This window comes from Centruroides sculpturatus, unplaced genomic scaffold (genome assembly GCF_000671375.1).
Source record: "Centruroides sculpturatus isolate CEXI.00-Female unplaced genomic scaffold, Cexi_2.0 scaffold8, whole genome shotgun sequence".
NCBI lineage: Eukaryota > Metazoa > Arthropoda > Arachnida > Scorpiones > Buthidae > Centruroides > Centruroides sculpturatus.
The window spans coordinates 646,546-703,446 of record NW_019384535.1 but is presented as its reverse complement, the minus strand read 5'-3'; the positions used below and the strand labels follow the sequence as shown (position 1 = coordinate 703,446).

At 30.8% G+C, this 56,901-nt stretch overlaps 3 protein-coding genes across 3 annotated transcripts; 2 read left to right on the top strand and 1 right to left on the bottom strand.

Moving 5' to 3' along the window:
• Positions 1-1,201: 1,201 nt before the first annotated feature.
• LOC111623193 (protein enhancer of sevenless 2B-like) lies at positions 1,202-15,340 on the top strand. The gene is made up of 5 exons (XM_023365681.1): positions 1,202-1,459; positions 10,560-10,657; positions 10,737-10,856; positions 14,757-14,922; positions 14,984-15,340. Exons 1-5 carry the CDS (start codon positions 1,382-1,384, stop codon positions 15,158-15,160), a joined length of 639 nt encoding a protein of 212 aa, XP_023221449.1. The 5' UTR covers positions 1,202-1,381; the 3' UTR covers positions 15,161-15,340.
• A 143-nt stretch (positions 15,341-15,483) lies between these two features.
• LOC111623192 (alkyldihydroxyacetonephosphate synthase, peroxisomal-like) lies at positions 15,484-34,670 on the bottom strand. The gene is made up of 19 exons (XM_023365679.1): positions 34,414-34,670; positions 31,941-32,033; positions 26,317-26,407; positions 25,888-26,008; positions 21,769-21,843; positions 21,633-21,704; positions 21,471-21,550; positions 21,320-21,400; positions 18,287-18,466; positions 17,416-17,470; positions 17,220-17,347; positions 17,092-17,143; positions 16,886-17,025; positions 16,757-16,806; positions 16,606-16,675; positions 16,475-16,536; positions 16,216-16,405; positions 16,096-16,153; positions 15,484-15,945 (listed from the first exon to the last, which is right to left on the bottom strand). Exons 1-19 carry the CDS (start codon positions 34,515-34,517, stop codon positions 15,824-15,826), a joined length of 1,824 nt encoding a protein of 607 aa, XP_023221447.1. The 5' UTR covers positions 34,518-34,670; the 3' UTR covers positions 15,484-15,823.
• Positions 34,671-42,608: 7,938 nt separating this feature from the next.
• LOC111623191 (slit homolog 1 protein-like) lies at positions 42,609-53,717 on the top strand. Its single transcript, XM_023365678.1, has 3 exons — positions 42,609-42,670; positions 49,819-50,738; positions 50,819-53,717. Exons 2-3 carry the CDS (start codon positions 49,823-49,825, stop codon positions 51,643-51,645), a joined length of 1,743 nt encoding a protein of 580 aa, XP_023221446.1. The 5' UTR covers positions 42,609-42,670; positions 49,819-49,822; the 3' UTR covers positions 51,646-53,717.
• The last annotated feature ends 3,184 nt before the right edge of the window (positions 53,718-56,901 follow it).

The following is a 56,901-nucleotide window of genomic DNA, read 5'->3' as shown; positions in this document are numbered from 1 at the left end:
GATAGAGGGGAAGACAGGGAAGGAAGAAGAGGAAGGATGAAGATCTGATATGCTCCATTTCCGGGTGCCAATTGTTAGACATAAAACAATATATACAAAGGGTCCTGTGCACGGGAGAAGCAAAATAAATGGTAAAAGAGTGTACAAAAGATTTCGCGTTAAAGGTCATTATAAGTAGCCTTGAATAAATTATTACAGGGTGGACCAGGAAATTTTAGGGTGGACGTCAGTCCGTTCTAACATCTATGCTGGGGACCCGACTTTGATTCAAAGTCAGAAACTTCAGGAATTTTTTAGGGCCGAACATGGTGGGCCGAACATGGTGGGTTTATAAGCTTATGAAGAGTATAATTAAATGCGCCCTTTTAGTGCCCTTATGGAAAATAGAATCTGTATTGAGAAAAAGATCATTTAAAAATTTTAAATAAACTAAATGTAATATAATTAAATCTTTGAATTCGAATTCGACGAAATTGCAGACATTCGTAGTGAACACGACCATTCGACCGCTACCGTTTGATAATAAACAACAGAAAATCCCAGAAAATAAGTGAATTTTCTAATTTCAATTTGAAAAGCGTTCGTATTATAAAATTTAATATATAATATACATCAAATAAATACAGTACCGGAGATTGCCGTAAAAGATAGAAATCAGCTACTGCTAAATATTTCTTATTTTCAAGAAAGGAAATGCCTTAATTATAGAATAGAAAGGCGTCGCACTTTCTAGCAAGGTCAAGATTCAGTTTTTCTCTGTCCAAGGACTCTTTTTAATGTCCTTAAGTCCTTAACCTTCTTCCAAGAACTTTCTTCGTATCCCGACGATCGGAAAGAGGTTAAGAACATTCGTATATTAAAGTAATGCAATGATACAATTTGCTATTTTTTTCTTCTCTTTCGGTTTTTAGTCCATTAATTGTGTATTATTTTGACTTTTCGAATAATCTGACTACATAAAAGAAATTAAAACAAAATGGTGACGCATCGATTTCAAAGATTGAATCAACTTAAATATATTTAATTTTAATAAAATTTTACTTTTATTTAAAATTTTTCTAGTTGTTATTAAAATATTTCGCATTAAATGTTTTAATAAATAATTTATGTACGAATTTTCTATAAAAAAAAAAGATTTTTAAAATATAATAATAATACGAAAATATACGAAAACGTTTTCAGAGGCGCCATCCGACGGGGATTTGTGGAAGTAAACATAAACAACTTTGGCAGGAGGTTTTTTTTTGGAATTATGTAGTTCTTTATTTCCTTTTGTTTCTCTCGTTTCTGGGAAAGATTTCGGTACAAGTGGTAAAGTTATGTAAATATCCAATCGTCGGGTTCCTTTTTTTTTTACTTAATTCCAATCACTTCGTGCAAAATGGAAGCATTGGCCAAGCACGATTTCAACGCCACCGCCGACGACGAATTGAGTTTCAGAAAAGGACAAGTCCTCAAGGTACTTTTTTCCCTATATTTTACACTAAGAGTGACGTTGGGGAACGTCTACGCACTCCAAAATGTACGCCAATGTCGAAAAATTGCACATAACTCGTCTTTTCCCACGTAATATGCTACGTGGGAAATGGTTAAGCAACTTTCCAAACACTTCCTGGCCAGATATTATCACGCTTGTTTAGGCCAATGTCTTGCCTTGACGTTGTCAGGTTAAACTCGAAATTTATTTATTTTAAACAAATATCTCAATAAATAAAATGTGAACTCTGAGGAGTTTTTCAAATTCCACTCCCAGAATTGTATACCCCCGCGTGCCAGCATAAAAGTCGATGGAACCGTACCCCTATCCACCACACTTGGCCCTCCCGAAATCTGTCCGTTTTGGAAGCGTGGGGTCCAGACCGTCTCGTCTTGCCGAGCGTTTATAACGACACTTTGAAACTAGGGAAAATATAATGCGGGAGGAGGGTAAAAGCCTATTCTTGTCCGTGGCTGAGAGTGTGTTGGATGCGTGTGGTAAAAATAGATGTGCCGGGAACCAGCTGACGAAGAACTTTTCGTGTAGAAATGTTTTTCGCCGTATTAATTGGTTCTCTTCGAGTTACTTAAATGGAATGAAATATAGAATGCGCATTAATTTCTTTTGTCTCGTATCGCTTTCTGCATTGCCGTTATCGAGACTCCTCTTGCCCGATATCTTTTGGTGTGCTTTAATTTGAATGTGTATTTTATATTTATTAAGTAACCCGAAGATGACCGTTCGATACGGTGGAAAATGTTGCTGTTTTCAGTATTTTTTTGTATAAAATACATTAAAATACTTACAAATAAATGTTAAAAATATAGAATGAAACAAATTAGGATGCTTGAATGAAATTACACTCGAATCAATTTGACTTTGTTCTACACCTCACGTCGGTCCTCTGTTAAAGGTTAAAAGTATGATGAAAAGATTTGCTTGATGGTTTCATTTAATTGTGTTAAATAATGACAAGAATATTTACTCGACATATTTTGTAAGTTAATTTAATAATTCACAGTATTAAAATGTTTGGTGGTATTTTATTGCACTTTAAATCCGTGTGTCCAGGCACCTTGATGTACCGTTTGAGAGCCAACTGTTTGCAGTGGTTTGTGCCATTCTTGGCACGGTTTGAGAACTGCCAATTTTCAGATCTGGCTAAATCTGTCACGAATACTATGTAAGTTTATTTTAAAAATGGGAAGCAGATTTGTCAAAGATTTATTACATCTGTGATCAAGTAATAGCTAGATTAGTCCTATAGGATGATAGTTATTATAGTACGTAGTTATTTTTGAGTTAAAATACATTAGTCTGCTTCTAACTTTGTACACATTGCACCAGAAAAGTTTCACACATTTCAGTGTGCTGTGAACCAAAAAACATTTGGAAACTACTTCCTTAAATTGATATGTATTGTATAGAGTGGCCAGAAAATACCTACGTACACTAATTAGAAGTTACGTTCTTTGTAAAAATTCTTTACAAATTTTAATTTTTCCCCATATTTGGAACATTATCTTTTAGTTTTACATTGAAAGTTGTCATCAGACTATGTTTGATAATATTTTTAAAGTTTTCAAATATTGTAACACAGTTGAGAACTACATTTGTGGTGTACAAAATTGATTTGTCAAGTGTTAAATTTGGTCTTTGAGAAAATCACTGTGTTTCATTATCCACTTGATATTCTGTAACTGGGATACTTAGGAGATACTCTTATATATTAGGGACTTTGTAGATGAAAATACTTTAATTAACGTAAGCAAAATATATTTTTTCCGTTCAGATATAACAAAAATACTTCATCAAATAAATTAACATCAATGCTTTTTTATAAAATTGTCTAGAAAAATTTCTGCTCAAATTAGAGCATACTCTTATATGCGAAAATTGCTTGTTGTCACATTTTTTGAACCGTGTCCTTCACTTATGAGAGCCTGCTTTTGTATGTGCCAATTTGTTTTGGCTTATAAGAGCACTGAACTGTTTTGTCAATGCAAATTAAATATAAATGTACTGATATAGTAACTGAACTTCACAGAATATAATGATGCAGTTATATGTCTGGAAATATGGTGTTTGAGTTTTATGTCAAGATTTTCATACATAAAAATATATTTTAAATATGGTAGACCTATGTTATATAAACACATAACTGTCTGAATGTAAAGGACATTAAACTAAACTTTTATGTAAGATTTTGTTCGGTTAATTGGAAGTTAGTTTGTAATTTTTATTTTTAAAATAATGATATAAAATTAATATATAATTTTTATAAAGATTTTTATCCTTTACTCATTTACAGGATTTATTTAAATTTATGCAAACATGCTTTTAGCTAGAAGTATTTATAAAACTAAAGGTTAATGTTTCTACAAAGTTATATGATTTATGAAAATTTACCATTGTTTATAATATAATTCATGTGAATAAATTCTGATTAAATGTATTCATTAGAATCTAAAAATATTCTAATTTGAAATGATTTAAAATTGATTTTTAATTAATCATAAAGGGCTAGAGGAGTAAGCTGAAAAAATTTTGAATGGTATTATTCTATTTTCCATCTAGCACTAGGTTTGTTAACTCCAGTCTAAGTGTTAAAAATGTACTGTTTATGTGATGAAAGTGAAAGTATATATTATATTATAATGCACACAGGGAATCTCAACTAAGCCAGGAGAGCATAGCCACCTCATTGACCCTGTAACCATAGTTGAATCTTAATTACTGATAACTTGAAATTTTGTAATTAAATTGTGACAAGATCTAAACAGAAGTATTTTGAAGAGTAAAGAGAGCTTAACACCAGAGTTCTTAAACAATTTTTCTACAATTGGTTACTAGATTTGTCAGTCCTAGATTTGTTGCTTCTATTACTAATAACAAAATTTACAAAATACAACAATTATAATTAGTCTTAATCTGATTACCAGGGAGAAAGAAGCTTGCAAAAGAAATATCAGATCAATATTTCAATAACTTACTGAAATAGCGGTTCAAAGATCTCACTTGTAGCCGATCAGCATAGCATAGCTTTCAAGTCTGCTTTTATATGCATTAACAACTTCATGCTAATCATTTTAAGTTCGTAAAATTTTATGGTATTGCATTTCTAAATAATTAATTTATTAAAATCGTTTACAATTTCAATATTTTTATGGTATGCAATTTTAATACTATGTTGTCATGATTTGTACAAATTAACTAGTAAGCTGGGGAGTGTCAAGATTTTCAACATTCCACAAAATAACTCCTCCTGGAAAATTCATAATAATGGAAACAAAAAGGCAAATAACATGAGTAATTAAATAAAATTATCAATAAATAACTCTTATACTAATTTAAAGTCATGAAAAATTCATCTTTTGCATTTTGCTCAATTAATCATATCATATCAATGTGTTAACATAGATTTCTTGTTATCTGTTGGCGATCTTGCTTGTCCAACTTTGAAATTACACAAATATTGCATTGGCATGTAATCAGAAATTTAATGAGCAGTAATTCTGATTTATGAGCCAATGTAACAGACAAAAATTCAATTATTCAAGTTCAATGTTTTCAATATCTGATATTTTTTGTTAAAATTTTCTAATTTATAAAATTGTCTAGGGAAGAGCATACCTTTCGATTTTGCAATAATTTTATTTTGTATTTAAAGAAACAATTTACATATTGAATGATATTTGATTGAGTTATGTAATTTTATAAATGGTAAGTAATTAAAATGTGTGAAGAACACTGCCTAATGACAAGTTAGAAGGGAAAAATGATGAAACGATTTCTGTGTCCTTGATAACAAAAACATGGCCATTTTATGTCAAAGAATAAATTAACATTCTAAGAAAATAACTTGTGTCTGTAAAGACTGAATTGCTAATTTGATTTTTAATTAATCATTATTTGGAATCTGTCAATACATTTCTTGGAAGTAAAAAATTTTTTTCTAGTTTTGAATTTATTTTAAAGCAATTAATTATATAAATTAATTAAAATTTTTTTTAACAGTTCTTTGTTTTATTGACATATTCTAGTATAAATTGAGAGAGTATTTTTTTTATTGATTAAAGAACATTTTTCAAACAAAGTTCTCAACTTTTATTGATTAATTTTATTAATAAACAACTGTTTTCGTAGAATTGTAGTACTGTACAAAGAAACTTCACAGTAAACAACTTTTGCCTGATTTAATGAATCAGCATCTTACGACAAACTGCAGGTTACAAGGTTAGCTTTTGAAAACCCAGTCTATTACATGATATATTACTGTTGAAACTGTTAATTTATATATAAAATTTTAACTAATTCATGAGACAATAGAGTTTAAGTATCAAATAATAATTATTTATTTTTACATGCGATAATGTTAAGTCTTTCAAATTTACATTTGTTGTTATAATATATATCAGATTGGATTGATAAAGACAATGTATTCGTAGATGATCTACCATGGGGAGAATACCTCCTGGGAGGACTTTCTATAAGAAACTGGCCCCATATTTAGGTGTTATATACATTAAGAAACTGCATGGCCAGCCTGTCATCGGGCCTGAACCCGTAACTAACAATTGTTTGTTTGTCAGCCGTCCTTGAATCTGCTTTTGAAGTTTTTCTGTGCATTCCTACTAAAAGATTAGAATAAATTGTAGCTTTGCGATTACAAAGAAAGGGTAGAAAACCCATTTAAAATAATAATATAGTTAATTGCCATATTTTTTGTTATTTTATTATAAATATTATGTTGTTATTGATATATTTTGTTAACTTTGTCAAATTTAAATGCTGCTTTGGGAGAAACAGGAATATTTTAAAGGAATTACAGTACATAAGAATAAAAGTTTGGCAAATTTTATTTTATTGAAAACGGTTTTTTAAATAAATGATATTAAAAAATACACATGAACTTCTAAAAACTGTATATCTGGCTGGATGGCTAATTATGCCATTGGCTTACTGCTCCGGCAACCTGGGGGTTCAAATCTGGGTAGTCAAAAAAACCTTGGATTTTTCAAGAAATTTTCTGTCCTTGTTACGTTGGGCTTTGTCCCTTGTTACTCAGCCATCCCATTGTGGGCCTGACCAAATCTATGATGATCCTGATAAAAGGCCCTCTTAATGCTCATGGGGTGAAAGGACTCAATAAAAGAAAAGAAAAAAAAAGTGTATGTAAATATTTCAATAGTTTAGAACATTGAAAAAGTGAGATTATATTAAAAATTTATTTTTTGTATTCATGTCTTTTTAAGAGTTAGCAAACTTAATTTTTTGAACACTCTCTTAATATTAAAATAAAATATTACTGTGTCATTGAGTTGTGTTTTTAATTCCTAAAAAGTATAAAATTATGTCTTAAACATATCTGAAAATAGAAATCAAATTTTTACTCCATTTTAGTCACTGGAATTGTAAAACTCTCATTTAGAAATTACCTCTGTACACATTAGTAATTATCCCATTTATATGATTTAATATAGAATCATTTCCCTCTATTATTACCCTAATATTAAATTTAATATCCTTTCCACATGCTTCCTAAATTAGTTAAAGTAAGTAGTTATTCTTCTGTCGTACAATGAACAACATATTTATATATTGTTAAGTACATTAAATACAATCAATCTGTTTCTATTCTTGACTACAAAAATTATAATAAAGGCGCATTTTATTCATTTCCTAAATCGGTGAGACATAAGGAAGTAGACAAAGGAAATGATTGTATATTAAATCATATAAATGGGATAATTACTAATGTTACTAGAAAAGCTAAATTTCCAGATGAAAGCTTTACAAATCTCATAATGACAAAGGTTTTGAAACCAAAATTAACCTTGCACTATAGAAATTTTTGCTACTTTTTTTAAGCAACAGGGCCAAATAAAATGTGAAAATGCATGTTTAGGGACCAGCTTTCCTAGGTTTTTATAACTTATAGCCATTTCGATATAAATTAGATACATTCAAGGACCAGAGTTGAACCCCGGTTGTAGGTTGACCTCTACTCTAAAGTATTGAAACATTTTGTACAGTGTTTGAAGGTTCATAGAATAATATCATTTTTCATTTTGATGCTTTTGAAATTATTGTTCTTGTTTTATGTTTATTTTTTTATTTCTTTTGAGAAAGAATTTCTAAACTTTACTTATTCTCTCATGAATATCAGGAATTTATTTTTTTTAAAATGTCTGACTTTTATTCTTCTCTGCAGTAATTATTTAATGGAGCAACTGTTTTTAAAGTGGTAGAATGACTCACTTCTAACCACAAAAAAAAATCTAGTGCTATTAAAAAAAGATAATAAACACCAATAAATTTATTTTTATTTATTTTAATAGCTATATTATTTAATGTAATTTTATACTGTAAACATTGTACATTTTGTGTGAGAGAAATAATATTAATTAGGACATTTCACCCAAGTTTTCTTAATCTTTTGGTTCGTACAAGTTTTAGAATTGAAAGTTGTACGAACCAAAATGTTTCACGTCTAATAAAAGATTTTTGATTACTTAATTAATTAAAGTAGATATATTTTTACTTTATTCTTTGTACAGTCTTTAAGATATGGTAACAAGTCTAAAATATTTTCATAAACAATCTTTGTTTAAGCTTTGTTTGCTTATCCGAAATTTTTTGAATAGACTAATGAAAAGTTTATCATCAAAGAAATGTTCCATGCTTTCTGCATCTATCACAAGTTTTGTTCAATATATAATTTTAAATTATTGAATTCTTAATAAGATGTGAATGCATGTTCAAAATGATCTCAGATCGAACAGCACAACATTGTTTGATTTCCCGGATAAAATTACCAATTGGTAATAACAAAAAGCAGTGTCGAAAGTAAAATTGTGAAGATGAGATAGTTAAATGTTATGTGTATATTTTTCTGTGTTTCTAAATTATTTGGGAAACCCGCCTTCATTTCTCTTTTCCATAATAAGTGCATAGCTTGAAAGTGCTGATACTCCGAGAAAAACAGTTTGAATTCACTCTGAGAAATTTTTCTAACACGTGTTAAGAGAGTTCCTCAAAAGTAAAGTCAAACAAGTTTGCTTCTTGCTAATGAAGCAATTAAAAATAATTTTTTGTAACTGCTGGCTCAGATCTTTGTTAAGAGCATTTTTTAATTATAGTGGAGCATCGATTATCCAACTCAATTGGGGACTCAGGTTGGTTGGATAACCAAAAATAATGAAAAAAAAAATACATTACAGTATTAGTATAGTATATTAGTATATTGCTATTAACCAACTTTGCATTGAATTTTGATCAATGTTAAGCCTAACAATTTTTTTTTAAATAATAATTGTCGCTATTGTATCATTAAAAATTATTTTATTGCTCACAAAATAAACAACCACTCATAATTAGAAAATTAAGTCTCATTTAAATACATTAGTACTTCAGGATATGAATGCCCCAGCATATGAAATTTTCAGGATACGACACGAAATTCGAACATATTTTTGCTCCACGATACGAACAAAAACTCACCATACGACGTTACGTTAGTTCACAGTGCCATTTTTTATTCACTTCTGTTCATTGGTCTCAGTCCGCGTGTTTGCTTCGTCGTGGAAGGATCTTGCTCGATAAAGGAAATCTTGAGATATTATCAGAAAGTAGCTGATTTTATTGAAAAGAAACTTCCCGAAAAGGTTCACTCTTGCCGTATTGCTGCGCAGAGTAATGGCATTTACCTAAGTCATTTTAGAAACATTTTAAAAGGTAGACAAAGCCAAATCTCTTTGGATAGATATTTTACTAAGCAACCTCTGTCCAGTGAAAGTGCTGGTGGAAGTGAAGGAAAGAAAACAAAAAGCAGTGAATAAAAATTAGAAAAGATAAAAAAAACAACACTAATTTTTTTAAGTTATTTTTAAGTTATTGTTACATTATGTTACATAAGTTAAGTTTTAGTATCATTTCCCTTCTCCCTCTCCTCTGGCACTAGTTTACACCTCCATCATCGTCTATCCTCAAAGGTAAAGTGCAACTAAAACTACATTTTTTTTAAAATCAATTATTATTCTATTATGGTTATTTATACATTTACAACTACAAAATGCATTTTTCAGTGTTTCCTTACTAAAGTTATTTTTTTTCTATGTACTTCTTAGCTTTAATTTGAGTGTGTTTTTTGTGTTAGAACGAATTATTTGGTTTTACATGTAATTGTATGGGGAAAAATGATTCACCTTACAACATTTTCGTGATACGATCTCAGTTTCGGAACGGATTAATTTCGTATCCTGAGGTACCACTGTACTGGCCTCCCTTCAATGGTCGAGCCGATGTTGCCAGCTAAAACACGCAAAAATTTAACAAAATAATATTAAAGTAGCCAAGACATAGCCAAATATTGTAGTGCCACATCACTAGCGGACATTTGAAATTTGCCGACTAGAACGGTTGGTTAATCAGGGGTCGGGTAATTGATGCTCTATTATAGTTTAATCACAATGGTCTTCTCCGATTCATCAAAAAATCTAATCGTACGAACAGTAATTTGTATTTTAAAAAATTCTCTATAATATATTGATTTATTGTAACTTTCCTGAAAATTTTTCCCTTTGGAGTTGGTCAATTAATTAGAATGTTTTACAAAATACTCAAATTGGAAAAATAAACATTAAGATTTGAGCTAGGCTGTTTCACATGCTGAATTTTTTTTTTAAAGAAAATCAAGTAATTTGGTCTAAAAGTTGGCTGTGCAGATGCCATCTTGCACTAATATTAATTTTAGAATTAAATCAAACAATTTTGATGTCCTAGAAGAAATGAATAAATTGGAGTGAACTCAAAATCTTCAACTTACACTTACTGTTGTGCTTCATGGACTTCCATCTAATTTATGTTTCCAAGCCTGTATGGTGTGAATTACAATGATGTAATTATTAATAATTATATTTAATTTTAAAGTTCTGCATAAAAAACCTTAAATAATATGTTTTTGTATAGAATAAAAATGCACCAAAAATGATTATTGTAATTCTTCAAATGTAAACTTTAATAGTATTTTATAACATAATGCAACTACTGTTCTTGGAGTAATTATTTTTTACTTCTGCAGATATTAAACATGGAAGACGACACAAACTGGTATCGAGCCGAACTGGAAGGAAAAGAGGGTCTCATTCCGAGCAATTATATCGAAATGAAGCCGCACAAGTAAACTTTTCGTTCCTGTTAATTTATAACATATAATATATGGGAATAACATTATTATTAATAATCTGCTTTATGGTAGGTGGTATCATGGAAGAATAGCACGTGCAGATGCTGAATCTCTACTGATGAACAAGCACGAAGGTGCATTTTTAGTCAGAGTCAGCGAGAGTTCTCCCGGAGATTTTTCCTTATCTGTTAAGTAAGTATACTTGATATTATATGACTGAACGTTTCTAAAAGTTAAACATTCTGAAATTTTATTTTTATTACTGTTCTGCTCGTTTTAATTAACTATGAAAACAATTGTGCATACAAATATTTTAAAAATTATTTGTATAGTTTAAATTTATAAACTCATCTCCATAAAATCTGAGATTGTTGTTGTTCAGATATTGAAGAATAGATTCATAATTTAAAAACTAACTTGTTTAAATAAATAGCTATAAAATAAGAATTTCTCGATACATAATGTAGATGGCAGAGTAGATTGTGATGATGATTGTTCTAAAGATTTCATTGTTTTTTACTTTTTAAATAGTTTTATATTGCATTATAAGTTTAAGAAATAAAAAAGCCTCATATTTTATGAATCAAAAGTTGAATTTAATATGGTAACAGTCAAGTTTTCTTTTATTACAAGTTATATTGCAAAAATTATTACAGATGAACTTTAGATAGATGTTACATAATTGTGATTCGATGTAACTGCAATTACTCTGTACTAATTACAGTTATTGTCTTTTGATTCGTATGTGACATTTCACATCAAGGATAAAAACTGATAATTTTTTTTAATCTGTTAAATTTTATTTAAACTTGCTGAAAACTGGTCTTGAGTTTTAAGGAATAATTATGACCATTCGATTTTTGACTGTTTAGATAAAGGTATGTTGAAAGCATAAGTCTTAGAGGTGTTTAAACATTTAAAGGTTTCAAATCTGTTGCAAGAATTCACAGTTAAAGGAAAAAATCGGCATGTATACCAGGCTGTTCAATAAGTTTTGTTGTTTGATAAGAAAAACACGATTTTATGGTTTGAAATACATTTTATTATTCAATATAATCTCCCTGAACTTCAATACACTTGTTCCAGTGATCTTCTAATTTATGGATTCCATCCCTAAAGTGAAAATCCGGAAGACTGTCGAAATACGCTTCCACGGCTGCTATTACTTCTTCGTTCGATGAAAATCGTTTCCCACGCATGAATTTTTTGAGATGTGAGAACAGCCAGAAGTCAGAGGGAGCTAAATCTGGCGAATAGAGAGGATGTTGCAACAATTCGTATTTTAATTTACTGATTTTCGCAATGGTTTTTTGAGCAGTGTGAGAGGGTGCGTTGTCTTGATGAAAAATTATTTTTTTCTTTTTTAAACCAGGTCTTTTCTCACGAATCAGGTCTTTTTTTACATCCAGCTTGTCCAAAAGGTTACAATAATAATCTGAGTTTATTGTTTTACCAGTTTGGAGGTAATCCACAAACAAAATTCCTTTTGAATCCCAAAAAACTGATGCTAACACCTTCTTGGCCAATTTCTGGACTCTAACTCGCTTCAGAGCCGAAGTACCGGGTTCACACCACTCCTTAGCCTCTTGTTTTGATTCAGGATCATGGTGGTAGACCCAAGTCTCATCCATAGTGATGAAACAATGCACAAAATCCTTTTTATCCTTTCTAAAACACTCCAAATGTTGCTGAGAAAGTTGCATTCGAATGTGTTTTTGTTCCATAGTTAGCGAATGCAGCACCCATTGTGCACACAGCTTTCTGTAACCCAAAACTTCGGGCAAAATATTGCTCACACTGCCTAACGAAATCCCTAGGGCTTCTACTAAATCTCTCTTGGTTAATCGACGATCTTCCAAAACCATATGCTGTATTTTTGCTACGATTTCTGGTGTTGATGCACTTTTTGGACGTCCTTCACGTGGATCGTCTTCAAGACTCATACGACCACGTTTAAATTCAGCAACCAATCTTTCTACTGTTCTGATTGAAGGTGAAGAGTCCTTATACACTTTTAACAATCGTTCATGAATTTGTTTTGGTGCTACACTTTCCAAAAATAAGAATTTTATCACTGCACAATATTCAATTTTTTCCATTGTAAAAAAAATAGTGATATGTCAACTTTGAACAACTGCAAATATACAATGAGTTGACGGATCTACTTGAAACGTGTTTATGAAATAGTAGTACTATTTATAGAGAAATAAAGTGACGATCCTAATAGCGCCACATCTTATTGAACGACAAAACTTATTGAACAACCTGATACTCTAACGTTTTGGTTTTGGTATTTTTCAATATATTACAAGTTGTATGAGCTCTTTACAAATAAATTTATGCAACTTGGAAGTAATTACGAAAACGCCATTAATTATTACTGGATATTCTGAGATATAAAAAAAGGCACAGGGTATTAGTCATTCCTTTACATAAATAACATTGAAAATGCATATTATAAAATATACTTAAACTTTGTCAAAAAGAAAATGTCAAATTTCTGATTTTGATGGGACAAAATCCTATTTTATACCTATATGATTCTGACTAACTACAAGTAATTATGCTAAAAATGTTTATTGTACAAGGCAGATTAATTACAAAGAAAGAGAGGTCAGAGCAGACCTGGGACAAAATTTCAGATGACACATTTTAATTTACATAATAAATAATTATAACAACTGCCTCTCTTGAGATTACTTTAATTATGTTAAATATGATGCGCATATTAACTTTACAAACTAATCAGTTTTTTTGTTTTCAACAGGAACATTTAGTGTTATAAATAAAATTTGTTTGTTTTAAAAAATACAAAGTATTACAGACAATACAAGTTCTTGTCTTCTCCATTCTCTTTCAACATCACAGGAACATGATCCACACAGCAGAGTCGACTTTCTTTTTAGGCTACTTTCCCTGCCTATATTTATGTAAATCAGATGTAAAAAGTTCCTTGACTATGGATTCCCTGATTTACATAAATATAGGCAGGGAAAGTAGCCTAAAAAGAAAAGTCGACTCTGCTGTGTGGATCATGTTCCTGTGATGTCGAAAAAGGATGGAGAGAAGACAAGAATTCGTATTTGTATTGTCTGTAATACTTTGTATTTTTACAATGTATTTTTTTTAATTATATTAAAAATTCTAAAAATCCAGAATGTTTCTTCACAATGTAAACAAATTTTGTTTGTACTGTGTACATACATTTAATAAAGTTGCTTTTAATGGTGTACAGAAAAATTTTTCTAAGAAATTCATTACAACTAATAAAGCAAAGGCTAATATACTGCTCAACTAGGATGTCAGAGAATATTCTAGGCATATTTGCATAAAATTTGGCACAAATATTCTCTGACATCCTAGAAAAAATTCCCCACATTAAGTTTATCCCAAGCTATTTCATTATTGTAAATACTTTAGTCAAAAAATGTACATTGTAGTTCCTAAGGTCATTACAGTAGAGTGCCAATTATGTACGACAAAATGTATTAACCTATCCCATGTTGAAATTTTTCTCCGTTGCGTGTCGCTTAACATTGACGAAAATTCAACGTAAAGTCTAACGAAGACTATTGCATCATTAATTAAAAATTATTATTTTATTTTTTACAAACAAAATAAATATATTGAAAAATATAAAAACAAAAGAAAATTATACTTCAGAAGTTAATTTAGTATCAAAAACGTAAAATATTTGAGTAGCCAAAGATTGCAGCGCCACAGCACTGGCGAAAATTTAAATTTGCTGACTGGCATTCTTTTGGATAATCGACTCTCTACTGTATTTTTATTGTTCCTTTCAAAAGTCTGAGCAATGCTGGGCACATGCAAAATAATAAATATAGAAAACTAGCTAATTGAATGAATATTTTCATTTTAAACAAGGCTAAAAAAATTAGAAAGATACAAATCTTTTGAAATTTGTTACAAAATAGAAATGTAGAAACACCTTTAAATATAATAACCATTTCTATATACAAGCTGTCAATGAATAAATGTAATTCGTCATCATCATACCACCATTCTAGGCTACTCTAACTAATAAAATGGATTAAAATGTTTTAAAATTATGAAATATATTTTGAAATTTAGATGTGGTGATGGCATTCAGCATTTTAAAGTATTAAGAGATATACAAGGCAAGTTTTTCCTGTGGGTGATAAAATTTAACTCGCTCAACGAACTCGTGGAATATCATCGCTCGGCATCGGTCAGCAGATCACAAGACATCAAGCTGATAGACATGGATCCCCAAGAGGTAACAGATTCAAATTTTATCAAATGGGAAAACAGTTGTTATAAACCATTTCATATTACAGATTCGCGTTCAAGCCATGTACGACTTCCCAGCGCAAGAACAGGGCGAACTGGCCTTTCGTCGAGGCGAGATCATTACGGTCATCGACCAGACGGACAAGAATTGGTGGGAGGGAGAAATTGGAACACGTCGCGGATACTTTCCAGCCACCTATGTTGTCCCCTATCATGCTCCCTGAACAAAGTGTCGAGTTCTCTCTCGTGCTCGTCCAATTATACACAAGCTTTCTTACAATTCCTAATGGCATTCCAAGCTACGGACAAGATCTGTCTCTCAGGAAATTATATTTTTCCAAATCACAATATTTGAAGAGATTTTTTTATACTTTTGCAGTTTTTTAGGTATAGTTGCATTTAATTTTTTTATCAATTGTTTAAGGTGCTTAAATATATATTGTAAATAAAAGAAAAAAACAATTGGTATCAGGATGTTAATCGGCTTTATTGTATTTTGCCAAATGATACATTTTACACATTTTACACATTTGACATTTAGGAACAAAAAACAATTGTTAATGCACTGTAAAATGCTTCCCATTCTGACTAGATACACCTAATGAGTTATTTACATTTTTCACAGCATTACAAAATACTTTATAGATATGAAGTGGGTTCCATTTATAGGAAGACAATTCTGTTCATATCTGGGAATGTGATTGCATAAAACTTACCAGATTTTTTTTTATATGACTAAGATGCTTATTTACATTTGAATGGTTACTTTCTAGATGGAAGACAAAAATTAAATTTCATTAACAGAATGTTTGAAGGGAAAAAATATTCTTATGGAAAGTCGAGTTTGATTTCTTTTAAAAATTCGTAAAAAATATTTTATTTCTTTATCACAACAAATTTCCATTGGCAAAGATATTTTGAGGGTCTACATAATTTTTCACCGCTTTCATCATGCCCATTCCAATGTCTGAAACACTCTGTTTCATCCAACGTTTTCTCAGTTTACCCACTGTAAATATCATATTTTTCATTGTTTATTAATTTGTTTTTATGGCAAGTCCTCACTTAACCGTCAGTTTATAAAGAAAATTCAACAGTAATAAACAGTTAAGCAAGGACTTGCTTGTGTACACTGTTTTAAATGTAAAACACTACGTACCTCCATGATGATGCGAAATACTTCCTCCCGATGCTAAAATCTCATCTCTTGCTGCTGCCTAAATTTCGATTCAATTTTATTTCAAACAAAATAAAAAATAATTTGAAAAACAAATATTACCTCAATTTCTTCGTACACATGTACAGGATCAGAAATTCCTCTGTAGTTAAATGCAAAGTAGAAATAAATGCATGCACCGGCATCATATGTCTGAGTGACTCTACATGTGACCAGAGGACGAAAATTGATTTTGTGGTGCTCGACCTCTCTCTTAACTCTATCCTTTACATTTCGACATAAATCTAACACCCTGAAAGTATTATATAAATTATTTTTATGCAATTTACTTCGTTTGCATAAAACATCAAAGGTAAATCACCTGTCCCACGGAACAGATGTTTCAAATGATTCTGCAACTACACCATAATCCATTCCAAGATCCTAAATTTTCAGGATTTCTTAGATTATTATTCAGGATATCAATAAATAATGCACAAACAAATCACTTACCCTAATGTATGCAATTACAAATGTTAGCATGTAACCTCTCTTGCCATTTTCTTCACCTGCAGGCATTCCTCTAAATGGCAAAGTTGGTTTCATATGTTAAAACTTTACAAGAAACGCAATTTATTTGAAAGATTCTTGTCATTAAACTTACCCAAATTTACTCGCTATGACATATAATTTTTTCTCAAGAATATTAACATCCTATTTTTATAAATGTTTAGAAAACTGTAGTTTGTTTTAAAATTATACATATTATTTTGGATACAAAAATATCCCTTACTTCTTTGGTTCCCTCTAACAGCAATGTTGCAACACAGATTTTGCTAACATCAAATCCTTTGATGTGGGTCACGTAAAATTTCTTAAAATGGTCTAAAACACTGGTAAAGGAAGACGATGCTTCGGGTTTCAGAGCTTGTCCTGGACAAAAAATTTTTGTCATTTGTTAATAAGCTAATTTCATTACTTTTTTTATGATACACTTACCGAATATAAACTGCTCATTGTCCATTAACCTAACAGATGCTGGCTTCAGTTGCTAAAACAATAAATTACAAAACTCAAACTTAAAAAAAAGTGTAAAACATATTCCGGTATTTTGTAATTATTTTTACCTGTCGAGCTATCTCTCTCATAAACGAAACGCCGGGTTCAAAAGAAGGAAACACGATAGAACCGTATTTGGTACATTCTGGAATTGGGCGCACCTTTAGGACCACCTCCGTTACAACTCCAAGTGTCCCTGATTAAAACAAAACAAATTGTGCACACAGTTTTTATGGGTAATGTCGTTTTGATATCGAAACTTACCTTCTGAACCCAAAATAAAGTGATGGACATCCGGTCCGCTCGACATTCTTGGAACCTGATAAATGAAGTATTAGTATTTAAACTTTCAAGATAATGTAAAATTCTATATCAACTTTGACTGTCACTAAAACATGGAGAACACCACAAATATAAATAAACCAGTGGGTTTTGTCTATTTATTTATTTGTAAAATTGACTCCTGGAACCAGAGGTTGCCTTTGGTCATCCAGCTATTTGAAGTATTTATCTTACTCATTTATAATTTGTTACTTTCAAATATTTCATTTTCATATTGAAATATACTCTCTCATTTAAAGGGCTAATCTTATCAAAATATAGCCCGAAAAAACACTTTGTTATAAACAACAAATATGAAGAGAGAGAATTATTTTTAGTGCAAGCTGCAAATTGTATGCAACAGATGAAACTTAAAGAGTATAAAAATAAATGACATGTGGGGACACAAAAGAAATGAAAAAAGACCTGTCTTTGTGCTTTAAAACAATTTTAAATGCCAGAATCCAATAAATAGCATATATATTTCAAGGGAAAATCAAAAATGTATGGAAAAGTTTTTGTTGCCATATTGGTTTTTTAGATGCTCAGAATCATCAGTGTCTTCTATATTAGGAAAAAACAAGAACGTGATAAATTATGAATTTTGTTTCATAATGCATATGCAAACCCATTAGTTGATAACAAATTTCTTGTAAATTATTCCATTATAGGAGCTACATTTAACCTAAAATAACAACTGCTACTGCTACTAAATTTATGCTATAAATTATCATCAAAGTTTGTATTTGAGAGATCAGAAAAATATTTCATTAAATATCTTATTGCAAATTTATCGCACAATTTTAATGATTACCTGACAGTTTTTCTCTATCACGCCTTTGGGAGTGACAACTTTGACGTGAACCACCAAGTCCTCTATGTTTCCATAAATGTTCTTCTTCATTCCCGATGCCCTGGTGGCCACCCAGCCTCCGAGCGAACTGAACTCGTAGGAGTCGGGTTCGTGTCCCGTGCGTACTCCGAACTCCAACAGCTTGAGGGAAAAATAAACTTGTGTTACTTTTGCAGCAAAATTACTAGAATTAAATGTTACTAAAAATTACTTAAATATGAAATTCGATAATAAATGTACAATTGTTTGTTTTGTCAGATTAGTTTGCTGTCGTGTTATTTAACGTCGACGTAATAAACCCACCAAGAAGTTCTGAAGAATTATAAAGTTTTTAATAATAATGACCAAATTTTATGTATATATTCAATAATCTGATCGGTATAACCTTTATAAGAAAGATAATGTTTAAATTCTAAAAACTAACTAAATAAATAAATATAGGTAACCCCGTATTAACATGGTGCTTTTATAGCACGGATTCACTCTAACACAGTTCGAGAATTGGGTAAAACCCTCGTACAACATGAAATGTAATAAATTTTTACATACTTAAGTACTAATAGTTCACAAAAATTATTATTTTTGTGAACTATTAGTACTTAAGTATGTAAATTTTCTTTTCCTGCCTTCTGTTGATACATGTGGTCCTTCTCAAAACTTGTTTCAGTGTTGCCAGATCGTGACAATTCTGATTTTGGTGTTGCCAGATGTTTTTTTCTTATTCCATATTTGCTTTATTCTTCATAAGGTGCTTAGCACCATATAAGGAAATTTATAAAGATCTTTTAACTAAAAGCAAGCAATCTATAATAGCATATTTTTTGCAAAACGTAGAGCATGGATCTGAAGATAATGCAGAAAAATGCTCAGAGGATGAGGATAAGGATAACTTGCCAAAAAGAAAATGCCCTCGGTTAATTAATAGTGCTTAGTGATGACGAAGAAAACATTGTTTAATTTATATTAATATGTATCACTTAATTAATAAAGATATTTATCTTAATTATGGAAATATAATAGCATGTTTTTTAATTTTTGGAACCTAACCCCCCCTTTCCGTACTAGTTCTTTGTTTTGTATAACACGGATTTGCATAACACGGCAATTTTTGGAACATAACTCCTGTGTTATATGGGGTTACCTGTACATACATAAAAATCAATCTAATTTTAGAAGTTAATTAAACCCTTAACGCCCATTGACGAGATAACTCGTCTGTACAGAATGTTCTGTACAGAAACAAAAAAACCTGTGTTGTTAGATGTGGAAAATTAAATACTACATACTTACAAATTTCACAGCGTAACACTTTCAACTGCATACAGGCAAGTGTTATATGCTACATCTCACAGTAATGATGTAGTAAGTCTAATGAAACATCAAACACCTTCTATCACTGAGAAATGTTTATTGAACGAAACACTAGTGTTTTCAGCCTAACAGAATAGATGACCTATTATATTAGGCTGACAATGTTAGTGTTTTGTTCAATAAACATTTCTCAGTGATAGAAGGTGTTTGATGTTTCATTAAATGTTTAAAAAGGCTGAGTTTGATATTTAGATAGTAAGTCTATTTTGCACTATATCATTGTCACAGTAATTAAGTGAATATAATATATATTTTTTAAAATTATATCCGTTTTTTGAACAATTATATTTAGTTTATTATTTTGTTAAATTTTTTGCCAATAGATGGCATTATGTGTAAATCAGCAAATCTAATGTACTGAGAAATTGATTTACAGAAATTCATTAATTTTTTGGGGTGTGATGTTTGAAATTATGTAAGTTAGAAATGTATAAGCATAAATGCCAAGCTCCATAGCAATTGGTTGGACAGCCTAGGCGTGTATAGCAAACATACATTCTCATTTATACATATAGATAAACAAATTTTGTCATCTGTTTGGATGTAGTGTGGATTTTTTAGTAATTGTCTCGAAGGACTCCATAAATCATCATCAAAGCCAAAAAACTTGGTTTGAGATTCATTCCAAAATAGAAATAAGTAAAAAGTAGCACCTCTTAAATATACAGATACACGAAAATTAGATGTGAACAAAAGAACCCACACCCCTTGGTCATAGAAGAAAATGGAGAAAGGATATATCATTTTACTCGCTTCATTAATAATTACAGATATATTTATTATTAGATGGTGGTCTGACTGCCTGTCTATACTGTCAAATTATCAATACTTTACTCATAATTGTAAAATTAGCCTCATCACAGCCTGAAACATAATCTGGCAGTTCATTAGTATATCTAATACAATTGGGTTGATGTTTATGTTGAAATATGTAATAGTAGCAAAACTGGATTAAGTATAAAAACTCTGTTAAACAGAAAGTAAGAGAGAGAGATACAGATCACTGGGAAAGAAGTCTGAAAAGTTAGTAGATCAACTTAGCTATCGACCCACCACCTATCAAGCACCTGGTAATGCTTCTATATGCCCGAGCCTATAGAAGCATTACCAGGTGCTTGGTATTGCTTCTATAGCATTCTATAGAATGCTTCTACACATTCTAGTCGTCAAACTCAAGAATTGCCTGGAAAAAAGGAGAATTCCGTTGGAACCGCATTTCTGTCTCAATAGCGGCATCCAATGTTACAGAAGGAGAGGCAAATAACTTTTCAAACTCAGTGAGGTAGCACCACAACAAGTACATTACTTATTACTTGTTTGTGTTTCTAATGCCTAATGTTGTTCAGTTACATTGCTTATAATGTGATGTTTTCTATTATGATAGTGTTTTATTGTAAACCCTAAATAGGCTCTTTTTAACTTATTGATACAGTTTAATTGAAAATTATCAAGTCATAATAATATATATTTGAGACCTTCTAGCCCAAAAAGCATAATGCAACTTCAGAATTTACTGGACTATTTAGTTGTTAGAGTATAGACCACTGAGCTAATATAGCACTAGTTGAGGGAGTATTATTCATCATTTTGTTATAAGGGATCCAGGATCACAGTTTGACTTACTTTTCGTTCCAAATCTTGACCAATTATTCCCGCTTCGACGCAAGCTGTCAAATTCTCTTTGTCAACCCACAATATTCTATTCTTGAAGTAAAGAAAATGAAACATTAAACTATTACTACAAATTTTCAAAACTAGATTGTTTTAGAGTTACCATTTGTGATGTGTCTAACGAAATAATCATTCTGTGTTCTTCAGGCGGACATTCTAAACCACCAGACACACTAGTCCCACCTGAAAAATTTTGCTATAATGAAATCGTTCGAATGCCTATTATAATTAGTCAAGCTTTTAGATAATAGGAAAAGAAATAAACCTCCAAATGGAATGACAACCACGTTATGTTTTGTAGCAAGCTGCACTATCTTTGTCACGTCCAAGTGACATTCTATAAGAAATTTAATTGGTCAAATTATAAGTTTTGAAAAGAATTTATCAAAAATGCTACTTACTTGGCCAGATTACAATGTCTGGAATTCGTTCAAACCTTCCCATTCTCAACGTAAAAATCTCCCTCATTGTATGACCTACAAAATACATGAATATCAATTTCTAGAATGTTTATTTAGTTGTCAAGTTGATTCTTAAACTATATTTTTATAAAATTTAATTAAAACAAATTAGTAGAATTAAGTAACTAAAGTTACTTTTTTTTTTTTTTTGGCTCATTTTGTCCCATAGGCAACAAGAGGGCCTTTCCTTTTGGTTTCTATGCCAGACTAGAGTCAAGACATAGAAACCAAAAACTAAAATTAAATGTGTGTCAGTGTCAGTGTCTGTATTCAGGAATTTCCTAACAATATGGCATGTATTCAATATAGTGGCCTTCTGTAGTGTGATATATGTATTTCTATTCAATTGTAATGTTCTCAGGCTTTTGTGTAGTGTGTGTGGTATCACACCTGTACAGGAGAGAACGACAGGTACAATAAGCACCCTTTTCATCCTCCACAGATGCCTTATTTCCTGGGCGAGTTCTGTGTACTTGCTAATTTTTTCAGTGAATGTGTTTTGTACATTGTGAGTGTTTGGAATGGCTATGTCTATAATGTATATGATTTTATTGTATTTGTCAATGAGTGTGATGTCTGGTCTGTTGTGGTAAATTGTTTTATCTGTGATTACGGCTGTCATAGTACATTTTGTGCATGTTGTTTTCCAATACTGTCTGTGGAATGTATCTGTAGTATGGTTCGTGGAGGTCTAATAATTTGTTTCTTTGCAAGCTCTTGGTGTATTATATTTGCTACTTGATTATGTCTGTGTAAATAATCTGTGCACGCCAAGAGCTTGCACCCAGAAGTAATGTGTTGTATAGTTTCTGGCATGATGTGACATTTTCTGCATGTGTCATTTGTGAGTGTTGTATCTTTGAGTATGTGTTTTCTGTAGTTTTTAGTATTTATGACNTGTTGTATAGTTTCTGGCATGATGTGACATTTTCTGCATGTGTCATTTGTGAGTGTTGTATCTTTGAGTATGTGTTTTCTGTAGTTTTTAGTATTTATGACCTGATCCTGTATGGCAATCATGAATCCTTCCGTCTCCCCAAAGAGGCATCCCCAATCTAACCAGCTGTTTGATGCAGTTTTGTCAGCAAAATCCTGGGCCAGGTCATAAGGATGATGCCTACCATGGAGTGCCTTTTGAGCCCAAGATTGCTTGATGGTGTCTATGTTTTTTATATGTTGTGTCTTGTCTGTATGATGTGGGTGTAAGTTTAACAGTGTGTTATTTGAGTTTGCTAGAGTTACTGCTTTATGCAACTGTGATGTTTCTTGTTTTTTGTAGAAAACTTTTGAAGTGACTGTATTTGTTTGTAGTGAAGATTTAGCCTATGATATCAATCATGCCATGTCTGCCATCTTTACATGGAAGGGTTAATTAATCTTTCTGTGGCGGATTTAGGATGATGATGATTATGCATAATAAGTGTTGTTCTTGTTTTTCTTTGAAGTTGCTTGAGATCTGTGTGAGTCCAATGTATAACTCCAAAAGAATAGGTGAGTACTGGGATAACATATGTATTTATTGTTTTGACTGTGTGTTTTGCTTTTAACTGTGTTCTGAGGATAGTGTTTAACCTACTTTGGTATTCTTTAATTAATCTTTGCTTTATTTGTGTATGTTCTGTTAGTTTGGCCTGTTGGAATCATAAATACTTATTGAATCCATGGAAGAGGGCGAGTTCTACAACATCTCCATTTCCAAGTGCAAAATCTTCTTTCTTCAGGATTCCTTTTTCTATGTGAAATGTTTTGCATTTGTCTAAGCCAAACCATTTGTATGTCCTTGGTGTATGAATGTGTGATTTGTAGGAGGATGCATAAAGTTTTATGTCGTCCATGTACATGAGATGTGACAGCATAAACTGTGTTGTTTTTTCATGTCTGATATTGTAGCCATATTGTGTGTTTAACATTTTGGATAATGGGTTCAAGGCTAGGCAGAATCAGAGAGTCTCCTTGAAAAATTCCTCGCCTAATGAATATTTGGTTTGTTTGTATGGAAGTGTTACTAACCTTGAGATGCAGTGTTGTTGTCCAGTGCTGCATAGTGTTTTGAAAGAATGCAATGAGTGATGGATGTATTTTGTACATGTGTAGAATATGTAGCAGCCAACTGTGTGGAACACTGTCAAATGCTTTTCTGTAGTCTATATATGCCATGTGTATGTTTCTGTGTTGTTTGTGTGCTTGCCGTAGAATGACTGAATCTATGAGTAACTGTTCTTTGCAATCCCCTGTGATTTCTACCGCAACCTTTTTGTTGTTCCGTAAGAATGTCATGTTCTTCAACATGTTTGTATATTTTTGTTTGTGATACAGGATGTCAATAATTTGTAGAGTGTTAGAAGACATGTAATTGGTCTGTATTGTGCGGGGTCTGTGGTGTTGTTGTTTTTAGGTTTCATGTAGGTGAGGCCCTGAGTAAGAAATTTTGGCATGTCTTGTGGATTGATGATGATGTGTGTTAGATGTTTAGCTAGTTCCTGGTGCAGTGATGTAAGTTTTTTGTACCAGAATTATTATTATTATCAACCCTTCTCGATTATATTATAAGACAGGAGTGGGCAAGCAAGAGATCAGTGGGAGCTGAAATGTAGGTTTTGCAAAATGCATGGGAGCCGCAATTCTGTACTTTTTTATTCTGTACTGCAGTTCTGAAAATTTGACAATGGTAAAATCTTGAACTACATGTTTATGGAAAGTGGGATTTTTGGATATTAACGCCTACCTCGTTAGTATGCAAACTGGCTTTTGTCTTTAATAAATGGTAAAATAATATGTATATCAAAGAGTTGTTTTATGATTTGTCATCACTAAGGGATATACTTGTATACCTATTTTATATATTTATATGTATATATGTATATACTTATATACTGGGGTCACATAAAATTTTCTCAAATTAATGGGGTTACAAATGTAAAAAGTTCATGATGTCATGAAAGTCCAGAATTACCTGTCACTTGTCAAGACATTGAGCCCTACAGAAATGTGTTGTTTTGTCTGAAAGATATCCGTGATTTGAAGAGGAAGATGTTGAAAATAAATTTCTTCTATAATTTGAGGATTTTTAGGTATACTGTACAGGGTGATTCGAAAGCCACAGAAATTTTAAAAAATTAATAACTCACAAGCTATTTACAGTAAGATGATGCGGTTTTCACAGAAATGCTTAGAAAGAAGCGGGATTTTTTTAGGTTTAATAAAATTTCCATACCAAAATAGTTACATTTCTTTCCATAGATGGCCCTGTAGCATTTGTAAATTTGTTAAAATAAGTATAAAAAAATAAAAATGTTCTTAGTGTAAGCTCTGGTAACAACTACACAAAGTATGTAATCTTATCAAGTGCCATCTATGGCAAGAAATGTAACTATTTTGGTACTAAAATTTTTTTACACCTAAAAAAAATCCCACTTCTTTCTAAGTATTTCTGTGAAAACCACATCATCTTACTGTAAATAGTTTGTGAGTTATTAATTTTTTTTGAATTTCTGTGACTTTTGATTCATCCTGTATATTACAACAACATATAAGAGAATTCCTAAAGATTCTTTACTATTTAATTAAAAATAAAAGTAATTTCAGCTTTAAATTTACTATAAATGAAATAGAATTAGGCACATTATTATGAAACAAAAAGACAAGTTCCAAAAACTGTAACAAAATTATTAAATAAAATTATATACTGTGTGTTATAAGTAGGATATATTTACTTATAATATAAAATCTTCCAGTATAATTAATATAATTTAAAACATACTTTTTCATTACCTTATGCATTCTTTAATTAAAATGCATTATTGCAGGCATATAAAAACACTTAAATGCTGTATTAAATATCCCGAACAAATCTAAAAATAACAGATTCATTCTCCAAAATTGTGTGATATCTTAATGAAGACTATTGCATTTATAATTCTCTTTTAATTCTAAAATTATACTATCATCTGTATAAGAGTTTTTAAGAGTATTCTACATACTCTTAAATTCTAATAATTCTTCATACTTTCCTGCAGTGTAATAAAAATAATTTTAATAAAATACTTAAGAAAATAATACCATGAGCTCTGAACAATCTGTCTTGTGAATCTGTCGTAAAAGAAACATTCAATTCCTGTAATTCCTCCATGAATTCTTCATTAAGAATGGGAGCGGGAAGCAATGCTTCGGTCAACTCCGGCTGTAATATTATCAAATAAGAAATGCATACAATATATTTTGAGCAATTGTGTGTATAAAACAATTTTGATTTTCATATGTTAGAAGGACAGATTCATGTAAGGTGTGCTAGCTTAAACGAGAATCCTTGAACTAGTGCACCTCGTCTGTCACCCATTCTTCTTTGAAGTTAAGTCTTTCCTGCAAAGCAGTTATGTGCACATAGGCAGTCCTGTATCGGGAAGCATCTGCTAACTAGTAATTTGGGACATCAACGAAAACATCCTTCCAACATAAGAAAACCAAGTTACTATTTCCAAGAAAACTCACCTGAGCAGGAAAGTATACACTCATGTCTACCTGTAGTGTATCCTCAACCCATTTTTTAAAATTTGGCAAGTTTTTATTACCAATAGGATACCTAAAAAATAAGAACGTACTATATAATTCACTTTTAAAACTCTTAATCTTACAGATTACATTCACAATAATACCAAAGATACTTTAAAGGAAAGCAAATATAAGAATTCTAAACTACAAATATGTTTATTCCTCTATGGCAAACTTCCACAGATAATCTTTTATATAGAATGCAATTCAATCACACCAAAAACATGTCTTTTTGAAAACAGGAATGTGCACAAAATCAGTTAATATATTATTAATAAGTAATCTGATAGCCTTAGATGGAGAGCAAGACCAAATATCAACCAACAGAGATTCCCTTTAATTTCTTAAAATATCTTTGGTGTTAATCAACAAAGAAAAATAGAGGATAATCTTGAATTTAATATATTGTAGACAGTGTAATTCTCAACACTTGTTTATCCCTTTTTTCTTATGGAAAAAAGACATTTTCACAAAACACATTTTGATTTATTGTCTAAGAATGGTCCAGTCTACAAGTCAAAAGAAAAAGATTCAAATAAGAATTACAGAAAGAATTACAAAACAAACTTTAAACATCAAATAAAAGTTCCATAAAATACAATACAGTAGAGCATCGATTATCCGACCCCCGATTAACCGTCACATCGGTTAACCAACCGTCCTAGTCGGCAAATTTCAAATGTCCGCTAGTGATGTGGCGCTACAATATTTGGCTATGTCTTGGCTACTTTAATATAATTTTTGTTAAATTTTTGCGTGGTTTAGCTGGCAACACAGGCTCAACCATGAACGGGAAGCCAGTTTTTAAACGAGATTTAATTTTCTAATTATTAGTGGTTGTTTGTTTTGTGAGCAATAAAATAATTTAAAAATAATTTTTAATGATACAATAGTGACGATATTATTTTTAAAAATTTTTTGTTAGGCTTAACATCAATGAAAATTCAACGCAAAGTAGGTTAACGATATACTAATATACTAATTACATTTAACTAATTAATAGCGATATACTAATATACTATACTAATAATGTATTTTTTCATTATTTTCGGTTATCTGATTTTTTCAGTTATCTGATCAACCCGAGTTCCCAATTGAGTCGTATAATCGATGCTCTACTGTACATGCAAAACCACAATCCACGTCACATAAATCAATTTCTATGGTATCCAAATAAAAACATTAGAACGACAGTCATTCAAAAAGAAAAATATGTTTTAAATCTTCTGAAACCGTGTTGTCTTATTTATTTGATTCACTAACACAAAGTGTGTTAGTGAATCAAAGAAAAATATGGTTTCCATTTCTTTTTTTTAAACAAGTACTTTATAACAATTTTTTATCATTTGTCTTACAATTTCAAACCTCTACAATAATTCTTTTCTACTTATCAATTTACATTTTTAATACATGTTTTATATTCTTTACATAAAATATTTTCTATTTCCATTTCTTCAGAACTGTTAATTATTATTACTCATTCATTACACTTTCAAATAATTTTCCTTTATATGTATTTTTACCTTTCTAAAATGTTTAGTGGAATCATCACCAATATTAAAATTACTAATTATACACTGCAAGCAATTATAAACAATGGATAACTACCCATTGTCTATAACCGCAGATTTACACTCCTTAATACATTTTCCCAAGTTCTGTCTCGTGTCTTACCGATAATAAATCTTAATATTGCATGTATGTCAAAATTTTTCTATGACATTAGTCAGTTTAAACTTGTCAAACAATAATTTATAATTATTTATTGTTGGTAACTGAGATATACTTTTATTTACTTTTGATGGTAAAATTACATTAACTTGATTCTCCAGTTTTTTGTAAATTTCATCGTTTTGAAACCCCTTGAACATAAAACAGTAAAAAAAATAAAAATTCTGTGGATGTGTGTAATTTCGTTTAGTTTGCAGGACAGGATAAAGATTAAGATATGACACTTGGCATAGTAACTTGTATATAAGCAGGCATTGATACTGTTAAATTTTGGTGGTTAAAGATCAAAGGGTGGGGAGATAGAGAAGGTGATGTAACTTAATGAAAATTTTACTAATATTTATAATATTTTTAAATAACTCGTCTCTATCTCAAAATTAAGCCTTTTGCTTTTTTTTTATAATAATTAATAATATACAAGTTATTTTTTAATAAAATCTCCTAACAGATTATGCCATACATAATTTTTTTAAACCTTGTGCTAATTTGTTTTAGTGTTTCTTATATATAAGTATTTTTTGCCAGGAAAGTTATGCAACTGATTGTTGGGTAACTTTCCATTCTGTTTGTCCAATAAATTTAAATACTGCAATGTGCATCATACATAAATCTGGATGTATGTGCATTATTAAAAATTCTTATACAGGCAAGACAGGTGGGACTTCGAACAAATGTATTAAGGAGCATAAAGCCGCAATTGGTTAAATTATAAATAATGGATAACTTATCCACAAAGTAAAAGTAATAGTAAATGAATGATTCCATTAAAGTTTTAAAAAGAGGGAAAAATATGTAAAAAAAGTTAATTATTTCAACATGTTATTAGTAATAATTATAATTATTTCTGGAGAAATAAAAATTGAAAATACTTTAAGTGAAGAATGCAAATTGTTAAATAGAAAAAAATTTCTTTTAAAATATATACAATGGAACAGAAATAATCTATAAAAACAATAAAAAATCTTAAAAATTGTTGATTTGTTTTACTTCTCAACTGCCTTTCATCAGAGACAAAGAACTAAAGAAACTCAGAACAAAATATTTTTCTGTTCTGAATTTCCTTAGTTCTTTGTCTGTGATGAAAGGCAGTCGAGAAGTAAAACAAATCAACAATTTCTAAGGTTTAGTTTTTATTTTTATAAAAAAGAATTGTCATAGAGGTAGTTTGAAGTTTTAAGCTAAATTTATTATTTTCAAGTGACTGCTGTTCAAATGTTTTTTAGATACTCTAGAAGTGTATTTACATGACACAGATTGTATATTTATGTAATAAACACACAGTATACTAAACGATTAGCATAAATATCACATGCAAAACCAAAAATCCATTTCGTAGATCAAAAAAGTGAGCGAAAAACAAAAATTTTCAATTACCTTGAGAACCATTTTCATATTAAAACAACAGATTTGGAAACTGAATGAGAAATGGAACATTATAATTTAAATTATGAAAAGAATGTCGCCCAATTGGAAGTTGGCAGTCGTAGTTTCACTGGGAAGTAAAAATATTATCTCTAAACTCTAAAAATTTCTTTTTTCTATGTATCAGGAGAATAAATTTTTTACTCCTCGGACTACAAGGAAAACTTGTGTAGCAAGACCAGTTGAAAAACTTTTCCATCGGCCGATTTTGCTTTGAATGGATCAAGCCATTTTGGTCGACTTTGTGTTTAGAGTTAAACTTCATATAACGCCCTCCAAGCTGGTGACAATAATATGCTATCACCAGCTTAAAGGGTGTTATTTCTGTAACTGTTCTTTTAACCTAAAGATGGTTGCTCCAGGCACTTGAAAACATTCATTTTCTTTTCACTGTTTTGAACTACAAGCTTCGTGAGTTATATTTGCAGTTTTATATACTGTACATTTTACAGCACCTTTATTTGGTTTTTAAAGTTTGTTTTGTAATTCTTTTTGTAATTGTCATTTGAATCTTTTTCCTTTGATTTATAGACTGAGAAGAACCATTGTTTAGAGAAGAGTTGAAATGCATTTTGTGAAATAAAAGTTAAGGCATTGTCTCTTGGGGTCATGTTTTTCCAATAAAAAAAACTGGATAAAAAAGTGTTGAGAATTACACTGTCTATAATATATCAAATCTTTGGTATTGTCACAAAAACAATTTACAATTTAGATTATACTCTCTCACTGTATAATGCTTCTCATTCCAATCCAGTAGATATAAAAATGTCAAAATCGGCACAATCTCCTTGAAACTTATATCTTATCAAACTCTGCAGATATGCTCATTCACTAATTTGACATCATAAAGCATGCATTAGTCTAAGAAGGATACCTCAACAAGTTCATGTTTGTGTCAAAATCTTTTGCTTTCTTTCCCAATTCTCTACACTAAGGGGTTGTTTCTAGGAAAAATGTTCCAAAGAATCCATACATTTTCTTGGAAATATTTCTATAAAAATCACTAAAGTGTTTGCCTCTCAACCTTTTAATAACTTCATATTGCTACTTTCTAAAAACAGAGATCGCTACTACAGACATGAAATAACCAGTGTATCTCCCTAAGACAGCCAACTAACAGTGAGGTGGTATACTACATAGAGGCCACAACCAGAAATCCATCTGAAGGAACATGCCATATTGTTTCCAAAATGAATCAACTCGACCAAAAGTACTCAAGTTATAATTAAAGTTATTTATATCTTGAAAAGCTGTTTACTAACACCCATTTTCTCACTCTGTTGTCATTTTCTAATCCGTCAACTCTCCATAAGAGTAGGACTGCAATTATCGAAGCCCCAATTAACCATCACATTTTTAAACTTTCCTATTTATTCTAAAAACTGCTTTCTATTTAAATATTTAGCAAAGGTGGTCAAAAAATGAATGTTTACAACTGTTCTTCGCATTTACACTTGTAAAAAGTGAACACCTGTATATTAGTTTCAATGACAATTGCAATTTCTTTCATTGAACACTAAAACAAATCTTTTCCTTATTTAAAGCATTCAATCATACTTCAAGGTTTTTTTATGCAGGAAAATTATTAATTTATTTGAAAATTCCTTATTCAATTCCAAGTTTTCACAAAATTTTAACTGTTTTGTTTTCTGAGAAAAGCAAATTCTACAATTGCTAAAACTTATGCCAAAATATGATGCATTGTTTTTAATTAATATTTAAATTTTAAACTCAACAATAAAATATTTTTTAAGGAAATGCAATGCAATCTATAAGAGAACTTTTTTCTATATCCATCATGGGTTTAGCCAGGGCCACAACGAGTGACTGGGCGATGACAGACAATGTATCGAGTTGCTTGTCCAGATTTAATCTCAGACCCCAGAGTGGTAGGTTAATGCCTTAACTGCCACAGCAATCTGGCCAACTCTCACCAAAGATACCAACTCAGATTTGAACTGTTGAACTTTACTAATATCAACATAAAAATCAGCTGAATGAGTCAATGGTTTTGATTGTATCAGCATTTAAAACTTACAAAAATGTTCAGCAATTATTAAATTGAATTACTGTGTCAAAATGAACTGCTAACCTTAAAATAGTTTCCAAGGGTTACAAAGGTTACATGCTTAAATCTATGATCTAGATGCTATCTATTGCTGATAACTGGTAAATTTCATAAGAAATAAATATTATTTTACTGTTCTTCATGATTAAAAGACCTATGCAACTGTTTTTAATATAACCCTGTATATAATATAATATAACTGTTTTTAATATAATAAACCTCGTCAAGCAATATTTTTTGACTACTTATAAACAAAAATATCAAATAAATACTTTGCATTACGAAATTTCACAAAACTTATCAACATAAAATAAAAAAAATGTATTAAAAAAACAGATCATACCTGTTCCCAGAAAATCCAATAAGTTCTGTTTTCTTGTCCAAGAAAAATTTGGAATCTTTGTAGCCCCATCCATTCCATTTTAATAGCTCTTGCCTGTCATTTATGATTTAAAAAGTTTTATAAGTTATATATGAATATATACAATAAAATTTAGAGTACAAAGGTTGCATGTTATGTAAATCCATCCGGTCTCTATCTAATGATAGCTACTAGACAGTTTACTCCTTAACAAATAAATCTTATCGTACATTTTTTGATAATTTTAACTATAAAAAAATTATTACATTCATCGAAATAAAAATAAGCAAAAATTCCATATTAAAACATCATGACACATAAAAATAATGCTGAAAAATGATATTTTTTGGCAAAATTGAAAAACTTTATTGAAAAACAAAGACAAAATTTTGATGAAAATTATTTATAATAATTATAAACAACAAGAATATTATGTAATGAATTTTCTGCTTTTGNAATAATAATTTATAATATAATAAATAACGATATAAAATATAATAATTTATAATATAAAAGTTTAATAGGATTTTCTCAATTGTATAGTTTATAAAAAGTGTACAACAGATCCCCGTGTAATTTGTTCCTCTACAACGTGTTATACAGGTCAATATTCATAAAATGTTCTTACAACTTTTTGGCTGTTTTGTTGCTATGACACTCTCATAACAGGTGTTAGTATAATGTGAAACATATCTCCACATTAGAGATTCACTGTACTTGAAATGCTATTATAAAATGGAACCAGTCAAATTTAAATCAAATAATAAACACATATTTACATCAAATTTTTAAAAAATATAGTTTTCAATGTTTTAAGATAGTATATCAAATATATATATATATATTATATATTTGAGACTGCAGCTATTTTGTTTGTTTAAAAACAAACAAAACAGTATGGTCTCAAATTAAAACCTTGTGATGTCTAGATGCGTAGAAAACTAATAATTTCAATATATTTTAAGTCGGGTGAATTATTAATGATTTTTGATTAGTCATGTGGTCTATTATTAGCATCTTTTCCTCTATATCCAATTATTTGTATCTTAAATTAACTCTTAATGTAAACACTTTATAAAAGAATATAAAGCTTTCAAACATTTATAACATTTCTACTTAAAACTTTTCACATTAAAATTATTTTATGCTCATTAAAGTTTATGTAACTAATGAATAAAACATTAGAGGTTGCAAGTGTCCACCGGCACAGGTGGTCTATATTCTTGCGGTAACAAGGTGTTATGCATTGTTTAGTGCTTTAAATTTCTATTTTAAATTTAAGGTTATAAGTTATTACTTTCTTTGCTTTTAACAAGCGATTATCATCCGACGGACATCCAAATGGGTGTCGGCCCAAAAGAACCATAAAAAATTTTAGACTGCCATTAACAGAATTAATCAGAATAACGTCTTTATGACCGCATCGAGTTCAACCAATATTTGCATTTGTATTGAGCTTGTATGGCAACATTTTCAAATAAAACATTTATAAACAAAAAAATTAATTTATATAATTATAAAATTAAACTGGCAATGGTCAATTTCTCTAAACGCTTCCAAAACACGTCATAAAATAATATAACAGATTATAATACCATTTTTGACACACAGAAACATTGACTTAATTTTAAACATCTTTTGCCATAGACCAGTGGAACCCAAACTACAGACCTCCAGCTTATCTCATACATCATTATAAATGACAGAAATAGACCTACATTTTGTACATATGAAATATATAAAATATTTCCGGTTGGCCTACCTACAACTTATAAGCAAATCGGATCGAAAAGTTTGGGTACCAATCATGGGCATCCAACAAATGGCAAACGGTGATCTACACCCATCAGATCGGACATTGTAACAGAGGACCAGGGGATTCGGTCATTCAGAAGTTGGAACCTTATAATTAACTCCCCAAGGAGCGTCAAAACCTTCTATTTTCCACCTCACTTGATAGTATGGCAAATTACCCAACACAAGCCCAGTATTAGTGTAATCTTAAGTAATAATCATGACTGCAAAAAAATTGTAGCAAACACCCACAGCACCATCACCGTCGGCACTTACAAAAGCAGGCTTGGTAACATTCCGGAATTTGTAATGGCCTAACCGGGAGAAATCCAATTCGGCTGTACTGCAAAAATTAATTTGGATTTCTGCGAAAAGTGATTATTTGTATTACTTTGTTTTTTTAATTTTTAAGAATGATTTGCTACTATCTTAGACAATAGCTTCTTTATTTATGCATAAATCAAAGGATGGAAAAGCTGTACAAGTCGACTTGTACAGCTTTTCCACGCCTTCATGTTACGTTTGTAATACACTCTGAACGATGTGATAAGCGTACTTAACCAGTTATCACAGGAATGCAAGCGTAAGCTCATAAACACAATTAGAGTCAATTACAAACGCGGATAAAGTATAATTTTCGAGTTAACATGACGACGATTACCTTCTGATGGGTATGGAAGCATCCCGGTCTCCACCCTGCGATACCGGAATTTTCGATGCAGATAAATGCCTCTTAATGGTATCTACTCTCTCACTTGCTGCCATATTCGCTGCCAAGTTGTGGTGATAATTAAACAATACGCTTTCTTCTCAATTTACACCTAACAATATAAATTAATCGCTTACACTCCGAACTGCCGCCAAATGACACACAACCTTCCGATATCGATAGCGAAGATCTGTGACTCGCAGCGCCCTCTGACAAACCGGACGTCGTTAAACTATAATTGACACTAATCACAATTTTATTTATTACGTACTAAGCTCTGTGCACAGTATTGCATCGATTTTCCGGAGTAATTGGAAAAGGACAATTGCGATAATCGATCACACTTGATAGGGAAAGAGTAAAAATTAATACCTTAAATAAAATATAAATACAGTAGAGTCCCGAAAACTCGGCACTCGATAACCCGGCAGTCCTGATAACTCGGCCAAACCCTGGCAGGGAATCGAATTTTTATTTTTATTACGAATTTTTATTAGGATACTTTCAGATATGTACAAAACCTATGATTTATATTTTTAGAATTTGATTCATCTTAGTGGAAAAAATAAATACAGTAGAGCGTCGATTTTCCGAAAGTCAATCATCCGAAAGAATTCCAGTCGGCAAATTTAAATTGTCGCCAGTGCTGTGGCGCTTCAATCTTTGTCTGTCTTGGGCTATTCAAATATTTTACGTTTTTGATACTAAATTAACTTCTGAAGTATAATTTTTTTATTGTTTTTATATTTTTCAATATATTTATTTTGTTTGTACAAAATAAAAAAAATAATTTTTAACGATACAATAGTCTTCGTTAGGCTTAACATCGATGAAAATTCAACGCGAAGCGACACGCAACGGAGAAAAATTTCAACATCGGATACGTTAAACTATTTTTTCGTACATAAATCGGTTATCCAAAAATCAGTTATACGAACAACCCGAGTCCCCAGTTGATTCGGAAAATCGACGCTCTACTGTAATATTAACTCTATACATATATTATTGACAAATAATGAATCTAATTTGTCATTAATACACCCGAGTACAGTGTATATGAAAACAAGAATAATTTGATTTCTTTTTATTTTTGTGTTCTTATAAATGTGATCTTGTGTTGATGTACTGTACTTGAAACAAAAATATCAGGTTTGTCACTTAGTGCTTTACTAATATGAAATCATCCTCTTTAATTAGTATATTTCATTTTTACTTCCCGGCTGCCTTATATAACAAAGGAAAAGTATAGTGATCAGTGAAGACATGGTCTTTTAAGATTTTTACATTTTTTGATCTAGGGATCTTGAAACTTTGGAAGGAGGAGGATTTTTCTCTGTATATATGATGGATATTAGTATGTAAAGGGCACGATTTTGTTCATCTACTTTAAAGCTTAATAACTCCCGTTCCGTCTGTCGAAAATTTCCGAAATTTTTCAGGAGGTTTGTCTATTAGAGGGATCAATGCTGTTAAATTTTGGTAGTTAAAGGTCAATAGGATGGGGAGATAAAGGGGGTCATTTTTCATATCTCGAGTACGATCGAATTTGATGAAGATTTTACTCGTAATTAACATTTATAATTTTTTTTATATAAAACTCATCTCTTCTTAAAATTAATCTTTAGCCATTTTATAATAATTACAGTAGAGCGTCGTTTATCCGAATTAATTGGGAACTGGGGCTGTTCGGATAACCGATTATGTACGAAAAAATATATTAACCTATCCCACGTTGAAATTTTTCTCCATTGCGTGTCGCTTCGCGTTGAATTTTCGTCGATGTTAAGCCTAACGAAAACTTTTTAAAATAATAATCGTGGCTATTGTATCGTTAAAAATTATTATTTTTTTATTTTGTACAACAAAATAAATTTATTGAAAAATATAAAAACCAAAAAATATATACTTTAGAAGCTGATCTAGTATCAAAAATGTTCGATTCAGTATGACACACAATCCACAGAAAAACACCACACAAAAGTGCCAGTGCTGCCAGCTAAAACACCCACACACCAACAAAAAAATATTGGAGTAGCCCAAGATATAGCCAAAGATTGTAGCGCCACAGCTCTAGCGAAAATTTAAATTTGTGGACTGGAATGCTTTCGGATAACCGACTTTCGGATAAACGACGCTCTACTGTAATAATATAGAAAATATTAAATAAAGTACCATAACAGATGGCATCATACAAAATTTATAATTTTTTGCCCAGAAAGTGACGCGATTGTTTGCTGGATTTTTTAACCTGTTGCTATTCGATTACAGTTGTAGTACGTTATTTCATCATTAGCACTGTTCCACATAGATTTAAAAATATAACTACAATTATGACTTCTGTAGATTGAAAAGTTTGAAAGTACAGTAGTTATCTCATCTTATATTTATTATGTTCTATCAACGTTTCTGATAGGACGTTTGTGTAAAATAAAACCGGAAATGCCCCTACGGCGTTTCTTTGGCTTCGAAATTTCGAAAATATGATTTAATTATCCATAGACATAGATGCGTATTTCACCTAAATTTTGATTTAAATATATATGTGTATCACTGTTTCTTACGTGTATTAATAAAATCAATTTCTTCATCTGTCAGATGCAAAGTTTCAAATATTGTCCTGCAGTGATTTAACAGCTGATCCCAGGGTAAGGCAACTTTTTTGGCATCAAATAGAGTTGTAAGTGGGTTCTCATGGAAAGATGAATTGACATGGTTTGTAAAAGAATTAGAGTAACTTGGCATCGCTGACAAAATTGCAGCAGTTGGATTATGAACAGAAATTTTTTCAAAAACTGTTCAAATTCTTCTTACTAGGTTTGTTTATACAAGTATTCCAAGTTTTATCGCTTGACAAATAAGGTTTTTGTATATTTTTTTTCTTCGAGGCATTGCCGTTTGCTTGCAGTTGCAGCTGAGTAAAGTTTATTTCTCGTAGTGGTTTGTAACCACAATCTTTTACATGTGGCACAATCCAATTATTTGGTCGGTCAGTATATGTCTGAGAGCTCCTTATTTTAATTCCTTCTGCAATGACAAAAAGAATAGCACCAACATGAGAGCAGGAGAAAGATTGTCCAGCCATGCAATTGCAATGCCTAGTTATCACCTCTCCATTTTTCTTAGCTAAAACCCAGACTACTGAAGCTGGCTGCCGTAGATTTTGTGAGTGATTAACCTGTGTACAAAAACAATGTAAGAAACTGTGCTATTTACTTCTAATAATATATTTAAACAATAATATGTTATTAAATCACGCTTCTAGCCCACAACATAAATTAAGATTAAACTAATTAGACTAATAAACCCTCCAATTTATTATAGCCACATTTGGCATACCAGGACTGACTGGAGCAAAATAGACTAAATTTTTACAAAAAAATAGCCTTTAATTAACCACAATCAAATTTTTAGTAGAATGCATTTCAAGCATCTCTGTATGGATGTATTAGGCTGATGTGGGGTCTTTGTGCCTGAAATATGCTGATGAGAAGCTTGAAATGCATTATACTAAAAATTTGATTGTGGTTAATTAAAGGCAAATTTTTTGTAAAAATTTAGTCTATTTTGCTCCAGTCAGTCCCTGATATGATAAATATGGCAATAATAAATAGGAGGGTTTATTAGGCTAATTAATTTAATCTTAATAATAGGTTGTTAGACTTGCACAATACAAAACCATGGGGACAAAAGAAAAAATTTGATGGTAATTATAAATACAACTTAATCAACTTAAAATGTGACTAAATATAAAATTAAATTCATCTTTACATAACGCAGTTTATATTATGAGAAAATGGAAAGTCTGAAATGAAGTTACGTACCTTTCCTACAAGCGAAATTAAATCATTACGAACGGATCTTGGTAAAATTTCACGATGAATAAATCAGCTTGTCAAATAATTATGAGCATCGAGTGATTTGTATGCCTTCATCTGATCTAGTGTGACATCGTTAGTTGTTAAAACCAAATAATTTACTATGTCTCCATGATCTATAGTGGGCCACGTGCTTAAATCGTTAGATGAAAAATCCGTTGGTTTCATTTCGTATGGATCCCATCCAATAAAAGAAATTTTCTCTTTATATTCTATCAAATCATTATCTTTTAAATCAGCTGCATAGCCAGGTAATATGTCTTTCTTCCAGTTGAAATAATAAGCGAATGAGCAAGGTAACGTCAAATCAGCAACCAATATGGCGGACTATTGTTTTGGTGGGCGGAGCGATGACATTTATTACGTGACTGCACCCCTGTATAGAGAAGTTTCAAATCGACATCACAAGTGACGTCAGGAGCATGCGTAATTGTCCAGTGCCATATTTGTGGTTTGTTCATGTTTTATTTGTGTTTACGCGCATTTTAGCTGGAGTTATTGTGTTGTTTATACGTCGTGAATATCGGCATGTAGACTTAAAGTGTGTACAAGCCAATTGCATAAATCATTTTGTTAATACAGTAGAACCTTGATTATCCGCCCTAATTGGGGACTGGGGTTGGTCGGATAATTGAAAAGTCGGATAACCGAAAAGTATGAAAAAATCCATTATTAGTGTAGTATATTATTATATCCCATGTAATTAGTATATTAGTATATCGCTATTAACCTATTTTGCGTTGAATTTTCATCGATGTTAAGCCTAACAAAAATTTTTTAAAATAATAATCGTCGCTATTGTATCGTTAAAAATTAGAAAATTAAGCTTCGTTTAAATACTGGCTCCCTTTCATGGTCGAATGAGTGTTGCCAGCTAAAACACGTAAAAATAATATTAAAGTAGCCAAGACATAGCGAAATATTGTAGCGCCACATCACTAGCGGACATTTGAAATTTGCCGACTAGGACGGTCGGTTAACCGAGGGGTCGGTTGATCGGGGGTCGGATAATCGAGGTTCTACTGTACCGACAAAATAAAGTTAAATAATTTTAAAAACCTCAGATTTTGGTTTGAAAAGATAATAATTGTGTTTTAACTTTATTTTTTATCTTTCAATTTATTCTTTTAGTGTCTGCTTGTAATAAATATACAGTAGAGTTAATACTAAAGTGTTAAGCAAAGATAATCGCTTACCGGATGAAGAATTAGAAATGAATTTTAAACTAATTGTCAATCCAGTCTAATTTACATAAATAAAAGTGTGTGTATTTTTAAAGATATAAACCAATACGCTTACTATAGCTCACTTATAAATAACTAAATTATGTAATTTGATAAGCAACAGTAACATTTATTTAAGATGCTACTTTTTACAACGATTTTTTTTTTTTACATTAGTAACAAATAATCATTACAGAGTAACCTTCAAGTTGTTCCTGTCAAATTCTTGTTTATTATTTATATATAACATACCATAATGATAACTTATTTTTAATATTAATAATAATATATTATTGAAAAAGTTTTTTATCCCAAAGAAAAACCTTCCTAATTTTATGATAAGTCATTACCAGATAGGGTGCCAACATTAAACATAGGGTATGAGAGTGGCCACAACCCAACTGCATATCTAGGGGCGGATCTATATAGGGAATAATAGGGCTTAAGCCCTAGACCCCTAAGTGTCAAGGGCCTACAAAAATGGAATTACAGTATTATCATAAATGTTTAATACTTTTTCATTAACAATGAACATTTATCGTATAGTAAAAAATAGTTAATAAGTTAGGTTAAGTTAGATTTAATAAAAATGATAAAAATGGGGTCCCATTGGACTTCAATAAACCCTAGTCCCAGAAAAACCTAGATCCGCCCCTGTGCATATCAGGAGCGTTATGAAAGAGCACGTAATCAGGGCCTCTAAAGATTTGTAAGTTTTCATTTGTGAAAGAGTATAGTGATTTGTCCTGAAAACCAAATAGTTTATGATGTAACCAAATTTTACCTTAGACTACAACTCAGTGGCGCAGCGTAGTGAGGGCGGTGGAGGCGGTGGGGACGGCCCGCCCCAGGCAGCACTTTTAGAAGGCAGCAAAATTTCACAATAAATAATAATAATATCTTGTAAAAATTTGAACCATTTCATTTCATATTTTTGTCACACCTACGATTCGGACCGATTGAAATGAGCACGAAATTTTTCATTACTTATTCTGTGATGAAACTGAATTTTAGTCTTTTAAATTGAGATAAATAAATAAGGAAGCGGAGAAATTTTCCTCCTCCCCGGGCGGCTAACACCCACGCTACGCCACTGCTACAACTCTACAACGAAGATGGATCAAGAGACACTTCGTATGGATCGATACCTTGACATAATGAAACGTTCTGTTCATTTCATATAAAGCAGCATCTCGTCCTGTAAGACTGCAAGAATACCTCGTCAGAAAAGCATCTTTTTTTTAACTTTGTCCATGATATAAAAACACTGCAGCTCTATTAAGTTTGAAAAAGCACTGCCAACCTGTCAAATAAGCAAGCGTAAGCTACACCACAAATATGACGAAGAGGCAGAACAAACGTGTGTTTTATTACGTATCATGCGACTTTGAAACCTCTCTATTGAACTATCTCGCTATCAAAACTAGTGTTTAGGGTGCGATTATGCAGACACGGATTTAGAGCGAGCGAGATGTTGCGAGCGATTTAGTTTTCGCAAAAGAAAACCGTGCACAAACGAGAAGCGAGAAATAACGCTAGCGAGAGCGAATTTCTGGTTCTCGCACATATCTGACAGGTTTTGATATTTATCGCGTCTCGCCTCTTCTCGCCACATATTCTCGCTCGCTCGGAATTCGCTCGCTCTCGTCTGCATAGTCTCACCCTACAGTACAAATAGAAAATCAGGATTAATATGCCACAGGATTCTAATGCATTAAATGTCACGTAATCGACTGCATCAAGTCAATAAGGTCAAGAATATTTTCATCGCTGGTGCAGTCGTATTTTTGAATGTTCTTGTATAATCTCGATTTTCTTACGACCAAGCAATATGATTGGCTTACAGATAGCGCTCGCGGGACGAAGCCTGAGATTTCTTCGCGCGGTAAATGTCAGAACGCTCAGGATCTGAGGAGTCTGTTCGAAAAGTGAGCAGCCGGGCGATTATATAAGATACAAACTACAGTATTATTATAAATAAGAAATATCTTTGATAGTTTTATACAGAATTATTTCAATTTTCTCATATTTTCTTTGTCTTCTTTTCTAATTTTTCAGCTTCGAAACAGCAAATTTACAATATGGCGCCTAGAAAATTCGATAGAGTTTGATTCGAAAATAAGAAACGCATTGACCTTAACCAATTACTTTGGCATTGGCACATCACGTGAGCCAATGCTAAAGTAATTAGTTCGATTTTGTTCAGTAATGAATGAGAGCTTTTCGATTGACATTTGTAGTTCCAATAACTATTACTGATGTGCTGCGTGTCATTTAATCGTGTGGTTTTCTTAGTTATACTTAAACTCTTTTATTTTCACATCTCTTTGATCTTTAACTACAAAAAATTTTAAAACATCAATTTTCTCCTTCAATAATTTGGTTCCTATAATTCTTCTATAGAATTCCATCCATCTTCATCTTGGGTTGATGAAAGAAGGCAAGTGCGACACATATGTGATCTACCAAAGGCTGCCTCCAGAGAAGATTTTCTCTGAGAAAATGGCTTCTATTTAGGTTTATGGCGTTAAACACAGAAGACAACCCTCCGGAAAAAGCTACCCGTCCAGCTAGCGAAGGCCAGGGTAAAGCCAACCAGTGATTAATGGCTTTACCCTGGTGGGCATCCATCTCTACCCTATCGTCTCTATTACGAGCCTGGCCGAACCCATGATAATGTTTGTTTCATGGGCTCTCATATTAATGTCCACAAAGTGAAAAGAATCAAAAATGAACGAGAGATGCGTGTACGTTTTTATTATCTGAAATTCACATTCGAAATGCGGGTAAGTGCAAATTTCTCATAAAATAATAAGAAAACTAATAACATTTTATGAAATTTACAAGTTGACATTTTTAATTCGATTCCTTAATCGATTCGACGATGATTATGCATTCTGATATTGACCTCATTCCGTACTGAATTTTAATAGATATTAATATTAATAATAAAAATTTGTGATAATTGCACGCACTCAGCAATTTACTTTATAAATTTTTATAACTCGTTAACAAGATTTTATTCATCCATTTACTCTTAATTGAGCTAATTTAACAGCAGGGGGCGTTGAGGAAAAAATGGTCGAGTTAAAGACGTAATTGTCGTTTGAGGTACGTGTTTTATTTATTTATTTATGCCGTTCGTTCGGATAAAATTACTATAAATGATATTAATTTACGCAAGTATATAGGGCGAAATTATATTTCTGTATCTTTTACTTTGCGTAAATTCCACTTTAGTAACGATTAAAAATATTAAATATATGCAAATGAGGATAATTTGCATATATTTAATATAAACAGTTGAAGTAAGTAGCTTATTAAATAAATAAACAGTGAAACCTGTTTATATAACTCTTTGGTAGTAATACAGTAAATTGGTTAAACAGAAGCGCGGCGCGACGCGTAGCGCGTGCGATTAGCGCGAAGCTATCGCAAGCGCCAGGCGAAAAATCGTACTGATGAAGGTTATTACTACGTCAAGGACTTTGTCTGATTTGATAATATCAAAGCATATTATACAGAAAGATATATGAACGTCATTCGAAGTTCATTTCTAAATTTCTTTCAAACTTTTGTATTTTTCTATAATTCAATACATAATATACAAAGAAATATATATAAGACAGACAGACTCATACCAAATGAGTGTAACATATACATAAAATATACATGTTACATGTTTTTATGAATGTAACACATGCAGTTTGTCTGAAAAGGGTAAGTGTAAAATCAAATACTTGCTTTTACTGGATATATTGACAGATGTTGTTTTCTGCTTTTTACAACACAATGGCTGTTTCATAAAGCTGAAATTTTGAATGTTGTGTGATGGATCCGAAGTGATAAACAGGTATTTCTGCGAACAGAATTACAAGGAATGAGACAACACAGTAATACATATAACAGATCAATTTTATTTTCGCTTTCGTATAGGTTCAAAAAAAAAACCCCTGATCCCAATTCACAGGCTTTCGATTTGAGTATATAACAATTGAACAGTCCCTTCCAATAATTAAATCAAACGAATGCTTGACAATATTAACGTGGAAACTTACAACTAAAACTTAACCTAATTATACACTAAAAGGAGATAAGGAAATCAGCCAGATTGTTAAGGAAAGACCTGGGAATCATTTTTTTGTCGTTATATACCTTGGATGGATCACTGGTAAACGATAGTCAATAGGTTTCGGAATTTATTTTATCACCTCTTTCTTGTACTGGTCCGCCTTGCATGGACTATCTTTATACAGTTATCTACGCTGGCCTCCTTAACACTGGAAGATCTTCGTTTCGCCACTGTAGTTTCAGGAATCTATTTTCTCTTGTTATTTTCACAAACTGGGGCCACTACTAAGGTTAAACCCTCAAGATGTTGGATACAGGTCTCCAATATTCTCATGAAAAATGTCCGTAGTCACCTCTGATCACTCTGGCTGCAATCCCAAGCATGACTCGATTGCACCTCTTGTCACCACAAGGTCTCCACCAAATCTGAGCTTTCCCACTCTTTTGATTCCCTAGCGAGTTGTTAACTCTTTTGTTTTCCGACGTTCATTCTGAGAACCAGTGAATCCACCCGAGGGAAAAAGGATTAGAAAGTTCTAGGATAGTCAAGACAAAGAACAAAGGAAATACTAAGCCTAAAATATACACAAAAATATACAATAATATGGCTGACGTCCACAGTTGCTATAGTCCATACAGTGAAAAAGTAGACATGAGTCAGCTTAAGCTGGAAGGGTCAAGTGTTTGTTTGTTTAGTTAAGGTAACACAACACTTGGGCGATCTGCCTAGGGTGATGCCTTCTGGGGGTCTTTTTAAGGGTAACTGACCCCTATTTGGGTGTTACAGACATGGAGAGAACCTGGAAAACTCCATGTGGCCGGCCTGCATGAACTTGTGACTGAACTCCCAGTGTTCAGGGAACAGAACTGCTTTGCCACTGGTGGGCTGAAGGGTTGAGTGAAAGGGATGGAAGGATGTGTGAAAGTTGTCACATAGGTCTGATCTCTTTTCATTGTTTTTTTTTTTTTACTCAACCAAACGATCATCTTAAACAATTTGGCTATAAATCTATTATTATTAATGATTTAATAACTAACACTTTAGTACTACTATTAAATAGATACCAAATTGCTTAGTATCTAATCATTAATAATAGTGAATTTATAGCTCGATTGTTTAAGGTGATTGTTTGGTTGATTATCTGTGTATTGGGATTTGGGATGTTTTGTATATTTAATTGTTTTTTACTTTTTTAAAACATTTTTATACTATTGTTGCCATAAATTATTTTATTGTTTTACTTTTTATTACAAATTTTATTTGGCACTTGCTAATTATTGTGTTTTCCAAAATCAAATTCTCCCTTGGAAGGATGTGTTACAGAGCACTGAAGAATGTGATGCTTGAATAAAGTTGATTCCACAAGTTGAGTTTTATAGAGGCTACTAGCTGTCTGAACAGACAATGGGTATATGGAGTCAGAAGGGATGTATGTCAATGGTTAAGGAGTAATAAATATTTTTTGTTAGCTTTTGAATATCATCCTAAAACTTTCCAGACTGACTATGTATGTATAACATTACAAAGATTTATGACTGAAGAAATATATTCGGAACAAATAGTACAATTAAATTAACGATACATTGAACTTTGTTTTTAGCATGTAAAGTGTATAGTCATTAATCACATTCCAGATGATATTTTCACAGAATTATTAATCTTAATACATTTTAAATTATGTCTCAGTTTATTCAGATTGACAATAAAGTATTATTTAGAGTCTAGGAACTTATTCTCTACATTTGATTAGGTTGTGGTAATACTAATAGCAACAATAGTAAATTATTAAATAACTATGGTAAATTATTAATGAAGTTGTTGATAAAACAGGTTACAGTCAAACTAGAATTTTCATAAACATGCTGATTCACAGCTAGTCTTTTGTAATTATGTTGTTTTAAATAAAATCCAATTAATTATATTTAACAATATAAATACAATAAAGTTAATAAATATTACAATAAAGTTAATTAGCCAGAAGAAGAGGTTGTTTAAACAATTAAACAAGTGTTGTATTTTAGGAGCTCGACGTGCTAAAATATTAATGGAATTGAGAGGGTTATCCAAGGATATTAGATATAAAATTAGGCAAGAGGAGAAAGATTACTATGACGGACAATTCTCTAATATATGTTCCTCTATAGAATTTTGGCAAGAGATTAAACGTCTACCTATCGAAATAGTTAAAACACAGGATAACGCACAAATCAGTCAGTTGAAACATAATAGTAAACTTTTTCAAAATGAAGAAAAAATAAGTAATATATTTGCTGAACACTATAGACAGATGGGAAGCTTTGTCACATCAACATTAAAAAATAATTTTTTCTCACATTCCTTTTTATGCTCCATTCTTTTGTTTTGGAAGAGACTTCTCCTAAAGAGATTTTTGATTATATTATGAGTGTAAAAGCAAATACTCCAGACATTGATAAGTTAAATATATTTATTTTAAGACAAATAGCAGATATAATTGCTTTACCATTGTCTTATTTAATTAATAAATCCTTTGAGTGTGGGAGGTTTCCAGAGAAGCTTAATTAAACACAATCTCATAATCCCAATATTTAAAAATAAAGGATCTAAACAGAACTTGGAGAGCTATCATCCAATTACTATAATTCAGAGTATAACTAAAATAATTGAAAAGGCTTTCTATAAAAGGTTTTTTGAATTTGTCAATAAATATAAAATTATATCTAATAATCAGTATGGTTTTAAAAGAGAGGCCTCTACAATTGATGCTTTGACTCATCTTAAACAATATATTAGTAATAGTCTCGATAATTCAAATATTGTAATGGTGGTGTTTATCGATCTGACCAAGGCTTTTGATAGCGTAGATATTCAGATATTAAAACAAAAATTGTTTAAAGTTGGATTGAGAGGAGCGCCATTGGAATGGCTAATATCCTATTTATCAAATCGTATGTACTATGTTAAGGTAAAAAATTCAATATCAAAACTTTTTCAAGTGAACAAAGGTGTACCACAGGGATCCATTTTGGGCCCTCTACTTTTTAATATTTATATAAATGATATTGTAGAGACTGTTCCCGAGAATAATAATATATTGTATGCAAATGATATTGTTATAACCAGCGCCGGCCCGAGGCAAGTTTTAGGATGGAGCGAGATCCTATTATGGCGCCCGGTAGTGGAATCCCGCCACGCACTCGACCCACGCGCGTTTCAACCGATAAGGCCATTCACATACTGGTCACACGCTTGCAATTAAAATATCGAAAAGTGAAAAAAAAATATTTTTTTCTTCACCACTGAGGCGCCCCATAGGACTTAGCGCCTGGAGCGGCTGCTCCGTTCGCCCTATAGTAGGGCCGGCTCTGGTTATAACATATGCAGATTGGAATCTTCAATTGGTTGAAAATAATATAAATTCTTTGCTGGCTAAATTAAGTAAGTATATGGAAAATAATAACTTAAGTGTAAATGAAAATAAAACAAAATATATTTGTTTATCAAATAAAAACAAAAAAGTTAATTTAGAAAATATACAGTTAGAATAAATAATGAACGTATTCATAGAGTTAATACTGTAAAATATTTAAGTATTGAAATTGATGATAAATGACGATGGAATAATCATATAAATAATTTAACACTGTCTTTATCTAGATTTATTGGAATACTGAAAAGAATAATGAGATTTTTAAATATTGAGACTATTTTGCGCTTATATCACGCTTGCATGGAAGACAAACTTCGATATGGTATTTCCGTATGGGGGTACAGCTTCTTCTTTTGTATTGAATAGGTTGCAAGTTGTGCAAAATAATTTTATAAGAGCATTATATAAGTTACCTTATGATTCTTCTGTCACTTCTTTTTATAACCAGACCAAAATTGATAAAATAAAAGCTTTATATAAAAAACAAGTTCTTCTAGAAAGCTTTAAGCTAATAAAGGTGGGTAAGAAAGAATCTTATATAAGTGATGAGTTAAATAAATATCTTAGGCCTTCCAATTACAACTATCGATGGAAAAATAATTTGATTCTACCAAAAGTTAAGCACTGTTTTGGATGAGATGCACCAATCTATCAACTTATATATAACTGGAATGCTTTAAAAGAAGAATACAAAGATTTGAGTACTTATGGGCAATTTAAATGGGCTGTAAAAATATTGAGCTGCGATTAGTTGTGTGTATTTTTATTTTATTATTATTGTTTTTTTTTCCTCTCTTTTTTTTTATTGTTTTGTTGATTGTATATTATATATATATATGTCTGTATCTTTAGTTTTTTTTTTCTTTCTTTACTCTTGAAAAAGGTCATAAGATCATTTGGTTAATTAAATAAATAAAAATAAAATAAATAAATAAATTTTTTACTATGGTAAATACTACCTTTAGTCAATATTTGGCAAATTAGTTATTTAGATTGGTTAAAATTCATATAATTTAAATTAGATTTGTATTAACTAATTAGTTGTATATATCTTTTAAATTAAATCTTTTACTTTTTTATTGTATAATGCTGCTCAAATTGGTTCAGAAATAGATTGCAATGAGATTTTACTTAAAATTTTGTAATAAAACTGTTTAAAAATGTCTTTAGAAGTGTTTAAAAATGTGGTATTTTATTACTTTTAAGCACTTACCATCAGGAGTAAATGGCAATTGAACTGTGCCAGGAAATTACTTGAAAATTGTCCAGAGATCTGTTTTTTTCAAAATGATTAGAACTATTTGGTTATTCAATTTTTCTTACTAATTCAGTCTAAAAATTAAAATAAATGGAAAAAATAAATAAATTTGAACATCGTTTTCTAAACTTTATAATTATTTTATTTAATTTCACAAAATATATTGATGTGCAAGGGATTGAAATGGAAAAAACTGGTCTGCCAGTTTGAGAAGCGCTACTGCAGAGTGAGATAAAGAAATACCAGCAGTAGTATCTTTTATATATTCATGACTGCATTGCATTTTCTTTCATGATTAATGCTGGAAATTATACATTAAAAATCATTTCTACAAGTAAAAGTGATAGTTTGTTTCCTGATTACACAAAATGCTTTATGTACTGAAAACATTTACGCTAAATGTTTTGTTAGATTTTCCATTGTCAGTTTAAATTCTAGTTGTTGTATTAGGAGTAAAACGGAATTGAATTTTTCTTATATTTGTTTGAAAATTAAACATTTTTTAAACTTTATATTTAATTTAAAATATAGTAATTTATTAAGAAACAGGCTTTTTCTTTTTTGTTTAAAAATTTAGTTCAATATGTCCACCAAGTGAACATAGTTATGTTCAGTCTTCCTTATTTGTGTGTTTTGAGTAATATCATTAATAAATCTATGTATATATTGAGCTAAATTACTATATTTTTCTAATGTACAGTAAAACCTCAAATGTTGGACACCTCTCTAACCTGAACACTTTGGATCTTCACTCCAGGTGTCTAACTTAGTGAGATTTTACTATAATTTATTTTTAATGTATGTAAAAAAAATTATTTTAATTTAAGACAAATACAATTACTTAAATTTTTTTGTTGTTGTTAGTACTTCACTCTGTGGGCACTAAGAGGGCCATTTTAATCATACTTGTCGTGTTTGTGTTCAGAGTTGCAGACTGGGACAATATGGTTGTGAAGTTTTTCATCCATTAGAAATTACTTTGAATGCACCCAATGAGGGCTGTCAAGTGGTGAGAGATGGAGCTCAAAGTATCTGGTACAGATTGATCATAGAGAATTTCTGGAGTTCTTTTCCCATCCAGATTTGATCTTACAGTTAGATTCCTCAGGACAACAGACTAATGTCTTAGCAATCTTAGTCATCCAACCACCAAATTACTTAATGATTATAAATGATAAAATTAATTTTGACCAGTACATCAGAAATATTCATCATCTTGTCAGGTATGAATTCTTTTCATGGCCAGGTAGACCATTCTGGTGAACCCAAGTTAAATCCTGGTTGGATTTTCAGAAATTTTCATGAGTATAATCAATATACTTTCTGGCTTCCTTTATTCTGGTCCTAGTCTTTGCTGAATTCACAGTAAAGAAAGATCCTCTTAGTGCCCACAAAGCAAGGAGTTAAAAACATGTAACTTTATAATGAAAAAATCTAAACTTCATAAATTAAAATGTGTTGTTTCAAATATATAATTTAAAAATGATTTTTAAATTTATGTATTTATTTTTTTTTTACAGATGGATGAAGATATTGCTTTATAGCTTTTACAACTTAAGAGTGTTAATCAAACCAATCTTTATTATTGTTTTAATCATGAACTATCACATAAAAGCAATCATTTTTATTCATTCTTGGATTCTTGTTTTTACTAGCCAATGCCTTAATATGTATCGATCCGACTGTGAAAATTTCAGGTTAGAATCTTGTCCTTGTACTATATCTACAGATATAAATGAACATGATTGTGTAGCTTTTTTGAATTGTGTACATTCTAATAGAGAAACCTTTCAAGCTGTTCTAAATTCATTTACTCTAAAAAATGAACAAAGTATCAATAAATTACTACTAATTAATGCAACTGTCAGCTTCAGTAATTTTTCTGAATTGACAAGAAGTGATACAGATCACTTAAGTAATGCAAAACATTTAAAGTTTTCTCATGATGGCATTGAAAGGATTTCTGCTGATACTTTCTTAATGCTTAAAGAACTTGTAAGTTTAGATTTGTCAAATAATAAAATATCCAATCTTCCGGAAAATGTTTTTAGCAGCTTAATCTATCTCAGATTGTTGAATTTATCGCATAATGTAATTCATACGCTCAGGTCGAATGTCTTTAAAAATTTGACGAGTTTGATTAGTCTTGACCTTTCAGAAAATAACTTGACAGAGATTCCCGAGGATTTGTTCTCTTGGACGCCCTTGGTGTCCTTGTCACTTTCCAAAAACAAAATTACTAGCTTCCCTAAAAAAATTTTTGTAAATTTGAAACATTTGCGTGAATTAGATTTGTCGTACAACAGTTTGGTGGAATTGTCACCACAATGGCTTCGGCCTTTGACAAATCTTCAGGCAATATCCATTGCTTACAACAAGCTTACGACAATTAGAAAAGAAGTCTTTGAAAATGATAAATTAAACAAGATAAATTTAATTGGTGAGTTTTTGTCCGAAATACTTGACAATAATTTTTATTGGACGTTATTAAAATTCTGTTGTTTTTTTTTTTTTTTTTAGGTAACCTGTGGAATTGCAATGAAAATATGTATTGGTTGTATTTGTTTATCGAAGAGAACAAGGAAAAATTTGAAAGCTTAAGTTCGGTAATGTGCCAGGAATCAAAGTATGGTTTAAATGAAACAATTATGAATATTTTGGAAGTAGTTCATCTTGAAAAGCAAATTAACAATACCGAATTGTGTAATTTTTGTAATTGCTCATTAAACCAGGATAGAAGATTTGTAGCGGTTGACTGTAGCAACAGGAACCTGACTGCCTTACCTGAATTGCTTCCGGTAAAAACTCGGCAAGTGTCTCTCAATAATAATCAAATTACGTCACTAACAATAAAAGAGTCTGCTTCCCACTGGGAATACGTAAGATTTTTATATTTAAGTAATAACCGCATTTCATCATTGCTTTCTTTACAAGATTTTAAATTTCACAAGAATCTTATTGAACTCAATCTTAGTAATAATAAATTAAAAGAAGTTCCCATCTATCTACTCGATAAGCTTACTAAATTGGAAATCTCCTTGGGAGGAAATCCATGGAAGTGTGACTGCAACACGGTCAGGTTTAAAACTTGGTTGCAGGATAATTATCAGATGGTGGTAGATATTGGAGACATACGTTGTGCACCTGGAGACTTATCTCATTCAAATTCCATAATCTACTATTTGCAGAAGTCGGATCTGTGCCCGCAGGAACGAGTTATAGATTATTTGGATATTCTAAATGTCGTTATGGGCATTCTTATTGTCGTAATTATATCAAAAGTTACTTACGATTATTGGCGACAGAAACGAACGGGTAAACTTCCAAGGTTTTTCAGTTTAAATTGATTAGAACTTTGTTAATATTTTTGTTTTTGACTTAAAAATGCTACTGTGCATTTAAAATATAATTTTGTACAGCATCCATTTAAGTTTTGTTGTTAAAAATTATGACAAAACATTGCTGTAAAGAATATTGTAGCAAATTTTTTGATTGCTACTGAATTTTATTATTGTTTTTTTAATTTTTATGTACAAATTGTTGTTAAGGAAAGTAATTTGTGCCATTTTTATTCATTTCAAATCTATAATACAAATTGAAATGAAAGTTATTTAACTTGTTAAGTCACTAAAAAAAAATCAATATTTTAATTGGTACATCCCAAAAAACATCATGAAAAAATGTCATTAAAAATTTTTCTAATCATCTTATATTATACTCTGAATGGACATTATATTTTTGTTTAATTCATACTTTATGAGAATGGAAATGAGAAGAGAAGCAAGTATCTTATCTGTTTCTATTGTTCACTTCTCAAGAATGTTCATACTTTGAAACAATGAAATAAAATGTGCAAGTGCTTCCAATGCTCATCATTGTGCTACTTTAAAGCACTTGTCAAAGTCATAAAAGCATTTACTATATTTTATGGCATATAAGATGCAATCTTTGACCAAAAAAGCAAAAGATTCCCTGTCTCTTATGTGAAATTGTGATCTCTGATAAGCTAATGAATTATCCTGTATATAGGAAGAGAGTGTCTCTAGTAGGTTATAGGTAACTTCTACCTAGCCCAATTCCTGGATAAAAATATTACTGTTTAATTAAACTTATTACACTGAATAATTTTTCCTAAATACTCTGTGCTAAATGGGGATGCATCTTATATGCCATAATGTACAGTACCTATTTTCTTAAGCAATTGTAAAATGTTTTATTAGAAACGCACATTTTTCAAAAACAAAATGAAGAATTTTACAAACAAAAGGAAACTAGGGAAGATAGTCTGAAGTACATTTTTTATATATAAATTTTAAATTAATACAGGCCCATGAGAAAATGGATGGTTACAAATAGACATTATTAACTTTAGAATATTTATTAACACGTTTTCACATACAAAATTTCAAACAACATAGTCTGCCATTTATGTTTTGAAGATGATATCACTCCAGTAATTGATTCACTCTCACACAATTCATTTTTGAAGTATAATTTCAATGTTTTAATAAAAGAAATAATTTCAATATTTTGTGAACAAAGCATATGGTATGTGAAGATTGTCTACAAAATACTGAAACTTTAAAGGTAATTTGTCACGTAGTTAACAACATACCAAGAATATATTGCACTACTTTAGGCACAACATACTTTGAAAATGAAGTGTGTATCAATGGAACTCACTGGAGTGATGTTGACTTCAAAACACAAATGGCAAACTATGTTGTTTGAAATCTTGTATACAAAAACTTAGTTATTAAATTTTTAATACTTATAAAGGTCTGTTTATAATCACCTGTTTTACTGCCAGACCTTGTATTCCAATTTTGAAGCTTAATAAGTCACTCAAAATATATAAATAGTGTATAAAAGTATCAATTAACATTTCTTGGTTACTTTGATTAAAAACACAAAGAATTGTTGGAATATTTTACTATTTAGTATGTTAAGAGAAATGCATGGAGTATAGCAAAATAAACTGACTTAGTGTCTCTTGCTCTCATATCTTTGTGGTTGTACTTAATACGAATCAAACTTGAGGATTTTTCAGACCTACATTCTACATGATATTAACTGAAAGAAATGAGATTTTATATTTAAAATTAAACTGAATAACCAACTTCCTCACAAGGTTGTAAAACTTCAATTTAATTCCAAATTGGTCTCAATGTCAAAATCATTTTAAATACATAATTACTTATGTAAACTCATTATATATAGAAAATATATTCTATAATGTTGATTCTATATTCTTCAAATTGTGTTGTGAAATGATGTTATAGTTGTTCAAATGATTATGTACAGTACATGTATAAAGTGGTAATTTTTACATCATGTTTTAATATAAAGATTTCAGATCCCTTAATCCACAGTTTAATTAAATCAAGAAATGTCGGTACTTAATGTTTAATAATCTTAATGTTATGTTATTGTTTATATACCGTTGTTATTTTAATGAAAGATTACAAAGTCTTATAAATATTGTTATACAAGAAAAACATTTCTATATTTGTATGAGTAATGTGTAAGATATTAAATGATGAAACATTTGTAATCTTTTTAATTCTGTTATATAAAGATTGTCTAAACATATTCAAATCTTGTTCATTTTTACTTTTCCAGCTCTGTTATGAGCCATTCATAAGCCAAATCAATTAACTCCACATTTAAAATTTTTTAAAATTTTAGTGTCAAAGCACTTGATATGTCTTCTTTAAACCTCCGTGTACTCTTTCTGTCAACCTGACAAGGAGGTTTAAAGAAAAAGATATATAAAAAAAAAAATAAAAAATGACATGGATCTTGACTAAACAAGCACTTGATATGTTCATAACTTTTTATATTCATAAGTTTCCCTAATAATAAGAATCAATACGACAATGACAAAAGTTTATTGGCCATCAAAAAAACTTAGATTGGCTTCTGAAATAAACTCCATACTGTAATGTAAATCTGCCATCACATACTGTGATTGCAATGCTGCAGTGTTCACTAACCAATGCATTGTAGATAATGGTAAATTATTTAACGTTATCTCAACACAAAAAGTAAGTAAAAGAAATTAGTTATAGTTCACCTGCTGCAGAAGTAAGTATACTTGTGAAATATTATTGAATGATTGTTTTAATTTTGGTGGCAATTGTTTTTAGAAAAAAAAGTTATGTCATATCAAGATGGATGAAACTAAAAATAATTTTTTCATTCTTCCTATTAAACATGATTCTTATAAAAATTTAAGAACAAATCGACATGATGGACCTCAAATACAGCTGACGAAGAAATCATTTACGTTGCTGAATAATCAATTTAAACAAAATAATAATAACTATGGTAATAGTAACAGAACAGTTATTATTCATTTTTGTGAAAAATTTTAATAAAAAATGTATGATAATGACATTTCTCTGTAATAATAAAACTGACTGAACTGCATGTTACTACTTTTTTCACTTGACAAATTGATTAACTCTGCCAATCACACCAAAATCATAACAACAACGATTATAGCATATCTATGCTATTTTATACATTGTTAAATAAAAGCTACATCTACAATAATACATTCTACAATGTTTATTCAAATTTATATTTTACAAGAAATTTTTAAAAAGAATGTATATTACTTTGTCACTTTAACTTCATAAAACAAAAACTGAAGAAATCGATTTGGCAAGTGAGCAGCACATATGTAAGAGAGAAAGTATGGCGATCAGTCAAAAATCGACTCCCGAAAATTTTAATATTTGGATTGGGACACCTTGAAACGTTGAGAAATACAAAAAATTTTGGAGTTTTTTTTCTGTACGAATATTAGTGTGTATGTGGGGGCTTGATTTTGTTCACCCTAATTGAAGCTTAACAATTCCTCTGCTGTCAAAAATTTCTGAAGTTTTTCAGGGAGGTTTGTATATTAGGGGGATTGATGCTATTAAATTTTGGTGGTTAAAGGTTGACAGAGTGGGGAAATAAAGGGGTCATGTGTTGAGGACACAGTTTTGAGTAGGGTCGGATGTAACGATTTTACTCGTTAACATTTACAATTTCTTATAAAATCTGTCCCTACCTTTAAAATTAAGCTTTTTACCACTATATTAATTAAAAATATAAAAAGTTTTTAATAATAAANTTATTCAGAGTATAACTAAAATAATTGAAAAGGCTTTCTATAAAAGGTTTTTTGAATTTGTCAATAAATATAAAATTATATCTAATAATCAGTATGGTTTTAAAAGAGAGGCCTCTACAATTGATGCTTTGACTCATCTTAAACAATATATTAGTAATAGTCTCGATAATTCAAATATTGTAATGGTGGTGTTTATCGATCTGACCAAGGCTTTTGATAGCGTAGATATTCAGATATTAAAACAAAAATTGTTTAAAGTTGGATTGAGAGGAGCGCCATTGGAATGGCTAATATCCTATTTATCAAATCGTATGTACTATGTTAAGGTAAAAAATTCAATATCAAAACTTTTTCAAGTGAACAAAGGTGTACCACAGGGATCCATTTTGGGCCCTCTACTTTTTAATATTTATATAAATGATATTGTAGAGACTGTTCCCGAGAATAATAATATATTGTATGCAAATGATATTGTTATAACCAGCGCCGGCCCGAGGCAAGTTTTAGGATGGAGCGAGATCCTATTATGGCGCCCGGTAGTGGAATCCCGCCACGCACTCGACCCACGCGCGTTTCAACCGATAAGGCCATTCACATACTGGTCACACGCTTGCAATTAAAATATCGAAAAGTGAAAAAAAATATTTTTTTCTTCACCACTGAGGCGCCCCATAGGACTTAGCGCCTGGAGCGGCTGCTCCGTTCGCCCTATGGTAGGGCCGGCTCTGGTTATAACATATGCAGATTGGAATCTTCAATTGGTTGAAAATAATATAAATTCTTTGCTGGCTAAATTAAGTAAGTATATGGAAAATAATAACTTAAGTGTAAATGAAAATAAAACAAAATATATTTGTTTATCAAATAAAAACAAAAAAGTGAATTTAGAAGATATACAAGTAAGAATAAATAATGAACGTATTCGAAGAGTTAATACTGTAAAATATTTAGGTATCGAAATTGATGATAAGTTACGATGGAACAATCATATAAATAATTTAACACTGTCTTTATCTAGATATATTGGAATACTGAAAAGAATAATGAGTTTTTTAAATTGTGAGACTGTTTTGCGCTTGTATCACGCTTGCATGGAACCTAAACTTCGATATGGTATTTCTGTATGGGGTACAGCTTCTTCTTTTGTATTGAATAGATTGCAAGTTATACAAAATAACTTTATAAGAGCATTATATAAGTTGCCTTATGATTCCTCTGTCACTTCTTTTTATAACCAGATCAAAATTGATAAAATAAAAACTTTATATAAAAAACAAGTTCTTTTGGAAGGTTTTAAACTAATAAAGGTGAGCAAGAAAAAATCTTATATAAGCGAAGAATTAAATAAATATTTTAGGCCTTCTAATTACAACTACCGATGGAGAAATAACTTGCTTTTACCAAAGGTTAAGCATAGTTTTGGAAGAGATGCACCAATTTATCAACTTATATATAGTTGGAATGCCTTAAAAGAAGA

Excerpts from the sequence above, each read along its gene's own strand:
- LOC111623192 (XM_023365679.1), bottom strand. The coding sequence starts at position 34,517 with ATGGCAGCAAGTGAGAGAGTAGATACCATTAAGAGGCATTTATCTGCA. Across the intron at positions 21,705-21,768 it reads AGACATTGTAATCTGGCCAA|AATGTCACTTGGACGTGACA; the intron begins GTAAGTAGCATT and ends AATTTCTTATAG. Across the intron at positions 16,537-16,605 it reads TTGTAATTGCATACATTAGG|GATCTTGGAATGGATTATGG; the intron begins GTAAGTGATTTG and ends CTGAAAATTTAG.
- LOC111623193 (XM_023365681.1), top strand. The coding sequence starts at position 1,382 with ATGGAAGCATTGGCCAAGCACGATTTCAACGCCACCGCCGACGACGAA. Across the intron at positions 10,857-14,756 it reads GATTTTTCCTTATCTGTTAA|ATGTGGTGATGGCATTCAGC; the intron begins GTAAGTATACTT and ends TTTGAAATTTAG. Across the intron at positions 14,923-14,983 it reads TAGACATGGATCCCCAAGAG|ATTCGCGTTCAAGCCATGTA; the intron begins GTAACAGATTCA and ends TTCATATTACAG.
- LOC111623191 (XM_023365678.1), top strand. The coding sequence starts at position 49,823 with ATGAAGATATTGCTTTATAGCTTTTACAACTTAAGAGTGTTAATCAAA. Across the intron at positions 50,739-50,818 it reads AAACAAGATAAATTTAATTG|GTAACCTGTGGAATTGCAAT; the intron begins GTGAGTTTTTGT and ends TTTTTTTTTTAG.